Source organism: Ambystoma mexicanum, chromosome 3p, assembly GCF_040938575.1.
Source record: "Ambystoma mexicanum isolate Mex_15411 chromosome 3p, UKY_AmexF1_1, whole genome shotgun sequence".
NCBI lineage: Eukaryota > Metazoa > Chordata > Amphibia > Caudata > Ambystomatidae > Ambystoma > Ambystoma mexicanum.
The window spans coordinates 1,072,370,071-1,072,442,159 of NC_090925.1; positions in this window are offsets into that span (position 1 = coordinate 1,072,370,071).

Below are 72,089 nucleotides of genomic sequence, written 5' to 3' on the forward strand. Positions count from 1 at the left end.
GCATGGGGTTCCCTGTTTTCCTTGGTGGCTTGGACACCCGAGGCCCATATCTGTATGATGTGAGAGTGTGACATTTCCGGTGTGAAAACAGACTTGGGGTTACTTGTGTTTTAGGCTTTCCCCTTGGCGGCCAGGTAGGTGCACCCACACATGTGAGGTACCGTTTTCATCGGGACACCTGTGGGAACGCGTGACGGTAGGCCATGTGTTGTTGGGGGCGTGTTTCGATGGGTGCGTCGAGCGAAATGTGCGGAAAAAGCGTTTTTTTCCCCACATTTCGGACTTTGCAGGGGTGTCTGGGTAATAAATTCTGGGGCGATTTGGGCATATCATACCTCTGCGGATTCTCACGGGAGTCCTCTTTTCGGAAATGCATGGGGTTCCCTGTTTTCCTCTGTGGCTTGGACACCCGAGGCCCATATCTGTACATTGCGCCGGTCGGCAGAATGTCTGAGATTTCCCTCTGAAAACAGACTTGGGGTTACTTGTGTTTTAGGCTTGCCCCTTGGAGGCCAGTTAGGTGCACCCACACATGTGAGGTACCGTTTTCATCGGGACACCTGTGGGAACGCGGGACGGTAGGCCATGTGTTGTTGGGGGCGTGTTTCGATGGGTGAGTCGAGCGAAATGTTATGAAAATGCGTATTTTTTCCCACATTTCGGACTTTGCGGGGGTGTCTGGGTAATAAATTCTGGGGCGATTTGGGCATATCATACCTCTGCGGGTTCCCACGGGTGTCCTCTTTCCGGAAATGCATGGGGTTCCCTGTTTTCCTCGGTGGCTTGGACACCCGAGGCCCATATCTGTACATTGTGCCGGTCGGCAGAATGTCTGAGATTTCCCTCTGAAAACAGACTTGGGGTTACTTGTGTTTTAGGCTTTCCCCTTGGCGGCCAGGTAGGTGCACCCACACATGTGAGGTACCGTTTTCATCGGGACACCTGTGGGAAAGCGGGACGGTAGGCCATGTGTTGTTGGGGGCGTGTTTCGATGGGTGAGTCGAGCGAAATGTGAGGAAAATGCATATTTTTTCCCACATTTCGGACTTTGCGGGGGTGTCTGGGTAATAAATACTGGGGCGATTTGGGCATATCATACCTCTGCGGATTCCCACGGATGTCCTCTTTTCGGAAATGCATGGGGTTCCCTGTTTTCCTTGGTGGCTTGGACACCCGAGACCCATATCTGTATGATGTGAGAGTGTGACATTTCCGGTGTGAAAACAGACTTGGGGTTACTTGTGTTTTAGGCTTTCCCCTTGGCAGCCAGGTAGGTGCACCCACACATGTGAGGTAGCGTTTTCATCGGGACAGCTGTGGGAACGCGTGACGGTAGGCCATGTGTTGTTGGGGGCGTGTTTCGATGGGTGCGTCGAGCAAAATGTGCGGAAAAAGCGTTTTTTCCCCCACATTTCGGACTTTGCAGGGGTGTCTGGGTAAAAAAACCTGGGGCGATGTGCGCAAATCACACCTCTGCGGATTCCCACGGGTGTCCTCTTTTCGGAAATGCATGGGGCTCCCTGTTTTCCTCGGTGGCTTGGACACCCAAGGCCCATATCTGTATGTTGTGCCGGTCGGCAGAATGGCTGAGATTCCCCTCTGCAAACAGACTGGGGGTTGCTTGCGTTTTCGGCTTGCCCCTTGCCGGCCAGGTAGGTGCACCCACGCATGTGAGGTACCGTTTTCATCGGGACACCTGTGGGAACGTGGGACGGTAGGCCATGTGTTGTTGGGGGCGTGTTTCGATGGGTGCGTCGAGCGAAATGTGCTGAAAAAGCGTTTTTTCCCCCACATTTCGGACTTTGCAGGGGTGTCTGGGTAAAAAAACCTGGGGCGATGTGCGCAAATCACACCTCTGCGGATTCCCACGGGTGTCCTCTTTTCGGAAATGCATGGGGCTTCCTGTTTTCCTCGGTGGCTTGGACACCCGAGGCCCATATCTGTATGTTGTGCCGGTCGGCAGAATGGCTGAGATTACCCTCTGCAAACAGACTGGGGGTTGCTTGCGTTTTCGGCTTGCCCCTTGCCGGCCAGGTAGGTGCACCCACGCATGTGAGGTACCGTTTTCATCGGGACACCTGTGGGAACGCGGGACGGTAGGCCATGTGTTGTTGGGGGCGTGTTTCGATGAGTGCGTCGAGCGAAATGTGCGGAAAAAGCGTTTTTTCCCCCACATTTCGGACTTTGCAGGGGTGTCTGGGTAAAAAAACCTGGGGTGATGTGCGCAAATCACACCTCTGCGGATTCCCACGGGTGTCCTCTTTTCGGAAATGCATGGGGCTCCCTGTTTTCCTCGGTGGCTTGGACACCCGAGGCCCATATCTGTATGTTGTGCCGGTCGGCAGAATGGCTGAGATTCCCCTCTGCAAACAGATTGGGGGTTGCTTGCGTTTTCGGCTTGCCCCTTGCCGGCCAGGTAGGTGCACCCACGCATGTGAGGTACCGTTTTCATCGGGACACCTGTGGGAACGCGGGACCGTAGGCCATGTGTTGTTGGGGGCGTGTTTCGATGGGTGAGTCGAGCGAAATGTGAGGAAAATGCATATTTTTTTCCCACATTTCGGACTTTGCGGGGGTGTCTGGGTAATAAATTCTGGGGCGATTTGGGCATATCATACCTCTGCGGATTCCCACGGGTGTCCTCTTTTCGGAAATGCATGGGGTTCCCTGTTTTCCTCGGTGGCTTGGACACCCGAGGCCCATATCTGTATGATGTGAGAGTGTGACATTTCCGGTGTGAAAACAGACTTGGGGTTACTTGTGTTTTAGGCTTTCCCCTTGGCGGCCAGGTAGGTGCACCCACACATGTGAGGTACCGTTTTCATCGGGACACCTGTGGGAACACGTGACAGTAGGCCATGTGTTGTTGGGGGCATGTTTCGATGGGTGCGTCGAGCGAAATGTGCGGAAAAAGCTTTTTTTTCCCCACATTTTGGACTTTGCAGGGGTGTCTGGGTAATTTATTCTGGGGCAATTTGGGCATATCATACCTCTGCGGATTCCCACGGGTGTCCTCTTTTCGGAAATGCATGGGGTTCCATGTTTTCCTTGGTGGCTTGGACACCCGAGGCCCATATCTGTACATTGTGCCGGTCGGCAGAATGTCTGAGATTTCGCTCTGAAAACAGACTTGGGGTTACTTGTGTTTTAGGCTTTCCCCTTGGCGGCCAGGTAGGTGCACCCACACATGTGAGGTACCGTTTTCATCGGGACACCTGTGGGAACGCGGGACAGTAGGCCATGTGTTGTTGGGGGCGTGTTTCGATGGGTGAGTCGAGCGAAATGTGAGGAAAATGCGTAATTTTTCCCACATTTCGGACTTTGCAGGGGTGTCTGGGTAATAAATTCTAGGGCGATTTGGGCATATCATACCTCTGCGGATTCCCACGGGTGTCCTCTTTTCGGAAATGCATGGGGTTCCCTGTTTTCCTCGGTGGCTTGGACACCCGAGGCCCATATCTGTACATTGTGCCGGTCGGCAGAATGTCTGAGATTTCGCTCTGAAAACAGACTTGGGGTTACTTGTGTTTTAGGCTTTCCCCTTGGCGGCCAGGTAGGTGCACCCACACATGTGAGGTACCGTTTTCATCGGGACACCTGTGGGAACGCGTGACGGTAGGCCATGTGTTGTTGGGGGCGTGTTTCGATGGGTGCGTCGAGCGAAATGTGCGGAAAAAGCGTTTTTTTCCCCACATTTTGGACTTTGCAGGGGTGTCTGGGTAATAAATTCTGGGGCGATTTGGGCATATCATACCTCTGCGGATTCTCACGGGAGTCCTCTTTTCGGAAATGCATGGGGTTCCCTGTTTTCCTCGGTGGCTTGGACACCCGAGACCCATATCTGTATGATGTGAGAGTGTGACATTTCCGGTGTGAAAACAGACTTGGGGTTACTTGTGTTTTAGGCTTTCCCCTTGGCAGCCAGGTAGGTGCACCCACACATGTGAGGTAGCGTTTTCATCGGGACAGCTGTGGGAACGCGTGACGGTAGGCCATGTGTTGTTGGGGGCGTGTTTCGATGGGTGCGTCGAGCGAAATGTGCAGAAAAAGCGTTTTTTTCCCCACATTTCGGACTTTGCAGGGGTGTCTGGGTAATAAATTCTGGGGCGATTTGGGCATATCATACCTCTGCGGATTCCCACGGGTGTCCTCTTTTCGGAAATGCATGGGGTTCCCTGTTTTCCTCGGTGGCTTCGACACCCGAGGCCCATATCTGTACATTGTGCCGGTCGGCAGAATGTCTGAGATTTCGCTCTGAAAACAGACTTGGGGTTACTTGTGTTTTAGGCTTTCCCCTTGGCGGCCAGGTAGGTGCACCCACACATGTGAGGTACCGTTTTCATCGGGACACCTGTGGGAACGTGGGAAGGTAGGCCATGTGTTCTTGGGGGCATGTTTCGATGGGTGAGTCGAGCGAAATGTGAGGAAAATGCGTATTTTTTCCCACATTTTGGACTTTGCGGGGGTGTCTGGGTAATAAATTCTGGGGCGATTTGGGCATATCATACCTCTGCGGATTCCCACGGGTGTCCTCTTTCCGGAAATGCATGGGGTTCCCTGTTTTCCTCGGTGGCTTGGACACCCGAGGCCCATATCTGTACATTGTGCCGGTCGGCAGAATGTCTGAGATTTCCCTCTGAAAACAGACTTGGGGTTACTTGTGTTTTAGGCTTTCCCCTTGGCGGCCAGGTAGGTGCACCCACACATGTGAGGTACCGTTTTCATCGGGACACCTGTGGGAACGCGGGACGGTAGGCCATGTGTTGTTGGGGGCGTGTTTCGATGGGTGAGTCGAGCGAAATGTGAGGAAAATGCGTATTTTTTCCCACATTTCGGACTTTGCGGGGGTGTCTGGGTAATAAATTCTGGGGCGATTTGGGCATATCATACCTCTGCGGATTCCCACGGTGTCCTCTTTCCGGAAATGCATGGGGTTCCCTGTTTTCCTCGGTGGCTTGGACACCCGAGGCCCATATCTGTACATTGTGCCGGTCGGCAGAATGTCTGAGATTTCGCTCTGAAAACAGACTTGGGGTTACTTGTGTTTTAGGCTTTCCCCTTGGCGGCCAGGTAGGTGCACCCACACATGTGAGGTACCGTTTTCATCGGGACACCTGTGGGAACGCGGGACGGTAGTCCATGTGTTGTTGGGGGCGTGTTTCGATGGGTGAGTCGAGCGAAATGTGAGGAAAATGCGTATTTTTTCCCACATTTCGGACTTTGCGGGGGTGTCTGGGTAATAAATTCTGGGGCGATTTGGGCATATCATACCTCTGCGGATTCCCACGGGTGTCCTCTTTCCAGAAATTCTTGGGGTTCCCTGTTTTCCTTGGTGGCTTGGACACCCGAGGCCCATATCTGTATGATGTGAGAGTGTGACATTTCCGGTGTGAAAACAGACTTGGGGTTACTTGTGTTTTAGGCTTTCCCCTTGGCGGCCAGGTAGGTGCACCCACACATGTGAGGTACCATTTTCATCGGGACACCTGTGGGAACGCGTGACGGTAGGCCATGTGTTGTTGTGGGCGTGTTTCGATGGGTGAGCCGAGCGAAATGTGTGGAAATTGCGTATTTTTTCCCACATTTCGGACTTTGCAGGGGTGTCTGGGTAATAAAATCTGGGGCAATTTGGGCATATCATACCTTTGCGGATTCCCAGGGGTGTCCTCTTTTCGGAAATGCATGGGGTTCCCAGTTTTCCTCGGTGGCTTGGACACCCGAGGCCCATATCTGTTTGATGTGAGAGTGTGACATTTCCGGTGTGAAAACAGACTTGGGGTTACTTGTGTTTTAGGCTTTCCCCTTGGCGGCCAGGTAGGTGCACCCACACATGTGAGGTACCGTTTTCATCGGGACACCTGTGGGAACGCGGGACGGTAGGCCATGTGTTGTGTTTGTGTGGTTTTCATAACGTTTTGACCCATTTGCTGGAGCCCTTTGTCTCACAACCCTTTCTTTTCCCAAATGTGACCAACATTTAGTCGCTGCTTTAGCCACCATACACTTTTGTAACCTGCACAAGTCACCTACCCTTGAAAAGGTCTGCCTGTGCTCTTTCAAAAAATGTATGGCTGCCGTTCCTCACCACATTGGTTTTCCCAATTTACACATGCTAAGTGCGTCTGGTCAGGCCGTGAGCGTAAAACTCCTGTGTACCATGGCTCAGTGTTTGGCTTGTGGTATTGCTTGTTTTGTACAAACACTACAAAAATGGTATGCTCTCCTAACTACAAGAGTCGGGGGAATGTAGCGGAGCATTGCTTTTCTCAAAATTCATAGAAGCCATTGCCGTACCAAGCCAACCATGTCCAACACATATCTTTTTTTTCAGTCATTTTCCCGCTTTTCCCCCATTCGATGGCAGTTTCCCCTACCTAGTTGTTGCCTGACCTATACAAATCACCCCTTCCTAAACTTGGAATTTTGTCTACTTTTCAGAAATATATGCCTTTCTGTCCTCCAATTTGGCTTTCCTGCCCTTTTCTTCCATTCCGTCCATGCATGTCCAATTGGCAAAAATGGCAAAAATCGCCTACCTCTCACAAAACGGTTGATATCCCCATCAAAATAATTTTTTTCCATTTCCACTCAACCTGTTCCTAAAAGCCAACACATTGGGGAACTCAGCACAGCAAACCATTTGTTCCTAGCTCTTACAAGGAAAAAACCACAGGCTTCTTTGTACATCATTTTATTGGCATTTTTTGTAAAAACCCAAAATTTTCGCACATTTTCCTTATTTTCTCTCACCCCCCTACAGCAACCTGGGATTCCTGGGTGGCGTTACGACTGCCTACATGTGGGAAAAAAAGGAGCCAAATTTGGCTGAGATATCTCATATAACGGAAAAGTTACAAGCCATTGAATGGCAACATACCAAAAACACCAAAAAAGGCTCTGGCACTGGGGAGAAATACCCATGGCACTTAAAGGGTTAAACAGTTGCAACCTATGTGACACTCAAAAGTAGGTCACTCATTTATTTTAACAATTACGATTTTAGTGGCTTTAAATCCCATTTCACTTAAGTTGCTGACATCCACAGCCCGGCCAGTTTTGTTATGTACATTATTTTAGGCTCTTCATCTTTCCAAATTTTGTATGCACACAAGACTTCATTCTAACAGACGTCTGCTGGTGTTCAGTAAGATTTTTGAATATTTTGCAATGTTTGAAATAGGCATTTTGAGCTTGCATTCAGAGAAACAAAGGTGATTTCAAAGCACTTTTTGAGCTAACAGGCACTGCTGTTTTTCCTTTGGCACCACGTTTCACTCATGGTACTTCTGGCCCATCACGTTCACACTGGTGGGTGGCAGGTCAGGCGACCATTTTGGTGTGTGCAAAAACTGCAGTTTTCCTGGATTCCGGCGCAAATGTGGGCTTTTCAGCCATCTTGGATTTTCTAAGCCCACAGCACCAAATGTTGCAGCATAATAACTTGAACGTGGGTCGATACACCTGACACATGCAACCTGACTTTGTGCTGTAATAATACATCTGCCAGTTTCCCAGCACTAGGTACTCCACTACATGGAATAAAGTGAGTCTGTTTGGAAAAATAGTCCACTACCACCATAATTGTATCATACCTGTTGTCTTTGGGATAATCAGTCACGAAGTCCATTAAGATGGACCTCCAGGGTTCATTTGGTGTGGGTAAAGTTTCCATTGGTGCAATTTGCACCACCAGGGGAAGGTTGTCTGGAGGCCCCATTACCACTTTCTCAGCAGCACAAGACATTGGCATAGAAGAGGTAAGCCTTTATGGGCTCTGCATTAATTACTGTGAATTTCTTGAGGCACACACATTTAATTTAAAAAATCTGCTAAATTGCCAGAGCAAGGCCCGCCAGCTTCATTCACTGGTCTTTGCACCCCATTTTGATTGGGTGCCCTGAATCATCTGGTAGCCCTGGTGGGGCTGCATTTCTACATTGTGTGGCCTTCACAACAACATGGCCGACACGATTTCAGGCACTGCAGTGCCTCAGCAGCCAGCCCTGCCCTCCCTGTGATTGGCTAGCCTTGGACCTCATCAGTCAATTGGGGAACTGGCAGGCTTAGCCATCCCCCAGACACAGGCTCACTACTAGGGCCACACAGCCCTGCTCTTCCCCAATTTGCAGCACCAAGGCAAGGTGCTGAGGCATCTCCACCAGCCTCGTCGCCTGGAAGCCCCACTTTCTGGGCAGCACACGACATTGGTTCAGAAGAGTTAATTAAGCCCTTATGTGCTTTGAATTAATTATTGTGCATTTCCCAAAGCACGCACATTTAATGAAATAAATATCTGCAAAATTGCACAGAACAAGGCCTATTTGCTTCATTCACCGGGCTGTGAATGCCGCTTTGATAGGGTGCACTGAATCCTCTGCTATCTCTGGTGGGGATGCATTTCTACATTGTGTGGCCTTCACAACAACATGGCTGACATTGATATTTGGCACCGCAGTACCTCACCAAACAGCCGTGCCCCCCCTGTGATTGGCCAGCCTTGGACCTCATCAGGCAATCGACAACTGGCAGATTTAGCCGGCCCCGAGATGAAGACCCACAACTAAGGCCCTGGTCTGGGCCGGGGAGGGCTTGGAGGGCCCCCACCTTTTTTGTCCCGGTAAACTATGTAGCAGCCTGGGACTTAAAGCCTGCTGTACCATGACTTCAGCCTCTGCACATCTAAACTCACTGCAGATCTACCCATGAGTGATGGCAGAACTGTTCATTTGCCTCTTCCACCAATGATTTCTAAACCTTATCTGTGCCTATCTCTTCTGCCTTCTATGTCTTTCCTAACCTACCTTTCACTGTATTCTTGTGTCCCTTTGTATTTCGACTTTAGGTGTGTATTTTTTTAAATCTTGCACCCCATTTTGCTTTGCATTTTTTGACCCTTTTGAAACTACTAGGCCGCCTAGTGAGTCTGTTCTAGAACTGTGAACTGTGTGTGAACTCTAAAACTGTGCTGTGCAACCATTCCTCTTTCCCTCATCTATTCCCTGCCACTCCTATGGCCTTCACCATCTCCCCTATCTTCTCTAACTGCCACACTATCACTTATCCTCCCTCTCTCACGAAAACCGGAAGGAAAAAGCATAAAAAAGGCATCCTGACCAGGAACCCTGGACTACCCTTGCAGGACACCTATGTCAGCACAACTTCCAGACAGGGCTTCACTGAGGCCCTCTGCTCTGTCCCCTCCCCATATCTATGGACTCCTCATATCATCTCTACACTCTCACCTTACACATCCTCTGCCATTAATGGTGGTACCAAATGGGAAGTCCTCTTGGAGGGCTTTGGTTCATCCAGATCCATCATTAATGTCTATCACTGTGGCAATATCTTGGTTCAGGGGAAATCTGCAAAGACTAGGTGAGGAGGAGCACTAGTTAATCTTGTTGCTCTTATACTGGTATATTTCATCTATATCATTGTGTTTTTTGTATACATTTCAGATGCAGACCTGTGGAGACACTAGATGAGAAAGTAAACACAAAAAAGCCTGAAGTTGCCCAAATGTCACCAACGTGCATTCTTATTGTACTATATCTTTCTATACATTACTCCAGAAGCATTTTGAGCAGCTTTCCATGTAGAGTGCAAGCATTTTATTCACACACATTATACAACATAATAGTCAATAGAAATGATACAATTTGACCCTGTTTAGGGCTTTTTAAAATGTTGAGAAATGAAGTTACACAGGTTTTCAAAACCAAGAAAAAAAAATCTACAGTGTTTTCAAATAGTCTGTTCATCCCAAAAACTATTTTTAAAAAACATTTCGAGGGGTTGTACAATTTAGCCAACACTATTCGGATATCAAAATATATCCATCACTTTGAGCTGCCCTTCACCAATACACTTCTTATGTCTTAATTCCATCTGTAAACTTAAAACAGGTCTTTCCCTGTACCTCCAGAATGATCAAGGAAAATATTGGCTCACTTGCCCCTGCACTTGCTGATCTTTGCAACCACTCCTTTGCTACTGGAGCTTTCCCCTCTTCCCTAAAGCACTCCCTTGTGCACCCCCTCCTGAAAAATTCCCCTGCAGACCCCTCTTGTCCAGCCAATTACTACCCCATTTCAATCACAACCTTCCTTGGGAAACTCTTGGAGAAGCTGGTCTTCCCCAAACTGACAAAGCACACTGAACTCGTTGGTTGCCTCCACAACAATCAATCTGCATTCCGAGCATCAAGAGGCATGGAAACAGCTCTTCTGAACACCCATGAGGAACTGCTTGCATCTCTTGATTTCAACTCTCCAGCTGTTCCTATTCTACTTGATTGTTCCTCTGCATTTGACACGGTCTACTACTCCATCCTCATAAAATGGCTTAATGATACCCTAGCAGCGGGCACTGGACTGGCTGACCTACCTCTTCAGTGGCGATCCCTCCCAGGTCATCCTGGGCTCTCCCCCACCAGTATCTCCACCTGTGGTATTCCCCAAGGCTCCAGCCTTTCTCCTTGGCTTTGTAACAACTATCTTGACCCACTTGAACACATCATTTCCACTTTCTCCTCAAACTTCCAGTGTTATGCAGATGACACACAACTCTTCTTCAAAATTCCCTCTGAACCTCTTCTCACTTCATCTGTCATTCCTGACTGTCTATCTGCCATGCAGCACTGGTGTACTTTTAATGATCTCTCCCTCAATGCCAGCAAGACTGAGATTCTTCCTATTGGGACTCCTGCTCCCTCTTTCTGTCCCTCACTCTGGCCATCTTCTATGGGCTCTCCCCCTTCTCCTTCATCCAAAGTTAGAAACCTTGGAGCCATCTTAAATTCCTATCTCTCCTTCATCCCTCACATTCAGGACCTTGCCTATAAGTCCCACTTTGAACTCCACCTCCTCAAGGGAAATTCTTCCTTTTCTCACTTTCTCCCAGAAGCTCAGTGTCTCTAGAGCTCTGGTTCTCTCCAGGCTAGACTACTGCAATAGCCTTTTCCTTAATCTACCCTCCTCCTCTCTATGACCCCTCCAGCTAATCCAGAATAGGGCTGCAAGATTTATCCTTTGCCTAAAGCCCAGGGACCACATCTCTTCAGTGCTAAAAACTCCTCAATGGCTCCCTGTTGCTGCAAGGATCAAATTAAAATACCTCTGCATCATCCACAAGGCTATCTGGGGCCGGGGACCGTGCTATCTGCAACTTGCACTCACTAAATACTCTCCTTCTAGATATTTACATGCCTCCGGCACCAACTCATTGCGTGTTAAACACTTCGATAAACAGTGAGCTAGTGGCCAATCTCTTTTGTCAGCAGGCTCCCTCCTTTGGAACAGCCTCCCCCTTCCTCGTCATCTTGAGACAGCTCTCTTCAAATTCCAGATGCTCCTCAAGACATTTCTTTTCACCTTCTCCTTCCCTTCCTCCCTCCTCTGCTAATTTCTCACAGCTGTTGAGATTGGTGTCCAGGGCCCTTATGCATCCTCCTGGTCCCTGTCCTTCCACACCCAATTACCTACAGCCTATGCCCCTCCCAGAACTTTGCTTTGGCAGCCATTGGCCTGTGCCACCACAGGCTTGCACCTACCGATCTATTTGTGGTATATCACACCACCTAGGCACTTACAGCTGATCACTGCCTAGCACTTCTCACCTGATACACCCAGCACTCACCCCTATTCCCCCACCCCTTCTCTAATTCTGCACTTGCACATTCTGACTGCTCACAAGGCTTAGTAGGTTGGCCTCTAGCTTACAGTGTTCTATTGTTTACTCCCATGCTCCCTCCCTATTGCCCTGTGGGCGCTTTGAAACACAATGTACTTGTTCTATGCGCGTTTTACGAATGCACAATATATATATATATAATAACCCTGTCTTCCCTGAATGATCAAATTTCTGTCTCATGCACAACTCTCCGGCCTGAACATAAGTATGCATAGTCTTGTCTATATTTGGCCACCAGAAAAAAAGTTGCACCATATACTTGGTCTTCCGCTCCCCCGGATAACCCTCTAAAGGTGACGTGTGACACCACAAAATTGCCTTCTTCCAGAGATTTTCTGTGGCCCAAAATATCTTGTTATCATGATAAGGTAACCCATCCCGTATCTCTCTCATAGGATTTCCTACCACCCAATCCTGTAACTCCATGCTTGTAAACACTTAGCACATCTCCTCCAATAAATCTGGTGAGATTTTTCCCAATAATGCGTTCTACTGGTATGATATTACACTCTTCCTGCACCCCTATGTACAGATGTTGCTGCCTGTTTAAGGCATCCGCTATGCATTTCTTCCGTGGTGGCTGGTATGTTACTACAAATTTGAATTCTCCAAAATACTGTGACCACCTTAACCACCTGGGGCTCAATGTTTTCACAGATCTCAGATATTGCAAGTTCTTATGATCAATCAGTACAATCACCTGCTAATGGGCTCCCATAAGATAGTATTGCTACTCTTGGAAGGCTGCCTTCATTGCTAGTAATGTTATGTCTGTGATTAAGTAGTTCTGCTCTCAACTAGTTAGCTTTTGAGAGAAGTAGGCCACTGGATGAAGTACTTGTTTCGAATCCTTTAGCAATAGGATAGCCCCAAAGTCTAAATTAGAGGCATCTGTCTCCAATTGGAAATCCTTAGCCAAAGCTTACTCAAATCTGAGTTTCGTAAGCATGGTGCTTCCGTAAATGCCCTCTTTAATCTCTGAAATGCTTCCTCAGCTTCTGCGACTCCCAAACAAACCGAGTAGCATTGTGTAACAACCTTATAACAGAAGCTATGATCTGTGAAAAGTTGTCAATGAATCTTCGATAGAAGTTTGTAAATCCTAATAATGATTGCACATCCTTTACACATTGAGGGGACAGTCATGTGGTCACCGCCTGCACCTTCATTTGATCCATAGACCCTCCTGCAGGGGTCAAAATGACCCCAAGAAATGTCATTCTCGTAGTGTGAAACTCACACTTCTCCATGTTAGAAAACAATTTACACTCCTAGAGCTGCTTCAAAACTGCCTTAACATGTTGCATATGGTGCTCTTCTGTCTCTGAATATATAAGGATGTCATCAATGTAGACTATAACAAACTGATCTAGATACTCTCCCAAGATCGCCTGCATGAAATCCTGAAATGCGGCTGGTTCATTGCCAAGACCAAATAGCATCACGTGATATTAAAAAATCCAGACTTAGTGCGGAACGCCATCTTCGACTCATCCCCATCCTGAACTCGAATCAGATGGTGGGCTCTCCTCAAGCCTAATTTTGTGAAGATTACAGTGGATTTCACCTGATCCAATGCAGGTACACAAGGTGCCCTCATTTGTTTGGGACAAGGACTCTACAAGGGAGAGGGGATTGAAGATTTGGAGTGCTGGATGAACCCACATGCTAACATGTCATCCAAATACTTCCAAAGGTGTTGATCTACTGTTCTGACAAGGCATACATTTAACTACACGGTAGCTTGGCCTGTGGTTCAAGATCAATAACACAAACATACTCCCTATGTGGGGGTAATGTCTCGGCGTTCCCTTTGTCGAACACCTCAGCAAATTCCCTGTACATTGTGGGCAACCCAGTTTCCACAGTCCCAATACATGCTTGTGCCATAGCTCCTTCCACTAAGAAGGTAGTTTGGCCAAATAAATCTTGTAAATGGTTCTCACAAAATGTTGAACCGAACATTTGTGTATGTTCCACCAATCAATAATTGGGTTTGCCTTACCAACCAGAGCATTCCTAGAATTACTCCAAACTGCAGTGTTGCAATCAGATCAAAAGCCAGGGCTTCCTTCTGCCCAGCAAACAGAGCATACGTATGGAACCAATCTGATTCATAATGGGACCTGACGTAAAACAAGAACCATCCACCGAATGCACTGGTTCCATAACCTTCTTACTTTGTGTAGGAACCCCTAACTTCTGAGCTAATGTGATGTCCAGGAAATTCGCTGTGCCCCCATAGGGCTCAATGGGAATGGGGAGGGCGCAAAAAACGGGCCAGTGTATGCCAAGCCCGTTATTTGCACCCAGGTCCCTTAACGGGTCCCGTCCTTAACACCTGGTCAGACCAGGCATTAAGGAAGGGACCCGCTAAGGGACCTCGTAGTAGGGCGGCAAGGGATTACTGGCACCAGTCTCCATACCGGTGCCCAGTATCCCTTAACACCCTACTCGGAATGAGGGCCAATGTCACTGGTACATACACATGGGGTATTTTATTCTGCATTATGTTGCCAATGGAATTGGGAAGCTGAACTGATGATGGGCTCAACAAGATAGCTCCCTCTACTGTCAAGCCATCTATTTTCTCCCCTTTTTTTACACCTCTTCTCTTTTTCCTAGGCTGACAAAGGACCCCTGATGCCACCGATTTGCATAGCTGTGCCTTCCCCAACCGAGGACTTTACTCTTTTCCTTTGTCTAACCGAGTAAAAGGAACCGCATCAGGTAACTTTTTTTTGCCACTTTGCTCACTCATTCTGTGGTCAAGGCGCAAAGCTAGATTAATCATAGTGCTGCATAATTCAGGTTGTTGCTCTACATGTGTGATAGCATCCTTTAGTTCTTCCCTAGGTCCCTGTTAGAAAATGACTGCTTGTTTAGGTTTAGGCCAATCTGTCTCTACCACCAGCCTATTGAATGGGTCACATGTCACCAAGTCCTTGGAACCCTGTCTTAATGCTAGCAATCCCTTGTCTTGTGCTAAAGTGACTGTCCTGCAGTGAAATATCCTCGCAAATTCCTTCATAAACTCTTCCCATCTGTACATTGATGGGTAATCTTCCTGCACCAAAGTTATTGCCCAGGCCACTGCATCCCCTGACAAATACAAAATAACAAACACTGTTCTTGCTTGTGAGCTTTAAGAGCTGCCGGTTTACACAAGACATGCAACTGACACTTAGTCAAAAAGGTAGCATATTTCTGTGGATCTCCTGAAAACCTATCAAGTGGCCCTGAAGGCACCCCAAATAGCTGCTGTTGTACCACTGTGGAAGTGCGTAGAGTGAACCCTGATGAATCCCCAAACACATCCCTCTATAACGGCGTATCTTGAGCAATTAACCCATTGACTTGTGTCTTAAGCGCACTATTCTACTGCCTCTCTTTTACTAACTCTGTTTGAATTTCCAGCAAGGCCTTTAGCACATCGGCTAAAGGTGGGGAGGTTGACTCCATTAGGCTTCGGTGGTATGATTAACCCTCGTGGGGGATGATAATTCTGTCAAAACTGGGAGGGAGGGTAGACAACTCTTCCCTAACCACAGAAGCCAAATGGAGTTTGACCGATCCACCGCGGTTGGCATGGGGGCCTGATGTGATACTAACAGGACACCACGCAGCAGCCAATGGGGGGAGAGGGTTAGGCAGAAGCTATGGACAGGTATAGGGGAGGTTAGGAAAACCGGGAAGTGGTTTAGGGTACATGATTGGATAGCTAGGGGGGTACTCTAGGAAAGTCACAAACAACCAATACATATATCTCCCAGATCCTGCACCTGGCTAGAAATTACACCCTGCTATGTTGCAATGTTCACAAGCTTAGCACACAAACCATGATGAATTGAACAAACATGATATAGCACAGGAAATGAGAGATTAAGCAAACATAATGTAGCACATGAAGTTGAAGGGAGGACCTTTCACCCATCAGCAATATGAGATAGAACATAAGCACCTTAGACTCCACCAGTTGCACATGTTACCACAGTGCAGAAATCTGCCCTAGTGAAACTCCCCCTTGCTCCCAGGTCGCGTTCTAGAGTGACTGGCTCCGGTCACTCCTTCTGCGCCAAATAAACGGTATGCCTCCTAGTTCCACGCACTGCTCATATTAACTTCATGTGTTGCACTGTTGCTAGGTCACCCTGCTACTTCACAAGGTATCGTCTCCACAGAGATTCAATAATTGCCAGTAAGTTACTTGAACTTCAGTAGTGGTCTCATAACACAGAATACTTCATGCTCGGGGCACTCTTCGTAAGCCGAGCGGGTAAATGCTAGCATAATATGACTCTGGGTTGCAGCATCTGTCGTGATTCACTGCCGTGCCGTGTAGCACGTTGCTCCTGGAGACTCCGGCAGTGTCACCAAGCCGGCAAGAAGACAGCACAGATACCACTCGTGTCGCTCGTTGCCAAACTCACCGCCGGCAGTCTGGGATTCCCTCAATTGTAACCAATATCACTGCAGCTTTCCAGGAATAGTAAACGCCTTGCCTGCACATGCCGCTTGCTGGTGCCTCATCAGGAAGAATTATCAGCTCCTGGCACGGGTGAGCGGCTTCCTTAAGAATTTCCAGGAGCACACATGCGTGCGTCTGCATGTTGCCTGCCCCGAGGCCTCATGAGGCTTGTAGTTTTATACAGAGAAAGCGGTCCGGGCCCCCAGCGCAAGGCACCTTCAGGGTTTATTAGCCTGCGTTTGGTGTCTCCAACAGACTTTGAACAGGCCCCAGGCTGCCCTTATTCCTCAGACTTACCCACTATCACAGGTGGCTGGGACTCCCTTTGCAGTGATCAGTAAGAAGTGCTGCGCTAGACCTGTGCAGCACGCAGACACCATGAGAAGCATTAATATTGTTGTGATGGGTTCCATTCTGGTACATTCTAGACAGTTTAAATGTATGCATATTACAGTTAAAGTGAGCTACCGTATTATGAACTTTAGAGAAACATACTCGTAAGCCATGCCACAAGCCTCATTGAGCGTTTTGGATTTCTATAATGTGTTATACTCATAAAAGGTACAACCAGAGAGTATGTTTTCTATTCATAAGGAAGGCAGGGGGAATTCTCTTCACTAAACCAAACTTTATCTAGAGTCAACTTGTTTTACGTATCTGACTGTGGTCTGTAATGTATTTGTCCTTGTTGTGATAGTCTGGTTTGGTCAATACTTTCCTGTATCCAACTTGAATAACCGATATTAGTACCCGCCGAGGGCGCAATCAGAATGAAAGAGCCATTCTGATTGACCCTCGCCGAGTCGTTACCAGGCTGGGAATCCCTCTGTCGGGATTCCATGGCCTTTGTCCCGGGCGTGGGGTGTGGCAGCCCCTCAGCCAATGAGGATGCTCGAAGCGGGGCCATCCCCGCTCTGAGCCTCCCCAAGGCTGAGAGGCTACCTTGGCCCCCCCACCACCCGCCGGGGACAGAGGTAAGTTTTTTTTTCCTTCCCTCCTCCCACCTCCCTGCCCTCCCCACCCCACTTACCTTCTATGCCTTGGTCCCCGGCGGGGGACGATGAAAGTCTCCAGCCGTGTGAAGACTCGGAGTGGGGCCATCCCCGCTCCGAGCCTCCTCATGGCTGGAGACTTCCATCGTACCCCGTCGGGGTCCCAGGTAGGTTTTTTTTCTTTTTTCTTTTTTTTTTTCCCTTTTCCCTCCCTTCTGCCCTCCCAACCCCCACTTACCTTCTTTTTTTTCAGGAGCAGACGTGCTGGAAACGCTTCTGTTTCCAGCGCATCCGCTCCCGATGGCCGCCATGGAAAGGGAAAACGGACTCTGTTTTCCCTTTCCATGGCGGCCATTTTCTTTGACGTTTTTTTTTTTTCCCGAAACCCTGCAGCGTTTCGGGAAAAAAATAAAGTTTTGAGTGCCCTGGTCACGCAGTTTTTGCGGGCCGCGGTACTAATAGCTATATGCCCCTTGCGGCGGGGGCATTACCGACTCTGGTAATGCCCCGGGGCCTTCATTAAGGCCCTTGCTTCGCTCGGGGCCTATAACTATGGGCCCCGGGGCATTACCTGAGTTGCTAATGCCCCAGCCGCTCGAGGCATATTGCTTAATTATGTCACATTTGAATGTGCGTCTCTTCATGTCGGACTAATCCTCCTGCATCTAACCGCTGTAATAGTTGGTGTTGTTTCTACTAACTCTAATCACACTCAATTTATCAATTTCAGAAAGATGAAGGGCTGAGTCAGCTATGCCCAGATTTAAACTTTGAAAGCACAGCTGGCACATCTGAGATTTCAGAGCTGTTCAAACTGCAAATTATGAAGTTACTTTCAATTTAACATAAACTGTTTATGCTGATGAACATGTGTCATGAGATTATTTCTGTCCATTTTCAAGTTTGGAGACCTACATTTCAAAGCTAACAAACCATGGGATTTTACAAAGACAGTGATTAGTCATTTACTTGCGGCAGAGACTGCAATTACCCAACGAGTGCATGTTTCTGCTTCTTGAAACCTGCCCCATATAAACAATTAATTGCATAAATAAATGATAGCTTGTGATTCTGAAAGAATGCGTGAGCACGTAGGCCTGTGCTATAGCCTATGTACGTAGATGTGTCTTCACATTTTAATGAGGCTTTGTTCTGGCAGTTCTGTTTGTGGGATTCGGCAGACTATTTAGAAACCCCAGTAAGTAGAAGAAGTATAAAAAACATACATTGAACGCCACGTGCTGTGGATACAATTGTGGTGGAAGTAAATTGCCTGAGGTTTGGCAAGCCCTCTCCTTCCTTAAGTGAGACGTATGCAAATGGTGGTACATGGTAGCTCATTGTTTAAAGACTATAAGACAGCCCCTTCGTACAAGAACGTGAAGGTTGATACACGCATGCCTGATGTGGTTAGAACAGCTTTAGGGGAGGACCTTTCATTTCAATGACGCCATTGCTCATATGGAGAACCACGCTCACTTGTTCACGGTTTACCATGAAATGATCGAATTAAAAAAATCGAAAATAAAAATTACCATTTTTTCTTTTTCTTTCTAATAATGCGGGGATAGCCCCGCCCTCACCCCTGTCCCCCTTCCTTTACTAATACCCTTGCCTCAACGCACAACTATATTTTAATGAAAATATCTAAAAAGTTTGAAAACATAGGTAAATAAATGTGGTGAATCGTCCTTGTTTTTTTTTTGTATTCGATCATTTATACAGCTATCCTTTTTATAATTGAATTACATATTTTCCCCTTAGTAGTAATGTTTCACATCCATTCTACCCTTCATTTACTGTCCATTACTTGTGCCATGCTCTTTTAAAACATAAACAAGTTTGCAATCATTCAAAATGATTATACTAAACTTGCGTACAACAGTATTAATGCAGCAACTGAAATGTGTATTTTAAATATGTTAATGCACATGACTGACAATGTGTGCTTGCATTAACCCTCATACAGGCCCTCAAAGTGAGTGTGCATGAACATCTATGAGGACAGGATGCATGCAGTATTATCATTACAGCCGATACGACCTAGGAAATATTGCATGATTACATTAGCGTGTGTTTGAATCATGCATATGTTCTGCATGCAGGCACGTCATAGAATGTCATTTCACTGTGGCAGCTGTCTGGCCTGAAGCTAGTGTGACATTTGCACAGACTATATCTTTTCAGAGAAAACTAGGCTGGGAGACCCTAATCTTGACATGCCCCACTCAGCATTAACCACACCCGCAGACCAAACGATGCTAGCAGCTGCTGATGCCAAGAACTATGTGCCCAACCTCTGCCATGACATGAGGCTCATGGCAAGATACACTTGACACCAGGCTTTCTAGAGGGGAGGTCATGCCATACTCCTGACCGGCTGCCATGATTGGCAACATGTCATCTCACTGCATGCCAATGGAGAGTTGTGACATTTGAATTAGCCGGAAGGCAAATGCATGCCACGAAAGGAATCCAGACAGCCATATATTGGGTTGGCACACTTATGGAGCACATTGGCACACACATGAAGAACATGTATGGCCACATTAAGGCTAGTGAGTACCAGGCCAGCAGAGGTGCAAACAGCAATAGCCTACACTCAGCTACATTGCGATCCATGAACCATCTGCCCTGATCCAAACTGGTCATAAGCAGCAAAATGCAGTGGATGAATGACGTACCTGCATGTTGAACAAACCCCTTCAAAGACAGCCACAAACTTCTGTTCTGTTTGCATGATTGAGGCTACTATTTCTCTCAGAAGGACCCTAATTATCGTAAAACGCCTTCGTGCCAGGATGGAGGACAGCTATCAGTCACAGTGTCTCACAGCGAGCCTACTGTGTCGCCAAACAAGGGATTCCAAGCTTTGATGATAGCTGAGAACACCTTGAACCAATATCTGTTGTATTGTATCTGCTTCAACTATATCTCCCAGCCCAGCCAAAGATGTGTAAACTGAAATCATCCCAGCCTATTAAAGTCAGGCTAATGTCGCCTCCTGTGAATGACTTCTTCTGCTTCATTTTAATGTCTGCTTGCACTTGCCACCAGCTGGCCGCACTTTTTTTATATTGCTTTATGTATTCTATTATTCTTATGGTCGATCCAATGTACTGCACTGCCCCCTCCCCCTTGCACTTTACCCCTTCCCATGCACTTGCGCGATCTCAATGTCACCTGGCCTAGTAGGATCGTTGTCTCTGTCTTCCCTCTGTTCGCCCTCCCTTGCCTTGTTGCGCCTTGAAACACGTGTGCATAGGCGCCTTATAAATGCCATACCATATCAATCCACATCAAGAGTCTGGTCATGCTAGCATTTCAAGTTCATTGACCCTGGCTGCCTCGGCCCCTCATCTTCTGCTGCTCTCCAAGTATGCAAAGTGTTCTCCTTTAACATTTTAGAATCTAAAAATCATCTTCTGTAAGCGTGCATGTCAACATGAGACATTTTACATAATTACAATAAGCGATTTTTGGCCTTTTGGCTAAGTGTCTTGCCTCCAAACCATGAGACCTGCGTTCTAATCCCGGAAGCGGACCATTACTTTGAGCAAAGTATTATGTATATTTTTTTTAATTCCTTGAAAACAGACTGGGGAGGGCAAACGCACTCTGTCTACTGAGACAGCAGGTGCAGGTACATCTCTGTGGATGTAGTCTGACTAAGTCAGGCATTAGGGGGCCCGGGCAAGACCGGCATGAGAGGGCCTGAGGCAGGGTGACTGGGACTCGTCTCAGAGTCCTTGTGATTGAATTTAAAGCACTTACCTGTTGTTCTGTTGACACGCAAATGGGTGGCAGAGGCTCTGATGCTCCTGCATGGCACGTCCCTCTGTTTACCCGTGACCTGACCACATCCTAGCTCAGGATCCTGCTTCCGGCCAGTGCACGAGGCTCCGCACTGGGCTGCATACGGCCCACACACACCCCCATGTCAATTATCATTGGCTGGAAAAAAGCCAAAGAAATTTGACAACTGTCCTTCCTCTACAGACTGTATTGTTTGCATGAAACAATGCCTGATGGGGCCACACCTCTAGCACCCGCCAATGACCTAAAGGAATAATACTTTACGCTATCTGTTGAGCCCAGAACTCTGCAGCATACACATGGAAAAAACGTGTGTGGCATGGGACACGTCTCTGTGCCTGCGTACCATGCCCATGATCCAAGCTCAGCCCCAGCCAGGATGGAATGACTTCATTATTTATTTAACATTATTACAGAAGTTGCAGTGAGGGCGTGTACAGTTTAGTCAGAGTCTTTAAGAATGTGCACAATGCATGGACGCTTCTGTCTCTGCATTCTGCAGGGCGATTTACCCCGCCCTAAACAATGAGCCACTCCTGCACATTTCTATCCCCATCCACCCTACCTCAAACACTTTATCACCACCGATACAACCCAACTCACAGTACCACATTTCACCCACTATACCCCTCCCCACTCTACCCTTACTACAGTGCCCCACGCTGCCACTTTTCCCCCACCGCTCTAACTCCACACCACATCTCCATGTCCACAACAAAATTGTACCACACACACCACAACTCTACCCTAAGATAAACTCGTTCTACTTTTACCTAACTCTACCATACCTCCCACAGTACCCTACTCTACACTAAGCCCACCTCACTTTACTCTATCCTTCAATAGTCCCACCCTAACTTACCCTGGCAAACTCTACCCTCTCTTGTTCCGCTGTACCCTCCCCACTCTAATATATTCCTACCCATTCTGTCCTTACCACCACCAAACTCTATCCCTAATCCCACACCACAGACACTTATCCTACACTACACCTTCCTATCCCACGCGACCCACGCCACTTTTTTTACCAGACACCCACCCACACGACTTCTATTCTTCACACTATACCTTCAGCCACTGGATTTACCCCTGACCCACTTTTGCCCTGCCCAAATTTACGGTGGCTCATTCCACCTCTCTCGAATCCTGCAGCACTCTTTGTCAACCCACTCTTCCTCCCGCTGTATAACTCCCATCCACCCTTCCTCAGTCCTGCCTAGCCCCCAACCACACTACCTCTCAAACTCCCACAAAACTTCCCTCCCCTCGTCCAAGCCTCCATCTAACCTTTCTCACCTACTCATACCTCCATGCACCTTTCCTCACCACCTCTATCTGCCACCCACACTTCTTGACACCTCTTTACCACAACCACAATCCCTTCCTCACCCCGCTCTAGCTCCACCAATTATTTCTCACCACTATCTACAATACACCATTTTCCACCCTTCGCTACCCCCACCCAACGTGCAATCATCCACTCTTGCTCACCCGGCCACTCTACACCCACTCTACCACTCTTTTCTGCCATGATTCCCACACAAACCCACTACTCTACTCACAACTTCATCCCACTGAACCACCATCCATACTACCTCCACCTACTCTACCCCCACCCACTCTACCAGCATATCACCCCCACTCTACCTACCATATTGCACCCACACTATCCCATCAACCCTAGTCTACCCCAGCTCCCTAATACATCCCTTTCTACCCCAACCCATCTACTTACCCACTCTAGCCCAAACCATCTTCCTCACCCATCTCACCCACCAATCTATTCCCCTATTCTATCTATTCATTCACCACCCAATTCCTCACCCACCAATCTACCTCACCAAAGCTACCCTACAAATCGGCTCCTCACGCTCTACCCACACTCTTTCCCCAATCTACCTTTACCCATCCCCACACACTCTGCCCCACGCACCGCACTCTACCCCACCCCTTCTGCCCAGCCATTCTACCATGCACACCCCATCTACCATGCACACTCTACTATGCTCCACCACTCTTAATCCACCCTACCACTCCACTCTACCCACCACCCTTTCATCCCCTTTCCCCACCCCACTGATCTATCCCACAACAATAGCCCCACGATACTGTATTCTCCCAATACCTTACCACACTACTCTGCCAACTGCTCTAAACTATCCCATTCCACAACTATATTCTGCCCATCCAATGAAACCTACCACACTACACTATTCTCTCTAGCCCCACCCCACTAATATACCCTGCCCTCGTTATCTCACCTCACTCTGATGCTACCCACTCAATCCATTCAACTACACCCACTCTGCCCAACCAACTCTACTTCTACCCAAACATAACCTTGCACACCCTACCACGACCCACTCTAGCCCCACCCACCCTAGCACATTCTACCACATATCACTTTACCCCATCCCAGCTACACAAGAACTAATATACCCCACTCCACCACTTTTACCAACTACTCTACTCCAAATGTCCACCAAACACCCTATTTCTACTCGACCCTATCCCCACTCTGCTCTACTCTATCCTACCCTACTCTGCCCCTCCATAACCTATGTCACACACTCTATTGTAGCCTTTTCTTTCTACCCTACCCAACACTACTTTAGTTCTACCCATTCTTTCCCTCCGCCCCACTCTCTCTCCACCCCACCCCACTCTACTTACAAATATCCTATATTATATCACTCTACATTCACCTATCCTACACTCTGCCACACTTTATTCCCACCAACCTCCCCACTCCCATCCTCCATATTCTATCTCCACCCACACCTTCCTCATCCCTCTCTACCACCCCATACAAGTCCTCACCCCTTGCTAGTACCACCACTTCTCTTTGCCCCTCTTTACTCCCACTGCACTGTAACCCACCACACTCTAAACCTTCCACAATACATCACCCGTTACACCCACCAACCCCACCTCACCCATGTATACACACACCCCTCTCTCACATCATCTGCCCCTCTCCAACATCACCTACAACTACCTCACACCACCCCATCCACCACCCAGCCCCACTATACCCTCAAACTCCCTGCCTGTAGCCCCGGCCCACCGACCCCATGCCCACCCTTTGAAATACACTGTACACCATCCACCACACCTCTTCACTGCCTTCCATCCCCTATCTCTATATCACCCATTCCTATCATGCTCACATCTTCCTACTGCCTCAAACCATAGCACCTCACACCTTCTCCCTTCCACCTCAGCTCACTGCTACCCCCACCACTCTAACTTCCCTTAGGTATGGAAGCCATTCTTACCTTGAAAGTTTCAAATCTGTCTGAAAGTTAGTGTTTCATGACACATAGCATCAGTAACACACATAGTGAAAACACTCCCATACACTGCAAAAATCTTTCTACTCTTTCTATTACTAATGTTATTTGTCTGCTAACACTAACTTGGTGTCGAATTTGGACTAGAACCCAAGTACGTACTGCATTCTTTCCTACAAATTTAAAGTACAATAAACAAACTTCAAACACCAAAACTAGTGACATTGCCCTTTCTTGTTTTAGAATCGACATTCCTTATTTGGGACATGGTATTTTTCAGTGCGTTTACTTCAACATTGGGCCTCATTACGACCCAGGCGGTAAGTTACCGCCTGGGCCGTGACTTTACCACCATGGCGTAAACTACGTTTACGCCATGGTGGTTGGCGGACTTACCGCCCCATTCCGACCTTGGCGGGGCGGTAAGTCCCCAATCCCCATTTACCCTTCCCCATTCCCATTTTTGCCCCATAGGGTATAATGGGAGTGGGGAAGGCGTTAATTACGCCACCGTAAATTACGGTGGCGTAATTAACTCGATGGTCCCTTAGCGCCATGGATTTTAACACCTGCTAAAAGCAGGTGTTAAAAGCGCCATGGCGCTAAGGGACCTCGTACTCAGGCGGTAAGGGTCGGCGCTGTTAACGCTGCCGTTAACCCCTTACCGCCTGGGTCGTAATTGGAAGCATACTCTGTTGAAGGGCACTTTACAAAGTAGAAACGTGTATGTCTCACCTCAAATGCGAGAGAGTATATGCAAACAAATCAATCAAAACAAATATGCACATTCTGAAATTCTCCGAACATAATGCCTAAGCACGAAATACTATTTCTTTATATACAAAATGAACCAGAACATGTGCTTATCAAATTCGTTCATTAAGATCAAAATACTTCAGGTGTCAATATACATTTTATCAGACTAAACATGATTTGCCGACATTGCACAAACCGTTACATATGAATGTCATCAAAAAAGCATATATATTTTTCAGTCAAATAAAAAATATTAAGATGTGTGAAGTATTTATTTATGTATGTTATTTTTTAGTCGAGTCAATCTAATGCAAACATTTCTACTACCTATCAGGAAAAATCATGATGTAAAACAAAAAAATTCCAAAATGTCTAACCTGTGGTTGCAAATTGTTATTTGCTTCCATCAGATTTGCGTAGAGAAGCAGGCGTACATGTCATTTATAGAGCCCACCCACTCACCTCCATCATACTGGAAGAATAGTAAGAAAGCAGTGTGTTTGACACCTGATGTCATCCCAATACCGCATCAAAGGTATGAGAGACGTTATGCACTCAGCCAATCGTACTGAATGTACCCTCGAACTGACCCGGTAGATATGAGTCTGCAAACACCGCTGGACAAAGAACTATAAGTGAAGTCTGACAGATGAAAGTGATAACACTGAGCAGAGAAGGTACGTGTTTGCACTGTAACTGATGTATGAACATTTAAAGAATGAAGATTTGACTGAAGTAACAAAGTAAAGATATATGCGAATATGAAGAAAACATATACACTGAGAAGATAAGGAACAAGAGATACAGTAGACATATATTCGCAGAAACGTAAGGTAGATAAGACCAAGCAGAAGCTTGCTAAAGTAGGAATGATAACGCGGGTAAAGCAGCCATATTCGGCATCAAGTAATAGTAAGCGTTAAGCACCACGAAGGGAAACTAAGTCTGCCGAGCTGACAGGCTCTGGAATACAGATTTGTGCAGAACAAAGGATATTTGCTTGGCTCAGATTCAAGGATGCTGCATCAAGAAGCAACTGCAAGGCACAAAAGGAGCCAAAGAGAATAAGATAGATAGGAATATTTCTCTTAGATTGCGCAAAGGAGTGAATAATTGTCAGCGCCAAGTATTGTACAATCAAAGATGTAGAAAGCACATGCAAGATGGAGCAACCAAGTCTCCAGAGGCCGAGGAGAGTAATAGCTCCCAATCTAATTGAATCAAAGAGCACAAAATAAAAGGTCAGACTGGACAAAATCAAGGTCTTCTCACATGTGATACAAAACCAGAAGACAAGGCCTATTCATAAAGCCCCAGATGAAGATAGCAATGTACCTTCACTCCCTTTAAAGTTCCATGGAAGAGACAAGTCAGAAAGGTCAACTACAGAGAAGAAGCCTAACTGATGAGAGATGGTAGTCCAATTAGCTAAAAGGGGCAGTTGTCTGACCTTGTTCCGTCACACCTGGGTTTCGTTTAGGTGCTGCTAATGAGGCAAATTTCCAGGATTGGCAAGAGAGTGCAAACCAAGCATGAGGATCTATGTAATGGAGGACCATACATTGTTGCAGAAGCCTATCTGCTGCTTTTGGTATGATGTTATCAGTATTTTACATAGAGGTATTTCAAGGCTTGCCTACCAGAATGGAGGCAGCCAATGATGATATTAATACTGATATGAACCATAGGTATTAATGTTCACTTAACCAATACCTCCAACCAATAGGTCTTTACTATTTGCTACATAGGATGATAAAATAGCTGACATGCATCTAGCTCTAAAATCTATTTTGTAATTGAAATGCGTTGAGAGTCTGTGAGCAACAATCTGTTTGTTCGACATATTTCCTAAGTATAAAACAGCTTACCACACACAACACAAACTTTGTGCTACCAAGTTACAGGCTTTGTTTTCTCCAATAGGTAAGACAGCATCTCCTTGTATATATCTTACAGTCTAGAGATGAGATGATTGGACTCCTTTTAAATGTTCCTTTCTCCACAACACCATTTATTACAGAAAGCGTGGCTGTTCATTGGCAACATTGAGTTGAACACGGTAAGCTTCCACAGGTATGCAACTTTTACAAATCTGTAAATTTAACTGCATCAAGCAACTTATCATTTATGCATCGTTTATACATATTGTTCTTAGTAGTTTGGAAATCATTAAAGTAGATGGAAATAGAAGGGAAGGTAGGGCAAACTTTGTATGCTGTTGTTATTTTGTGTATTTGGTAGTGTGATACTTTTGTGTACATACTTGGTTACTCTTTCTTTCTTATTTTTCTGAATTATGGTCACCGAGTATGGACTTGTGTGTCGAAATGCATTGGAGCTGATTGTTTGCCTTTGTCTCGTGAATACATCCATTGTTTTCTTTTACCTAAATGGACAATTATTCATTATATGGTAGGACTACCGAACAGGAATAATGTTAAACTCGAAGTTTGATACTCATGAGAAACTGCATCACTAACCACATGTTATATACATGTCAGGTCCTTCCACCTTTCTTGACTTTGCCGTGAAGATATAGTATTCCTAAAACTACCATTCCAGTGAAGTTATATCAATATGTTACTGTTCTCCTGAGGTTTTAGCGTTTTATGTTTCTTCTGCACCCCACCACCTCACAAAATCATTGCATCAATGGACAGTACACACAGTTGCATTCCTCCAAAGTGCTAACCAGTGACAATGGCCCTTATTACAACCCCAGTGGTAGCCATGCTGGTAAAAATGGCATGCTGCCGCCGCAGTTGTGTTTTTTTTCTGGCATCTGGCTTTAGGGAATCACTGGGGCATTACAGCCCCAGAGGTATGTGAAGCCAGGCACCAGAAAATGTTACTCCCCATTCCAATTTGAGTCCAATAGGACGCAATGGGAAAGGGGAGGACGGAAGCACCAGCACTGCACTGTGCGTAACAGTGCCAGTGCTTCCGTCACAGTCTGCTGGTGGGTCCCGTTCCACCGGCCAGGGTCAGACCTTGCAGGCAAAACGGCACCCACCAGCAGACTTGTAGTTTGCCTGTCCGGAAACAACAGTGCCGGTAAACTTACCTGCACCGTTGTATGCGGACTGCCAAACTTGTAATGAGGCCTTGTGCATCTGTCAACAATTACAGTCCCAGGGCATTCTGTAGGCATCTCATCTCAATAAGAACTGCACTCTAAGTGTGCTTGCAGTTTTTGTTTCAAGTTTTTCAAATAGCAATATGGTTCCCATGAAAGTTCAGATGTGTGCTGTTGCATTGTGCTTTTCCTTCTGCCACACGATGTAGTATATTCTTAGATGTTTTTCTAGGTGTGTCTATATGTGCTGCACTCTCAAAAGTATATACATGTAGACATTTAAATCTAATTGGTTAAATGGACTGGAGTCATATACTGGGCTCAGGTTTGGGGAAGTTGGTTCCATGTAAAGTGCAACCTTCAATCTTTGTATTAAAAACGTGTATTTAAATACAGAGATATACTAAAAATAGCCTATTATAGCAATAGATGAAGAGGGTAAACCATGCAAGTGTGCCCCCTATCCCGTTAAGGTTTCTCATGAAGTGCTCCTTGACACTAGGCACCTGCAGTGTATTCATTGCTATATCTCCTGGCTGCTACACATGCTGCCTCTTCTTCTTTGCCAGTGCATCACCATCTTTTTCAGAAAATGATTTATCCCTGCCCTGAAGACAATTTGAAATCATGCTAGCCGTCATTTAATGCAAGAGGAAATGCACAAGAGAATGTAAACAAAATATATTTAACATAATATCTGATATGTCGACATATTTTTTTTTTATATGTCGACATTTCAAATCTCTTACTTAAACAAATGTGATTTATATGATAAAATATATGAGGAAAACACATTAATTTCATTATTATGCAATGAGACTCAGCAGGGCTAATGGGAGGAGGGATCACCCCGTTCATACTTGAAAAGCTACCTGGGGTAAGTTAATGGAGTATTCTCCGGACCCTTTACAGACATTTTGTTCTATTGTGTTGTATTTCAGAAGGCAGATTGGGTTCATAGTGCCAGTATTTACACCACTGCTATACACTGTCATCCAAACAGTCTTGTCCACAAGGGGGTATCTCATTTATCGACACACTTGTTCCCCATTAGTCAGAGTAATAAATAATAAAAGTTCTGCATAGGCGTTCTGTGACAAATCAACTTCCGGAGTATCAGTGGTCCAGTGGTGAATATTGTTTTCTAAACCATCAATCAGCCCCACACCTCTAATACACCAGAAGGGATCCGAACAGATTGGAATAACAAGCAAATTATAATCGACCTTGCCCAATTTTGTAACATGGACGGAACGACAGGCTTATCTATGAAAGGTTGTGGATCGTTGGTTAGTTGCAACACAGCAAAAATGCAAATATTACCCAATGATAAAAGGAACTGGCCAGTCAAGGTTCTATCAAAAATAGCTACTTTATTTATATCACAACAGACAGTTCTAGCAACTCTACAAAATACAACCCACTGTGTAAAGGAATGCAGAGGACAGACAGTTTCAACAGACAGTTCTAGCAACTCTACAAAATACAACCCACTGTGTAAAGGAATGCAGAGGACAGACAGTTTCAAAGAAGGAAAAGGGATACACTCTGGATACTGAAAGGAGGGAAGTCGGTATATTTAATAACTACAGCAGTTTAGGTTTACTTGGCTTCAGCACAAAGAGAACAATGGGTCCTAATATGTGCCTAGGGGCCTTCTGGGAAGCACCAGTGGGACAGAAGCACAACGTAACTTGTGCTATAGTCATTGATGGTGCTCGACAGGGTTGAGTTGGCTCTAGGGTGCCTTGAAGGCTTCTGTGACAGAGTTGAAGATGGGAGTCAGCTGAGTGTAACAGGCAGCAAGACGGTTCCACAAGTGAAGCTGTATGAATGGCTGCAGACTGGCCTAAATGGCGGCACAGGGCCAGGAATCATTGTCTCTGTGATGATCGGTGGTCTGAAGCACTGGTCCTGATGTTTCTAATTTCTTTAAGCGACTGCGTCTTGACAATGGTCAGCGTTGCAGTCGGTTGCAGCTCGAGGTATTTGACTGGCTCGAACATTTTCTTTAAGGCAGACCTCAGAAGATGCTCGTCGAGGCACTTCTCCAGGCTTCTACAATGGCTCAAGTTGTCCTTTTAGGCAGACAGCCCTCAGCTGTGGAGTGTGTTTCAGGCAGCTGCCTTGTTCTTTGTTGTAGGTTCAGCAACTTTCTGGCACGGTATGCAGTGATTATGTGGAATCATAAAATAACTAATCCAATTACAACAAATCCAAAATAATGAATTCCAAAATAACGAATTTGGGAAACAAACTAAAAAGGTGGTTGGGAGTGGGAATAGTGGTTTCGATGTTGGGGAAAAGTATTATGAACACATTTAAGGGGGAGCTTTGGGGTTGGGGGGAGCCCCCCTCCAAAACAACGAAAAAGGAATTTGTTATTTTGGAATTTGTTATTTTGGTATTAGTTTGAATTTGATTAGATATTTTGTAATTCCATGTAATCACATGTAACCTTCTGGTACTGCCAATCGAGGAAGCTTGCTGCAGAGCCTAGCAGGGCATGCTGTGTGCTGCCTGGGTACCGGGTCTGGAGCAGCTGGAAGGTCCTCTGGACTCTGTATCTCCCTCTGTTCTCAGGGAGATATTTAAGGGAGGGATATTACATCCCTCTTTGGAAATCCTAGCCTTCTATCACTGGTGGTAGATGTGAGGCAGACAATACTTTCAAAAAGGGTCAAAGGTTGTGTTATTTTTGTTACTCATGCCAGTGTGTTCCCACACCCTGAGGTTGACGATGTTCAGGTTTGAGGATTCTGGTCACTCCCTTCCCATCCCATGTGTACCCTTACCTACCTAAGTTTCCTCTGTGTCTTAGGGTGTGTAGGCATGGATGGTTGGGCCACCCCCCCACCTTCTGGTTAGGGAGGATTAAGTCAGGGGTCATGTTTTTCATCCTGGGAATCTTGTATCCTGTAGTGTCTATTCTTCCTTGTTGTTTCCTCCTGTTTCTGGAGCAAAAACACAAGTTCTGAGTAGTTTACTGAATTTCAGATGATCCCTTTTGTTCTGTATGTGTTTTGGTAGGTGATTACAGGTTATTGCTGCCATGTGAGAGAAGGATGATCCTCCACATTTTCTTTTATTGTATGGTTTTGGTTCTATGTGAATGTTGTTGCTTGATCTCATTGGACTTGTCGGATGGTAGATGGTCATTTTCTCATTTAGGAGCTCTGCTCCTTTGCTGTGGATTGCTTTGTGAGTTATGCACATTATTTTGAACTGTATTCACTGTTTTATTGGTAGCCAGTGTAGCAGTTTCAGCGCTGGGGTAATGTGTTCTCTTATTGGTAGTTTGAGCAGGAGTCTGGCCACCATGTGGGACACAGTGATTGGTGTTGGCTAAGCCAACATTAATTCACCAATCCTGAGGTCCCTGACAACAATTTCCTGTGTGCGTGAGGTCATACCCAGAATGCTTTGCAACAGGAAAGGTAAGGGGGTGAAAACAAGAACACGGTGTGCCCCAGACTAAAATGGTGTACATCTTCTCTCAGCAGAAAGTTTTATGGCCACACTCCCTTGTGATACTAAGTCTCTCCCATCCTTCTGTCGGTTGTTGATAAAAGAGTGTCTCTGGTTAATGGTCCTCTCTATGTGCTCTCTGTTAAACGGAAGGGCGTGTAAGGACAGACTCTCTGGCTCCAGCAAACCACATTCTCATAGCTTATGAATGGGGCCCCTAGCAGGGTTTCTGACTGTAAAATTCAGTCCCAGATATGACAGTTCTCTGTCATTGATACTGAGGGTCATCACAAACTGTGGGCCTGGTTCTCAGGATCAACCCACGACTCCATAGTCCTGTGGAATAGCACCCTGATAGTGGACATGGTGCATTACAGAGGACAAAGGACCTGGATGTTGGGTGAGTACGTCAACATTTACACCTGCATTTCTACATGGGTGACAGACAAAGGCAGGTTCGGCAAGCACCCTGCACATGCAGGACCAACCAGTGCATGCCTCAATTAACAGGCCACAACACACAGGAGTAGCACATGACAGGATATATAGCAGTCACTGACCAGCCCATTTCAAACCTAAAAGGATACCCACATGTAATGCACTACAATTAAAAAAATGCAGCAGCTGCATCCAGTGCCAGGGAATCTGTAGACTAGGACACCTTGGGTCATGAGATATATGTCCTGGTAAGACATGGGACATACATACACAAACTGGCCTTTGAGATTCCGCTGTCACAGGCAACACCACTGCTGAGCATCATTGCTCACACATGTGTCCTTATCCCTTGCCGGTGACTCAGGATACCTGCTGCTTCAGTGGCTGATGACCCCTTTGATGGATCCCCAGATGCAGGAGAAAATGGCATTCAGCAGGGTGCATGTGAGGGCCAGAGTGATCATCGATCAGACCTTTGGCCTCTTGAAGGAACGTTTCAGATGCCTACACCAGTCTGGGGGTGTGCTCATGTACAGGCCAGAGAAGGTGGGGCAGATAATCCTGGCCTGTGCAATGTTGCATACTATCTGCATAAGATGCAGCATACAGTGCCCCCAGATCTGTACATTCCTCTGCTAGAGGATGATGCTGATGATGCAGTGCCAGCTAGGCCCATGCACATGTGCATAGATGCCAGGGAAGGGTGCAAGGCACATCAAGAATGCATAGATAACTTTTTCTGAGTACCCCTTTCACTCTGCATTTCCCGAGTGCCTTATTGCTTATGATGCACATGCAAAATAAATATGTGTACCAAAATAAGAAATGTCCACTCATTGCTTCAAGTGAAAACTATGTATTGGAAAAGAAATGCAAAATCCTGTTCATCACGGGGGTCTTGGCTGGCGCAAGTGTTGACAAAAGCCACTGAGAGCGGCGCTTTGGGCTGCCTTGCGGTCAACTCCCAGGGGTAGCAGTGGATGATGGGGGTTCAGACCCTCAGTCCGCAAGTTTACAAGAGTAACTTGCAGGGAGTGCATGAGGGCCTTGGACATGGCTGACATGCACTCAATTCCCTTGTGGACCCTTTGTGTCAGGATGATTAGGGCTGCAGTGTTACAGCCTTGTGGTCTTTCACAACTGTGGCTGCTGGCCTGGATGCACTCACACAGCAGCCTCAACTCAGTGAGCTGCTACTGTATGACTGTGATCATTGTCCTCCATTGCACGTAAGTTCTCATCCATTTCCAGGATGATGGGTATGGGTAGAGGAGGGTGTCTGTGTAGTGTTGCAGGGCTGAAAGACAAGGTCATGTAGGAGTTGTGATCATCCCCTCATCCTCTTTGCTGTACAGTGGACAATGGCCTGTTTGCTGTTGTGCGCATGGTGGTGTTGAAGAGAGGATCCCAAGAATGCCCCTCCTCACTCCCAAGTTAATGAAAAGAGGAAGATTCAGAAACACTTACAGCCACCCATCTTATTTTAGATGAATCCAGAGTGCACCAATGATTGACAAGTACACTTAACAGTATCCGTTCAGCCAACCATACAGACATAACCCAATACACGTTTTCACAGTTCTAGGAGAAGAAACGGAGATTGTGGATGGAAATACCTATATGCACAGTCTTGACTAAGCACCAAGAAACCACTATGCTGACATCATTATTGACCCCATAACGTATCAGCATTAGTCATGAAGCACACTCGCAGTCCTGCACTGCTTTACAAGAAAACACATTTGCATACACTAAGAATATGCATACACAGTTCTAGAGCTAGAGGACAGACACATATACATACTGTCAAAGCTTGATTATTTTTGTCATTAGCCAAATGCAGTAATGCAGAACCACGAGGCACAAGATATCCAGAGTAAGATTTATGATGCTTAAAGCCAATAAGACTATGGAACTACAGGAGAATATTTGGAGTCTGGTAGGACCATCTGTGACTAACTTATAGGGAACATAGCATAACATGAACAATGTAGAAAACTGCATTACAGATTTTAGGAAAATTACAGAAGGCCTCAAGCCACAGAGCATGAGACGAGGGATGCTGATTCAGGCTGCACAGAGTGCAAAGCAGGCTCACAGCCAAGGTCAGAGATACACTAACACATTCCAATTGTCAGACGACAAGGGTACCAGCTGCAGAAAAACAGAATAAATCCCCATAAATGCACAGTCATGAACTTGATTTTGTGGTACTAAATATGTGATGCAGCTGAGCTAGGCAATGGACATTCACCCGTGGTGGGAAAGCAGAGTCGATAGTAGCAAGTCAGACACAGACGTCAACAATTGTTGCAACATTGGAGCACATTCTCATAGGCAAAGGTGCTAAACACAAGTTACAATGCAAAACACATAATCATTCACATCACCTTGAAGAGGTGCACAGAGGGCTGAGAACCGAACCGAGTCCCAGGCCTGGGGAGATCAGTCCTAAACAATCACAGCTTAGAAAATCAGGGGTGGGTGACAAGGGGCAAGAACCAATGGTAAGCCCATTACTCTGCAACAATGTAATAGATAGCTGTAACGCTCACCTGGTATCAACGGGGATGCCACTCAGCTTGTTTGGACCTCCTACGAGCTCAAACCCTTCCATGGAATCTGTTCGATTGGAGACTGGGCCTGAAACACAGGATGCCAGAGCTTAACTCTACTGTCTCTGCTTGCTTGACCCCCTCTTCCCTTGGGGACCAAACCTTCCCCTTTGTCCACTCCTCACCTTGCTTTCTTATGTGGTGCGCTCTCCATCCTGCCCTTCGGTGCAGGGGTGCGTCGACTGATGTGGGCTCTATGCTTGCTGCCTAGTTGCTTCACTGGTGTGGGCCCAACGGACTGCACTTGCTGTAAGTTCAGCCCGACCGGTAGGTTGAATGATTCTTATGAACTGTCCTTTTGACTCTTCTCCCTTATATAACGTGCCTCTCCTCCCTTAGGTGTTGGAGGGGGTCGGAGATGGCGTTGTGCTGCTGAGGGGATCCAAGCACTAACGGTGAATGAGAGCGCGATGCGCGATGCTGCCCGCTCTTCCTTGTATTGACCAATGTTTGTCTCTGTGTCCCTTTCAGGTGCTGCAATATCCCAGCATGGCTGCCGGCTGAGAGGGTGAGGTGCTTTCCGTGCTAACCTGGAATGTCTTTTCCCCTTGCAGGGCGATTGGATGCTCCGGAGTAGAAGTTACCCGGAGCGGCTTGAGTTCAGGTAAGCATTTGATTTTTCTTACAGTTTTCGAGTAAGCTAAGATGTGAAGAATGCTTATTAATGTCTTTTCTTCTGTTTGTTTATTCTCCCGTAGGATGCTGCGTGCGAGATGGAGATGACACCACCATAGCTGCCCACAGGACCGGAGGAGCGATGGATGGAAGCTGGATGCTCTTTAAGGTAAGTATGATATTAATGCTGTTCTTGTTCTTGCAGGTGCGTGGGATGCGGAGGAAAAGTGAAGGCCTTCAGGAGACCGATCCGACCACGGTGAGTGTCACGCTGCAGGTGCAGATAAATGCAAAGTGTGTTTCTCAGTCCGGGCGTGGTTTAAATAGCTTTCAGGTATCCCAGGTATCCGGGGTTGAACCACACCCAAAAGGCTAGACTGCATACTCAGTTCAAGGAACTGAGTTATGTGGGGGCATCCATCTTGCCCACAATACATTACAAGTCCAATGCCAAGTGATTCTTAGAGCTTATGTGTGAGCCTGGCGCCATAGGTGTCAGGTCTGACTCCAAGTGGGTCTCTGGTAGGATGGAAAGGCCCTTAAGGTCCATATAGGGGATTGTGGCCTGGCTCCAGCCTGATGTGTCAGAGGGCTGGGGGCAGGAATTATGACAATAGCTTCTTGGGGATGGGACAGGCCAGCCATCTGACATGCAAAGACCAGTAGGATAATCTCTGTAGGGAACGGCTATAGGTGTTATTACTCTTGATACCAAATCCTCTGTGATGATAGGTTTTTGGGGAAGGGCCCAGGCGATGACGACACACTTTTATAAAACTATACCGCACACCATGAAAAGTACTGGAGAATCTCAATTGTCTTGTATGATCCTGTTGGTTTTTGCTATAAACTGCAGTTCTAACTTGCCATTGACTGAGTCCTCTGTTATTCTGGCGAAGGGTGTTTGGGGCCCTTGGAGTCAGGCAGATTCCAGACCTCTGGTGTATCCTGGAAGAAATTATCCCAACAATGTGGAGGGCATAGGAGGGACAATGGGGCCACTGACCACACATGTGGTGCTGGCGACAGCTTGCAGTGGTAGTGGTGGGAAAGCTGGCAGATTTGGTGGTGGTGCAGCTAAGGAAAGTGCCTTAACAACATACAGCAAGGTTAATGTCTACATATGTAACACCATTTGATTTTTTTTATTTTTTTATTGTAAAACTACAGTTTTATACAAAATGATATTAAAATGTTTTTTACAATTTCCATTTTGTCAATAATTCATTATACCCATTATTTCTTCATTTTTTGCATTTTACTATGTGTCCGTTTTTTGATTCAGTTTCACTGGTTCTTCTTTGAGCAACATGTCCAGATAGTCTACTACCGTGCAGACTAATTTTACATTTTGGCTCTCTAAAAGGTGTTTTCACCACCCTTTAATATCATTCTTGTTTCCTTTTGTGCCGATTACCATTATCTTCGTTTTAGCCGTGTTTATTTCAAGTTCATAGATGGTCAAGTATTCAAACAGTTTACTTAGTTGCCGTTGCAGCCCAACTTGAGTCCGATCTAATAGTACTATGTGGTCGGCATATGTTATGCAAGATATTGACATTTTATTCAGCTTTGGAGGAAATGAGTTGGCCTCATTTATTTGGATTGGTAGGTCGGCATTGAACAGTTTAAAGAGTTCAGAGGGCAGGGGGCACCCTTGCTTTACTCCTTATTCTGTTATAATAGGCTCAGACATTTCTCCGCTTTTATTGAGATGAACACAAATTGTTGTGTTGGTGTGAAGAGCTATTATTGGTTCGAGTAAGGTTGCGGGGCATCCCCATGCCGTTAATTTAAGCCATAACTTGCTGCGACTTATGCCATCAAAGGCCTGTTTCATGTCTATAAATGCTAGAAACAGCCGTTGACCTGCCTTGCTGGTTTCTATTTTTAGAATGCTTAGTAGACAGAGATTGAGATTGACTCCAACACCAGTGGTAAATCCTGTTTGTCTAGGGTTGACAATTTTTGATGTGTTTGCCCATTTTACGAGCTTCTTCCTCAAAAAGGATCCACAGACCTTACCTATGGTGTCTAGGAGGGCTATTGGTCGATAGTTGTTAGGATCATCCCGATCACCCTTCTTGTAGATCGGGACCACAATGGGTTTTAACCATGATGCCGTTATTTGTTTAGTTGTCGCTATTCGATTGAATAAGGTCTCGATGAAGACTGACCACTCTAGAATGTTTTGTTTTAGCATGACGTTTGTGATTAGATCTGGCTCCCGGGCCCGCAAGTTTTTTAGCTGCATTAAGGCTTCAGCAATCTCATGTGCGTTTATTTTTATGTCCCAATCCATGGTTCCAGTTTCTATCTTTGTTAAAGGTTCTGATTGGGATTTTTTGTGTACGTTTGTGTAATGTTTAACCCAGATAATACTTGCTAAATCGTTGGTAATTATAAGGAAACATTTCAAGTTTCCAGCATTTAAAATTGCCCATATGTCTCTAGAATTGTTGGTTATCATGAGTTTCATTTTGCCTAATAATTGCATGGTGGGATTTTGCCCAATTCCTGTATTGTTGGCAACGTATTTTAACCTTTTTGTAATGCATCGTCAGCCATGTAGATTTTCTTTAAGCGTTGTACATCTCGTCTCAAATCTTTTTTTGCATCATGGAGCAGCTCCCCTTGTTTAGTGCCATAGAGTGGTTTTTTACAAGATTGATTTTTAAAATTGGCTCTATTATTGAAAACAACCACATTGCCCAAATATGTCAGTAAACAAAAAGAAGTGGCACAGATATGTGATGTCATCAGCATTGTCATCAAAGTCATTTGTGATGTCATCTTTGATCTCCTGGGTGTTAGCCTTGGCAGTGAACCGAGGTGGCATGAGTTGGTTGTTTAGCGTACCATAACTGGCGAATTTGAAGGTTTTTTTGCAGTTTTACTTTTAACCATAACGTCTATTTAACAATATTTTTTCACTGAATTCCACAGGTTTGTGTTAGTGCAACTTAATCCTAACGTGCCTTTAACTAAGATTTTTTAGTGAATTTCATAGATTTTTACTCATTCACCTTTCATCTGCTAATAGTTCATTATTTTAGGCCCCCCCCCAATTTGGCAGATATGGAATCGGTGAACAGCGCGGTAGTCTGCTGATGTCGTGCGACCTTTCCAATGCTAGAATCATAGGGGAGACCCAAAAAAGATGTACCCAGCAAACAACAAACAGATACCCCTTAAATCACAACTAATGTTTACAACATGCACATATACCTTTTAAGTTATCTTACTAACTCTAGAGAGTGCACTCTAGGTCTGGTAGGTTTTCTATAATACCTTGTCGTAGATACTGCGAGGGAAAGATTAGGTCTCCGCGCACACACTTCCCTGTTCGCTCTGCGGACAGGACACCGATTGGCTAATTGGCTTGCGTCATGTCCGCGGACATGCAACGTGTTTGCTGATTGGATGGTGAAGAGCGTGATGCGCGTCAGATTTTTGGAAATGCCCTCCACCTTGGATTCGCGGACAGTGGCCAGTGTCCAAGGACATCGCGGTAAAAACATATTAAAAAACACAACATTGCACTTGTCGAACTTATCAAAAAATCTTTGGGGAAATGAGGGGTGATGAAGATGGGATGGGATATGGCAGCAAGAAGCAAAATAAATGGGTGTTTTTTGCCGCAAAATGCGGCACTTAATGGAACTACATGAAATTTTACATTTATATTTCTGACCTGATTCCGAGTGAGTTTGCAGAGTTTGGTGGGATTCTGTCATAGGGGGCAAAATTAGAGGGGTGGTTCCAAAATAATGTAAAGGCTTTTAAATGAGGGGCTATTTGACAAATCTACACTTAATTTGGGAAACTGATAATACATTTAGATATAAATGTTTTTGCAAAGTTTGGTGGGATTTTTTCAAGAGGGGGCAAAATTAGAGGGGGGTCCCAAAATATTGTAAAGGCTTATAAATGTGGTGCCATTTGGCACATCTACACAAAGGTTTGCAAAAAGATTATAGATCTAGATATAGATGTTTTCGTAAAGTCTGAATGGATTTTGTCAAGTGGGGGCTAGGTTATAGGCAATTGTATGTGCATACATGTGACACTTTTGAAAAAATAAAACATGGGTGGATTTCCAGCAAACGTGCGTAAGGAGCATTGGCATGGACCTACAAGCATGGTTTTGCAAATGTGCCAGTGTTTTATTTTTTGTCAAGGTGTCATAATGTAGCTACAAAAAAATAGTGGTATACCTTTAGTGACTGAGGGGTAGCCTGTGGCCATGGGCAGTGGCCAGATTGTCCGGGTCATGGAATAAGGTCATGATCCGGACAATCTGGCTACTGGCCATGACCACAAGGGACAAAATAGGATTAAAGTGGCCATGTCCACTGGGACTGGCTTTGTGGTAAAGTTATTTGAAATTAGAATAGATCTGAAAGGGAAGAAAAATGTGCTTGTGGTAATATGATCATAGGTTTCTCTTTTTGCCTTCTGCAGGCTGCCATGGAAAGCGAATAGTGGCCCTGTATGGAACCCTCACTTTCCCTTTCCATGGTGGCCAGCTTGGAAAAGGATTTTTCCTTCCTGCACCGCGATGCCACAGGCGTTCCGGTGTAGGAAGAAAAATCCTCTTTTTTAGCACCCCGGTTTCCCGCTTTGGGAACCTAGGGTGCTAAGTGCCTTCATCCCCCATTTCAGGGGCTGGAATGGGGGGATAATGGTCCAGAAACTTCGTTATCCACCCTCGCTTCGCTTGGGCTGATAACTTGGGCTGCTGGGCCAGTATCCACCGTTCCAGTACATGGAACGGAGGATGAACGCTACAATATTCCCATTAGCATAACACAAAATGCAAATGGAAATGTTGGAAAATCTTATTGAGTCTATGTATTTTACTGAGAAATATAAAGTAGGTGTAGTCTATACATTTTTATTTTAGTTCTATTTTTTAACTGTGAAAGGTGGTTCCTAAAGGAATATGTCTTTTGTTGTTTTTGGATGTATTTTTTATTGGCAGGAGAGCTAAGAACAAAAGGTGGGGAGGGAAATGAGGGAAGAGGAACCAAACACTAATATGGAGGGGTAGGTGGACAATGGAACATGTTGCACGTGTGTTATTTCTAAGGTAGGGGGCAGTGCTTCTCATGCTCCTTGATTACAGCAGTGGTGGTGGCTCTTAGAGAGGAGGGATGGCATTAGCTGATGCCATTTTAAGATAAATAGCAGTTTTGCTAAAAGTATGTACTGTGGACTAGATTGTTAATGGATAATGAGTAGGAATAGGTGTTGGAGCTGTGCAAGGGACATTTTTAAGTTGAAAGTTCCTAGATCAGTAGAAAATGCAGTTCCGAACTGTCCGAGAAGCAGAGATCTTATCGTGAAGTGTGGACGGGTTCTCGGACATGTCATCATGCCGCGCGCCAGCGTATGGTCATGTGGCACTGCTGTTATGAAGTCAGATGTTCGTAGACGTCTACGGATGCAAAACTAGTTGAAATTGTTGCAGAAAGTGTATAGAAGTGTTAAAAATGATTCCAGAAGGTGGGAAATGTCAGAGTTTTAAGGTGACACTTTGTAAATTGGAGAGATTGCTATATTGGGTAAGTATGATATTAGTAAGCTGTAGGAAAATAGCATGAACTGGTAAATAAAACCATGAAATCCACTGAAATAACGTTGTTAAAGGGCCGTTATGGTTAAGTTGGATTAATAAAAACCTATGAAATTCTGTGAAAAAAAACGTTGCTAAAGGGATGTTATGGTTAAGTTGCGCTACTAAAAACCTATGAAAATCAGTACAAAAAATGTTGATAAAGGGACGTTATGGTTCGAAGTAAAACCGAAAAACCCTTGAAATTCGCAATTTATGGTAAGCTAAGCAACCATAACTCACACCACCACTGCACTGCTAAGACTAACACCCAGGACATTAAAGATGACATCACAAATGTCATTGATGGCATCACTGATGACATCACATTTGTGGCTACCCCTTTTCTCCTTTACTAACTTATCTAGGCCACATGGTTTTCTTCAGTAACAGTCAGGAACTCACAATTCAAAAGGTACTATATTTGTAGACTTATCCTTCAAGTATGTTCTTACAGTAATTCTCTTAAGGTCCAATCACATCATATGAAACATATACATAGGGGAAGACACAGGCTTGAAAGATAGCAATCCTTTCTATGCATGAAGATAATCAGTAGGGTTATCAGCACTTTCTGTTAGTTCTGTTGTTTTTTTATTACTGTACTTTCCCTGTATATGCTCATATTTGTATACATTGTACTCACACTACTTCCCTTAGGGTCCAGTGACATCATGTGATACATATACATAGGGAAAGCAGCAGCTTTGAAACAGAGCAATTATTTCTCTGCATAAAGATAATCAGTTAGGTTATGAACTCTTTCTGGTACTACTGCTACTTTTTTGCTTACTTCACTTTCCCTCTATATACTAATATGTGTATGTGTTCTTGGGTCTTTGTGTTTTGTATGTAATAATGAAATTATGTAGTAAGTGAGTTTTATTAGCTACTATTACATGTTTCACAGTACGCAAAACTCTAATAAGAAAGCATTTTGGACTGGTGGAAAAGATTAATAGAGGGGGGCAACACTTCATATGTGATTGCAGTCTCCCAATTCTTTTCGAACTTGAAGCTTCAGGACTGTGAATGAGACTTGATAGAGAGTTTTAGATTAGAAGCGAGCTGTATCTCTATCACTGTTTCTTGACCTTCTTTTCCTTTTTAAATACTTTGTTTGGTTTAGTTTGAAGGACCTTTCAGCTGGAATGGATTCCTCTCTGAGTGGGCTGACCTCTCCTCCTCACTCCTGTCCTCAACCACTCAACTCCTCTTTCTTGGTGACTTCAACATCCACCTTGATGCCTCCTGTCCCCCCACTGGACTCTTTCGTGACCTCTGCAACTCTCTCTCACTCTCTATTCTCCCGTCTGGGCCTACTCATTCTGCAGGGCACACTCTTGATGCTCTGATCTCTTATGACCTTCCCCTCTCTGTCCCTCTCTCCACTCCTCTCTCCTGGAGTGATCACTTTCTCCTAACCTCCCACCTCACCCTCCCTACCCCACAGGCAAAGCCACCCTCATCATTGCCACCCACCTTCTCGGTCATCCGACCCATGAAGCGCGTGTCAGTTGAGACTTTCGCTGCCACCTTCTTGCCCCCCCTCCCCCTTTGGTTGACTCCCACCCTGACACAGCCCTCTCCATGCTCCACTCTGCTATATCTGATACTCTTGATATCCTTGCCCCTGTCATGAGAATCCGCCTGAAGCCCAAAGCCAAATGTAACTCCTGGTATGACTCGGATCTCGTCACCCTAAAACGCAAGTGCAGGGTGGCTGAGAGGAAATGGCGTGCTTCATGTTCATCCTCTGATAAACTGGCCTGCCGCCTGCTCCAAAGGCAATACCGTCTCTCCGTTCTCACCAAAAAGAGAGCCCTTATCCAAGCCCACATCTCTGCGGCATCCAACAACTCGGCTGAACTCTTTAAAATCTGCAAGGAGCTTGCCAACCCTGCTGCAGTCTCTACCTCTCCTGTCCCCTCCCAGGCCCTCTGCACTGCACTGGCCTCTCACTTCATCTCAAAAACCCAGGACATCCTGTCCTCACTCTCCTCCTATCACCTCCCTCCCTCTCTTCCCGGCTCTTCCTCTGGCCCTTCTGCAGCCACCCCTCCTCCCTCCTTCTCTGCCTTTCCACTTTTTTCTGCTGACGAGGTTTCCAGACAAGTCCGATCTATGAAAGTCTTGTCTAAACAGGTTCACCCCTGTTCCTCCAAAACTATCAAGGACCACATCGACTCCCTGGCTCCTGCCCTGGCTGACTTTTGCAACCACTCCTTCGCCTCTGGAGTCTTCCCATCCCCCCTCAAGCACTCCCTTGTGCACCCTCATCTTAAGAAACCCTCCTCCGACCCCTCCTGCCCGGCTAACTATCGCCCAATCTCCATCACTCCCTTCCTGGGCAAGCTCCTGGAGAAACTGGCCATCTCCCAGCTAAACCTCCATGCTGAAACTGTTGGTAGTCTCCATGACCATCAATCTGGCTTCAGAGTGGCCAGAAGCACGGAAACTGCTCTCCTGAACATCCGTGAGGACCTGCTCTTGAACCTCGACTCCAACACTCCTTGTGTTCTCATTCTGCTCGATCTCTCCTCTGCCTTTGACACTGTCAACCATGCCATCCTGCTCAACCGTCTCCGTGATGACCTGGGTATCACTGGTCAGGCTCTGGCGTGGCTGACCTCTTTCCTTTCCAATCGACCCTCCCAGGTCCAACTTGGGTCCTTCCTCTCTGACATCTTTTTCTCCACCTGTGGTGTTCCCCAGGGATCTAATCTCTCTCCCTGGCTGTTCAACCAGTATCTGGCACTCCTTGCCCACCGCATCGCCGCTCTCTGCCCCTACTTTCAGTGCTATGCGGACGACACCCAGCTCATTTTCAGGCTACCCTCGGCCTCCTCCTTTCCTTCCCTCATCTCTGACTGTCTGTCTGCCATCCAGGAATGGTGTGCCGCCAATGACCTCTGCCTTAATGCTAGTAAGACTGAGATTCTACTCATCGGCACACCCACTCCCTCCTTCCCTGTAGCTCTCTGGCCAGCCTCGCTTGGCCCTCCTCCTGCTCCTACCTGCAAGGCAAAAAACCTCGGGGTCATCTTCGACTCCACACTCTCCTTCTCTCTTCATATATCTGACGTCTCTAAGAAGTCACACTACCAGCTGCACCTCCTCAGAGGTATTCTTCCCTTCCTCTCCTTCCCCCAGAAGCTCACTGTCTCCCGAGCTCTGGTTCTCTCGAAGCTGGACTACTGTAACAGACTCTATCTTAATCTGCCTGCCTCCACTCTCCGCCCCCTGCAACTCATCCAGAACAGAACTGCGAGACTTGTCCTTGGCCTCAAGCCCAGTGACCGTATCTCTCCAGGACTGAAATCTCTACACTGGCTCCCAGTGGCTGCGAGGATTAAGTTCAAAACCCTCTGCATTGTCCACAAGGCCTATTGGGGCCTGGGGCTGTAAGGATATTTGGCGTGTTACAGCACAGAGTACAGCACTACTGCACAGGTAGCAATTTTTTTTATGCAGCACCACCACATGGGTGTGGTGCATTGCTATATGTGTTACCAGATTAACATGGACATATAAGTAAATACAGGCTATTCAGTCAAAAACGATTTTAACATATAAGATGCAAATCTATTTTTACAGTTAAAAGCACACGTGCACATTCAAAAATGCACACTATTTTTCACCTGAAATGCCTATGGTGCAAGAGACACATTTGAAAATTAGTAACTAACATTATTAATAACTAACCTGACTAATAAAACTGCATTTAACATAACCCACTAATAAAAATGTGTCTCCACTGCAGAAATAGGCCTACTCTGAAAGTGAACTTTTAAACGCACATTCATTTTTTTTTCTTTTTCTCTGCTGCTCTGTCCACATAACCACAGGTAGCCAAGGGCTCGAAGGTACAGGAAATCAGTCGGTTACAAATGGTTACTGTAAAAAGGAGCCATTGTGTAGAGAGGGAGGAGATGGCATGATTAATTTCTGATTGGAGCAGCGTCATAGCAAGTATCATGCTAGAGGCAGTGATGAGAGTTTGAAGAGAGGGGGAGGACAGTCGGGATTTGGAGAGCTGGGAGAAGGACCTGTTTTCCTGGCTGGAGCATTCCTGCTGCAAAAGCTGAGAGTTCCAGGCAATAACCCCGGTTTGAGAACGAAAGACGCTTGTTTTCACCGGGGTTAATCTTCAAGGGAGCCACATTCAGAAAGAGAACAGCTGAAGAAAACTCAGGTTGAACAGATAAGGTAATTACAGAAGTGTGGGGGCTGAGTGTGTACGAGAATATTCAGTCAGTGTAGGAAAGGAGATTCCTGTGCTTTAATCACATGTTAATGTTGCAAATTGAGTTCTTGTCTCCGCCACTCTCTTTTCAGTGTATCACAGACAATGCTGTTACTGTGCTATTTTATTCATTTCTGTAAAGAGTGAGATCGTGTTTAAATGCAACTTTTATAATACACAAAAATATTTGAAAGCAGACGGGTGGTGTGTTTTATATTTACCAAAGCAGTGCTGATGATGTGGGGAGATGTTTAGACAGTGCAATTGTCATTTTCAAGGTAGCTAAACATCAAATTTGGTTGCAGCCGTGTGCACAATGTAATTCAGTATGAGCAGTTATAACTAACTGTATGTGTTGTAGTTTGTCGGAGGTCTATGAGTCGGCAAAAAGGGAGGACCGGGACATAGTTCACTACCGTATATAAGATAGTGAAAATACCACATGATAGCTCGCTGCCGTAGATAAGACAAAGAGAAATTGCCCATGGTGGCACACTAAAAATGAAAATGTGGTGTTCCAGAAATGCAAGCCTGAGGTCTCTCTAGTGATTACACGAAAAATCTAAGCAAAAATAAGGGATTCTGGATATTGGGGCCACAAATAAAACAAGGGAATTATGCTCACCAAAATACCACCAACCACGCATACCAAATACGTATGTCTGGGTGCTGAAATAATGCATGTCCACTGTATTATTGTTGTACATGGCCCAATCTGAATACAAGGAGTGATTGTTGCTAAGTTATTTTTCGGCGGTAAGAAAATACCGTCAGGCCCCAAATCTCCACAAAATACCCAACATATTTATGGTGCGTTGCAGGCCGGGAAAGTGATCATAGAGTACCTACTCGGTGTGGCAAGCGTGTCTCACACTGCCATTTGCACATTAAAGGGAACCCATTTTATAATAACAGTGTGCCACTAAAAACGAATTTCAGAATGTCACAAAGGGAAACCACATTCTCAGATCTAGTGCAAGATTTAGAGGCAAAGTTGTTTGCACATGGAAATTGGTTGTCGAATAGCACGTTAGAATGGCGTGAACGCATTCAGGGTGAGGTGCAGAAAGAAAAACTAGACAATATTTTTGCAGAAGGCAGCATAATTCAGGTCTGCCTTACAAGATTATTGAATGCAGCCGATAAAAGTGCAGAGAAAGACTGTTTAATACGGCTATGCGGCAAAATATGGTTTATTTTAAATAAGTCCCTGCGAATGCAGGAGAATGATACTCAGCTAATTAACAGGTTAAAGACTGAATTAGATGGGGCAAGTAAAAATCAGGAAATGTTGAGAGCAGAATTGGATGTATGCCAAAAAGACATGCAATTAAAATGCAGAGACTTTGATACTCAGTTATCCAAAAGCAAGAAACAATTTGAGGATAGTGAGCAAGAATTGGTACACTTAAAAGCCTTAGTGGACCACATTAGACAGGATAAAGATGAGGTTGTTTCAGAAATGCAGATTTTACAAAAAGAACATTGTGAAAAAGAATGTGATCTCCAGAGTGCAGAACAAGAAATGATTAAAATGATTCAAGAAAGAGACAAGAGAAATAAAGAGTTCAATGAATGCCAAATGCAAATGTGCGACATGCAGGAGGTGATTAATAAGATGAGTGATGAAAACAACTATTTGCAAAATGAAGCCAACAGACTCCTCAAAAAGTGTAAGGACTTAGAACAGCAAATGTGCATTCCCAGGTCCCAGGAGAGGCGGCAGGGTACCACATTCAATGGAGTGGAGGTGAATTCTAGCTCTGCCCAAAGAGCTAGTGCTCCAGTGACTGGGCCGGTGACTGAACTTGGTTGCAGCGCCCTTGGGGGATTTGATACTCCCATTGGGGGCAGCCACCAATCTCATACACCTGAAAACAGGATTGAATCACAAAATAGTGCAATTCCATACATTGCAACAAGTAGCCCCATAAAAATAATGAAATCCATTAAAGCCCTGATCAAACCATTTAAAAAGGGAGGTGAATGCTGCATTGAGGATCACTTAGAAGCGGTGCAGGACATTTTTAAAGCACTCCAGATACCTAAGGAACAGTACAGACAATATTTTCATTTAACTTTAGATGCCCCGACGGCCAGCATCATAAGGGGATTAAATGAACAGCAGAATATGACCTGGTTGGAGTTTGAAAAAGAAATTAGGCGTCATTTTTCTCCTTTTCAGTCATTGCAGGAGGCAAAGAAAGTCGCTTACACAATTACTGCTGGACCTAATACATCCCCTCGCCAATTTTTACAAGTCTTAAAAAGAGCATTTTCTCGCTTTGATGTATCTTTTGACTCAAATTCCAATGAGTTTAAAACTGCATACTTCTATTGGCTACAGAAAGACATCATATCCCAATTGGTCCGTGAATTTGACCGTGACAAGTCCCTTGAATGGATTGTACATCAAAGCACAAAACTATATGAGGTACTCTATTGTCAGGGCAGAGAAAGTGATAAAATGAAAGATACTAGACCTAAATCTAAAGAACCCTCAGCCACAGTAATGGAAATCAGGTCAGCCAAAATATCCCTTGAGTCTGCTCAAAGCCAAGGTAAAAATAATGTGACACCTGAACAAAGGGGTAATCAACAAAGATCGCCATTTCCTGTACCAATGTTCCAATCACATGATCCTAGTAATAGAGAGAGCTACATCAGCCCTAGGTATTTAGGGGACAGACCCCGGGTAGGATATCGGCCTGATATGGCAGGTATGAACAATAACCAGAGACAAAATCAAGATCAAAGAAATGATGGTCCCTACCAGTCATTGGGGACACAGAGCAGATTTGATCCCAACACCATGATATATGGTAATCAGGATAGGCCCCGATATGTGGATCGATTTACTGATAATGGAAATCAACCTAGGGGCCAGTACCCACAATCTGAGAGACAGGACATGAGGCAAAACGTGAACTACAATCCACGCCAGTACAATGATTCCCCACCAGGGGACTATAATCAAAGGATGGGTGCAACCCGCTCCCCTCCACAAATGAATCAAGAGTTCAGAAACCATCCCAACCGACATCATTCACCTGAGAGGTATCAGAATAGATCCAATCAGGGGGAAAACAACCAATATCGACCTAGACCACAGAAAGAGGATCCTAGAGAGATAGAAAGGTTCCAGTGCCTTGAGGCCCAAGTGAAAATGTTAGCTTAGCAGATAGGAAAGCTCTGTACAGCGCAAAAACAACCTTCCAAAGAGGGGGCTGATGGCCATAGCAATGACCGGGGGGCTTCCGAAAAGTGACTAAGTACTCATGATAACTGCAGTGCCAAAATGACAGATTGCTCTGATATAATTTTGCATAACGACTCTGAGATGCCTAATGGATTAAATGTGAAAGTGCCAGTAAATGAGCTTGTGACAGAAAGTGCAAATACTTCTAAAAATGAGGTACGGTTTAACCTAGAGCTAAATAAAACAGTAAAGATTTGTACAAATGAAAAAGAAACATTAGGAATTCCAAAAGAACAAAGGGACAGACTTAAGAAAAATGACTCATGCATGGGGAATACCAGTGGACAGGGAGTAAGTGAGGGATGCTATAGCTCCTTCCCTGGGCAAGCAAAACAATGACCAAACACAGACAGAAAAAGGAAATACTCACAAGGAGGGTACAAGTCAATCACCTGAAGAATTCTTTGAGCCACATATTTTTGAAGAGGCTGAAAGGGCTGTTATCACACTAAATGATCACAAATGCACAGAATTAAAAAATGACAAATTGCTGAATGATGTTGTTACACATGTTCAGTTGGAAGGTTGTAATGTGGTCTCTGATGTTACCCAGATGGATGGGCGAACAGTGGCCACACTCCAAAAAACCTCTGATCATGGAGAAATGAATAAAGTCTCTCGCGCAGAAATGGGTAAAAAGGAGGGAAAAATGTCTTTCCATTTACCAATGTGTTTAGCCAAAAGTGAAAAAGACCTGAGAAAGGTGAGCCCTGAAATCAGTAACAATTCACATTTCCTATGTGTATTAGAGGAAGTTGAGGACAGATATTATGCACCCATAACTGTAGAAGAAAAATGCCACACCTTTGCTATGATTGACACTGGCGCACAGGCCACAATTATGTCCAAGGAGCTGGTAAAGAGTATCAATGAAGGGAGACCCCCACGGAGTCAGATCACAGTGAAGGAAAATCAAGGCCCAGTGCATAACCTTAATGGGGAGGAGGTGCCCATCATAGGTGTAACTGAGGTTGACATAAAAATAGGAAAGCACAGAATGAAACAAGAGGTATTGATCACATCTATTTGTGAAATTCCATTTCTGATGGGGACAGATTGTCTGAAAAGATTGTCTCCTCTAATAGATGGGGTGAATGGAGTGCTGTGGTCCTTAACCAAAAAACCATTGAGGCCTAAGAAACTAAAATCACAAAACAGCAATATAAATGAATGTCACACCGTTGCCAAAACAAATGATGCTGTGGAGGTATATCTCCAGAATAGCTGCATACCTAGTGTCACTGTTATATTAATGTGTCAAGACAAAATGCAGAGCGACAATGAAAAAAAACCTGTACAAATATACTTGGACCCAAGGAAAAATTGGCAGACTGCCATAGATGAGCACACATTACGTTTTTATTTAAAAGAGAAAACATGCAAACAGAATATTGCTCCTAAAACAGATTCAGAAAAACACATTACCACTCTGGCAGAAATACACATGGAAGATGAGCAACCATGGGTTCATGTTGGTATAAATGACTATTTTAAAACAATAAAAGCCACTTTAGCGCTTGAACATGAAAGGAGTTTCATTAATGAGAAATTGTTGCAAAAAATAATGGAGAGGGAAGAAATCCTGAGATTTAGGATTAAAAACCAATATGTTTCTGGGTTGGACAGTCCAGACTTTGAAAACCGAATTGCAGGCAGATGCATGCTTAAAATTAGCATTGGGCAGAAAACAATTTACCATAATGTATGGATAGTGAGTGGAGCACAAAATGAATTTTACATGGGCAATGACATCATGCACAGAATGTGTATGGTGTTAGATTTCCTTAATCAAAAAATATGGTCACGCCTAGGTGGTCCGGCACCTGAATTTGAAGACAAAAGAAGGGCTTATCATTGTGCACAACTGGTTCCTTATGCAATTGAATTACAAATGAGGAAAGATATTATTATTCCTGCATTTACAAAACAGTTTGCAATAACACTGAAATGCAAAAATGGACAGCAGATGAAAGGCTCTGATGCATTTGTATGCCTGAATGAATCCATAAAACAGCAAGGCCTGGATTATGAATGCATTCCATTGGTAGATATTGGTGAAGGATCTGTAAAAATTATGGTAAATAATAAAGGTTGTCAGGATATTCATTTAGAGGAAAACTCCCCATTAGGAATGGCCATACAAAAATCACATTATACGGCAGATTTAAATAACATGGTGATTGGAAATATTCCTGAAAAGTATGTAGATGCCAAGGGTGAGTTGCCAGAACACCTGGACTCTCAGCCCAAAGAAATAATTTAAAATTCATTCTGTGTATCCTTATGATTCAAATGAGACAGTCTGCTGCCATCAAGAGGATTGCATAATATTTAATTTAAATGAAAATGAAACAGAAAATCAGCCCATTGAAGTGGAAGCTGATATGCCAAAATATTTAAAAGTGGCAGCTTTACAAAAAGACACAGCCACACAGTTAGAGGAAAGCGCCGAGATTCCCTTACCAGAAGATTTTCCAGAATTTTCCAAAATGGTAGAAGAGCAGATCTCCTTAGCGAATGCGTGTGAAAGCAATGAAGATAGGGACAATCTGAGGGAGATATTTATGGAGTTTAAGGATGTATTTGCAAAAGATGCTTATGATTGTGGTTTAACTGATTTACATGTGGCCACACTACCAGAAGGGTGTAGCAGAAATCCAGTGTTTGTACGCCAGTATAGACTACCGCTGGCATGTTTAGAATCATTGGCAGAGATTATTAAAAATTTGGAATCGCGGGGAATCATCAGGCCCATTCATAGCACATCCAATACACCTATTTTAGGTGTGTTAAAGCCAAATGGTCAATGGCGGCTGTGTGCAGACTTGAGAGAGTTAAATAAAAGAGTACCAGTATCTAGATGGCCACTGCCATTCATTGATCAGGGCCTAGCTCAGATACATGGTTCAAATGTATTTACCACATTAGATCTCACCTCTGGATATTGGTGTGTGCCATTGGCAGAGGAGATACAACATTTATTTTCCTTTACATTTGACAGGACTCAATATGCCTGGCTTAGAGCTCCGTTCGGGTACATCAATAGTGGGAGTGAATTTGGCATATTTTTGAGAAAGGCCATGCCGGATGCAGCAGAAAGAGGAACAATAGTTTATGTGGACGATGTCCTGATAAAAAATAAAAGCCTGAAAAGCCATTTTGATGAAATAAGACATGTACTTGGCCAATTGCAGAAAGCAGGCGCCAAAGTATCTTTGCAAAAAGCACAATGGTGCAAGAAGAAAGTGAACTTTCTAGGGCATGAAGTGACTGAACATGGGCTAAATCCACAAAAGAAGAAAATAGAGGCCATACAAAGATTAAAAGATCCTAAAAATGTGAAAGGAGTAAAAAGTTTATTAGGGATGACAGGCTATAAGAGAAAGTTCATTGAAAATTATGCAGAAATCACTCAACCATTGACTAAACTGCTTAAACTGAATACTCCCTGGAAATGGAAAAAAGAGCAGTCTGATGCAGTGGCTAAATTAAAGGAATGTCTTGTAAAGGCACCATGTTTAGCATACCCCATAAAGGACAGGGATTTCTTTATAGAAATAGGTTTTTCTGAACATTGTATGTCAGCAGTGTTATCACAAAAACACGATTTGAATCACAAAACCATTGCATATGCAAGTAAGGCATTTTCCCAAGTTGAAATGAAATTTAATGAATGTGAAAAGGCCCTATTAACCACTGTGTGGGCGCTACAACATTTCCGCCCCATTGTTCAGGGAGAAAAGGTGATTATTGAAACAAATCACCAACCTTTGCAATTTTTAGAGAGTAAAAGAATTAGATCAGGTAATCTAGCGTAATCCAGAATCACTTCATGGACGCTGGCATTACAAGGTTTTCCAGTAGAAGTGAGATATGGACAAAATAAAAAGAACCCAATTGCTCAAGGGTTAGCTGACTTACATGACTGTGCAGCTGAACAAATACCAAATGAAATGGAAGTGGAAACTAGTTTGCAGGAATTTGAACAATCACCACACAAAGCTTTTGATGAAAAAACATGCAAGGATTTCCCAACTGTATATGTGGATGGTTGTGCTTTTCACATTGAAAATGACAGTAATAAAGAGTTAGTGGCAGGAATAGGAAATGTCTGGTTGAAATGTGAAGGTGTCCCCAGTATAGGGATGAGGATTGGAGATAGGAGCAGTCAGGTGGCGGAATTGGCAGCCATTTATAAAGCAATTGCTACTGCAGTTGATAAAAAGTTCAGTGAAATTGTCCTGGTGACTGATTCTGACTATGCACGGAATAGCTTTGTGGAGTATTTGCCTGGTTGGAAAGCAAGAGGCATGGTTACATACAACAAAAAGCCACTTAAGCATGGAAAAATGATACAAGCCATAGACAAATTGGTGTCAGAGAATAGGTTAACAATATACTGGAGAAAAATTCGTGGGCATTTAAAAACACCAGGAGAGGATAAGGAGGGAAATGATAAGGCAGACCACCTGGCTAAGATTGGGGCTGTGATGGGAGAATTGCTACCTATTGATTATTTAGTGGGTGAAATACAAATTGATGCAGTCACACGTTCTAAAGCACCAAAGGAGGTAGATCAACCGGTGGTGCAGTGGAGTCATGACACGCCAGACCAAGATTTGATTGAGGCACAAAAGAATGATCAAATTTTGGGAATCTATTATAATCATTTGATAGATCCCGAACAAAATTCTTTAACAGAAAATGATTGTATGGGAAAAGAAGAGTTGAGGGTGCTATTAAAGAACAAAACACGAATTAGATTACAGGATGGACTCATGATTAGAGAGTCCATAACAGGACAAATACAGTGGGTAGTACCCCTTTCATTCAGAGGACTAATGCTACACCATGCACATGATGCCATAACTGCAGGCCATAGAGGTTCACAAAAAACATTAGAAATACTAAAAGATTATGCTTACTGGCCACATATGTCCCAAGATGTGGAATTATATACTAGAGGATGTCTAGTATGCGCCCAATTTAAACCTGCTTCACCAATGCATAGAGCACCATTGATGAAAAGAGGCCTAACTCTCTCATGGTCAGATTTGCAAATAGACTATGTAGGTCCTTTAAAAAGGTCGAGCAGGGGACACCGTTATATTTTGAGTGTGGTATGTTTGATGTCGAAGTGGATTGAATGCATTCCTGTACCAGATTGTAGTGCGCAAACAGCAGCCACATTGCTGGTGAACCATGTGTTCTCAAGGTTTGGGTTGCCACAAAGAATTGAGTCAGACAGAGGAAGTCAATTCACAAGTACTCTAATGAGTAAGGTATGGCAAATACTAGGTGTGAAAAGGAAACTACATATCGCATATCGGGCGGCGTCTTCAGGTACAGTTGAAAGAAGCAATAGATCTGTTGTGGATATTTTAAAGAAATTTGTGGCAGAAGCAGGTTTCAGCTGGGATTTACATTTACCGTTGGTTTTGATGGCAATCAGATCAACTCCTGCCAAAGCAACATGTGTTAGCCCCCATGAGGTCTTGACAGGTAGGAAAATGGTGTTACCACAACACCTACTATACAGAACACATGAGCAGACACTTGTGAGTGCATCCACAGTTCATGAATATATTGATGAACTGAGGAGGCATTTGCAACATGCATTTGCTTTTGTGCAGAGAAATCTGGAAAGAGCTGCTGACAGTGCAAAGTCTTATTATGACAAAAAGACATCAGTAAAGGAATACAGTGTAGGGGATCAGGTGTACAAGTTTCATTTTGGAAAAAGTAAACAGAAAAATTCTAAATTTCTAGCAGCCTGGCAGGGGTCATTTCGAATTATAGATAAGGTCTCTCCTGTAGTTTATAAAATTTTGAAAAATGAAGGTGAAACGGCAATAGAGCAGTTTGTCCATGTAAATCAAATCAAACCATGCCATCCCAGACATGAGATCAGGCAGCTTGAGCATGTAGAAACAGATAAAGTCTCTTGAACAAAAAAAAAAAAAGAAAATAAATAGGTACAATCAGGAGGCAGTGACACAGAAGTTAAAAAGTTGATTGTTATAATGGCACATAAACACTGTAATATATGTAAACATATATAATATAAAATAAATAAATAAATATATATATATAATGGAAGCTCATGGTTGGTGTGCAGAGAGAAAATGTATTAAATATTGAATGCTGTTTTATATGTGCTTGTTTTCTTTTAACTTGTGTTTAATTTCTGAAAAAAAAAAAAAAAAAAAAATAACGAAATATTTTTACCAAGCATGTTTTATTTTTGGCAAAAGGGTGAAGTTAGTATTGTGCTATGTACTTAATTTGTTGATTTTCTATTTGATTTAGAAAATTAACATTATTTGGTCGGAGGTTCCGGGATCAGAGCCCACGGGAGACGATGGAGTCCTGGAGCCAACGTGGACGGATTCCGGGAAAGCCCCAAAGAGGGGTGAAGACCAAGGCTGCAAAGCGATCAGCAATGAAGATGATACCGATGATATGGTTAATGATGATGATATTTGGAGGGATCTTCAAGAATTCAGAAGCACAGGTTGTCATTGAACCTGGACCAGCATCTGGTATCGCGGTGGAAGAGGCACCAGGATTCATCATGAGTGATAGAAGGATGATTTTCCAAAATATATACATACCATTGAATCCTGAGATTTTGATTGAAAAACACTTGAACAATACCGGAATTAAGATTGAACAGACTAAAGAGTGGCTGGAAATAAGAAAAGAGGACACTAAGCAGTCAATAAGAGATATATTAATGCAATTGGAAAAAACATTTGTGAATTCAGCAGACATTAAGAAGAAGAGAGGAAAGAGAGGTGGGGTGATGCTCGCGATATCATTGGTAATGTCTATAGTTGGAGCCATAATAGGTACCACAATATCAACAGCCAATTCTATTTCGGTAGGAACACTGAGTACTAAAGCGTAACAACTGAGTATTGACCTAGAAATAATACAAAAAACATTAGATGGAATTAGAGGGGGACTGGATGAACAAGTAAGATTCATAAATGAAACCGCAATCATTCTAAATGAACAAGCGGATGTAATGCAACGGGCGACTAAAATAATACTTAAGCATGACAGAACTTTAAATGAAATATTGAACATAATGAGTCCTGTTGATAGACTATTAACGAATTACATGAGAGAAGTTCAAACTGCAGTTTCACAATTGATTCAAGGACATATCACCTTGTATTTTGTTTCGCAGGATATTATTCGTCAAATGATAGAAAGATTGACCAGGAGGGAAATTGATATAATACAGGTAAAAATTGCATTCGAAATGGGTAATGCAATGCCGTTATATGTGGACTTGGAAAGACTAGAGATCGGATTTTTGCTATGCATCCCATATGTAGCCCCTGAACTTATTTATCAAACGAAGTGGGTACACAATGTGGGATTTTGGCAAGAGGACAAATTTATTAAGATTAAGACTCCAGAAGTGGTGGCATTTCAGTCAAGGGAACCTGAAGTTTATTTAATACCAAACCTGGAAACATGTGTAAAGTTTAAAGAACAAAATTATATGTGTCCAGGTAAACCGTTTGTTCCTGATGCCACAGATGCTATTTGTGGTTTGAAATCTGACCCAAGTATATCAGAGGGATGTGAAGTGATTATTAGCAATATGGGGAGTGAAGAAATGGCACAGGCTAAGATGGTCAGAGGTAAATGGTTGATCAGCACCTGTTTAAAGAACATGACGGTGTGTACATTTAAACCATGGAACATACGTGGTTAAACAGGTGAAATATAATGTTTTTTATTTACAGGTTCCAAAGGATACAATTGTGTCAATTGGGGGGTTAACATTGTTTCATGTAACAAATGATGTTTGGGAAAGCCAAGTGGAAAATATCGATTTTTTTCAAATGGATACTTTTCCAATAGATCCGGATGTGGAATATTTATTGAATCACAAAGAAAGACATGTTATAAAAATGAATTTGAGAAAAAACAATATTACAATTAGTAATCTGGGGATAATAGAAGTGGAAAGATTTAATTGGGGAGCCTGGGGGGAACGCTCAATAGTGGGTTTGGCTGTCCTGGTGCTAATCATGGGTGGATAGTTGATTGTGCTATCAGTAAAAATGAAAATGTTACTGATTTTACTAGCTACGTCAGGAAGAGAAAGATATCCCAATACACATGCATTTTAAAAGAAAAAAAAGAACAAGTTGTTTTTAGGAATTGGCTTGGATTGTAGCCAAGTTCTAAAAACAAAAGGAGGGTATGTAAGTATATTTGGCGTGTTACAGCACAGAGTACAGCACTACTGCACAGGTAGCAATTTTTTTTTATGCAGCACCACCACATGGGTGTGGTGCATTGCTATATGTGTTACCAGATTAACATGGACATATAAGTAAATACAGGCTATTCAGTCAAAAAGGATTTTAACATATAAGATGCAAATCTATTTTTACAGTTAAAAGCACACGTGCACATTCAAAAATGCACACTATTTTTCACCTGAAATGCCTATGGTGCAAGAGACACATTTGAAAATTAATAACTAACATTATTAATAACTAACCTGACTAATAAAACTGCATTTAACATAACCCACTAATAAAAATGTGTCTCCACTGCAGAAATAGGCCTACTCTGAAAGTGAACTTTTAAACGCACATTCATTTTTTTTTCTTTTTCTCTGCTGCTCTGTCCACATAACTACAGGAAGCCAAGGACTCGAAGGTACAGGAAATCAGTCGGTTACAAATGGTTACTGTAAAAAGGAGCCATTGTGTAGAGAGGGAGGAGATGGCATGATTAATTTCTGATTGGAGCAGCGTCATAGCAAGTATCATGCTAGAGGCAGTGATGAGAGTTTGAAGAGAGGGGGAGGACAGTCGGGATTTGGAGAGCTGGGAGAAGGACCTGTTTTCCTGGCTGGAGCATTCCTGCTGCAAAAGCTGAGAGTTCCAGGCAATAACCCCGGTTTGAGAACGAAAGACGCTTGTTTTCACCGGGGTTAATCTTCAAGGGAGCCACATTCAGAAAGAGAACAGCTGAAGAAAACTCAGGCTGAACAGATAAGGTAATTACAGAAGTGTGGGGGCTGAGTGTGTACGAGAATATTCAGTCAGTGTAGGAAAGGAGATTCCTGTGCTTTAATCACATGTTAATGTTGCAAATTGAGTTCTTGTCTCCGCCACTCTCTTTTCAGTGTATCACAGACAATGCTGTTACTGTGCTATTTTATTTATTTCTGTAAAGAGTGAGATCGTGTTTAAATGCAACTTTTATAATACACAAACATTTTTGAAAGCAGACGGGTGGTGTGTTTTATATTTACCAAAGCAGTGCTTATGATGTGGGGAGATGTTTAGACCGTGCAATTGTCATTTTCAAGGTAGCTAAACATCAAATTTGGTTGCAGCCGTGTGCACAATGTAATTCAGTATGAGCAGTTATAACTAACTGTGTGTGTTGTAGTTTGTCGGAGGTCTATGAGTCGGCAAAAAGGGAGGCCCGGGACATAGTTCACTACCGTATATAAGATAGTGAAAATACCACATGATAGCTCGCTGCCGTAGATAAGACAGAGAGAAATTGCCCATGGTGGCACACTAAAAATGAAAATGTGGTGTTCCAGAAATGCAAGCCTGAGGTCTCTAGTGATTACACGAAAATCTAAAGGAGGGTATGCAAGGATATTTGGCGTGTTACAGCACAGAGTACAGCACTACTGCACAGGTAGCAATTTTTTTTATGCAGCACCACCACATGGGTGTGGTGCATTGCTATATGGGTTACCAGATTAACATGGACATATAAGTAAATACAGGCTATTCAGTCAAAAACGATTTTAACATATAAGATGCAAATCTATTTTTACAGTTAAAAGCACACGTGCACATTCAAAAATGCACACTATTTTTCACCTGAAATGCCTATGGTGCAAGAGACACATTTGAAAATTAATAACTAACATTATTAATAACTAACCTGACTAATAAAACTGCATTTAACATAACCCACTAATAAAAATGTGTCTCCACTGCAGAAATAGGCCTACTCTGAAAGTGAACTTTTAAACGCACATTCATTTTTTTTTTCTTTTTCTCTGCTGCTCTGTCCACATAACTACAGGAAGCCAAGGACTCGAAGGTACAGGAAATCAGTTGGTTACAAATGGTTACTGTAAAAAGGAGCCATTGTGTAGAGAGGGAGGAGATGGCATGATTAATTTCTGATTGGAGCAGCGTCATAGCAAGTATCATGCTAGAGGCAGTGATGAGAGTTTGAAGAGAGGGGGAGGACAGTCGGGATTTGGAGAGCTGGGAGAAGGACCTGTTTTCCTGGCTGGAGCATTCCTGCTGCAAAAGCTGAGAGTTCCAGGCAATAACCCCGGTTTGAGAACGAAAGACGCTTGTTTTCACCGGGGTTAATCTTCAAGGGAGCCACATTCAGAAAGAGAACAGCTGAAGAAAACTCAGGCTGAACAGATAAGGTAATTACAGAAGTGTGGGGGCTGAGTGTGTACGAGAATATTCAGTCAGTGTAGGAAAGGAGATTCCTGTGCTTTAATCACATGTTAATGTTGCAAATTGAGTTCTTGTCTCCGCCACTCTCTTTTCAGTGTATCACAGACAATGCTGTTACTGTGCTATTTAATTTATTTCTGTAAAGAGTGAGATCGTGTTTAAATGCAACTTTTATAATACACAAAAATATTTGAAAGCAGACGGGTGGTGTGTTTTATATTTACCAAAGCAGTGCTGATGATGTGGGGAGATGTTTAGACAGTGCAATTGTCATTTTCAAGGTAGCTAAACATCAAATTTGGTTGCAGCCGTGTGCACAATGTAATTCAGTATGAGCAGTTATAACTAACTGTGTGTGTTGTAGTTTGTCGGAGGTCTATGAGTCGGCAAAAAGGGAGGACCGGGACATAGTTCACTACCATATATAAGATAGTGAAAATACCACATGATAGCTCGCTGCCGTAGATAAGACAGAGAGAAATTGCCCATGGTGGCACACTAAAAATGAAAATGTGGTGTTCCAGAAATGCAAGCCTGAGGTCTCTCTAGTGATTACACGAAAAATCTAAGCAAAAATAAGGGATTCTGGATATTGGGGCCACAAATAAAACAAGGGAATTATGCTCACCAAAATACCACCAACCACGCATACCAAATACGCATGTCTGGGTGCTGAAATAATGCATGTCCACTGTATTATTGTTGTACATGGCCCAATCTGAATACAAGGAGTGATTGTTGCTAAGTTATTTTTCGGCGGTAAGAAAATACCGTCAGGCCCCAAATCTCCACAAAATACCCAACAGGCCTAAATACCTTCAACTCTCTCTTCCTAAATATCTTCCTTCCCGAGCCCTTCGCTCATCCACCTCCAACTCCCTCAGGGTCAGCCGCTTCTCGAAGCAACGAGTTGGGGGTCGATCTCTCGCCGTGGCAGGGGCCTCCCTCTGGAACAGCCTTCCTGCCTCCCTGAAACTTGAGGAGAACCATCTCCGGTTCCGGAAGCACCTCAAAACCTTCCTCTTTGCTTCTGCTTTCTCTCTCCCTCTCCCCTGCTAAATTCTCGACTGAATCTGCACCGAATCTGCAACTGGGCCACTCTCACCGACCTCGGTCCTGGGCCCAGCCACTCTCCTCTTGCACTGCCTCCCTGGCAACCCCTGCACTGAGGGACTGTCTCTGTATCCCTACAGCCCCCCCTTTCCCAGCACTTGTCTGCACATACCTTGCACTTGCCACCAGTTGGCCCTATTTATTTACTTACTCTACTTACTTGTATTGCACTTCCCCCCTCCCCTTCCCCTTGCACTTTTTCCTTCCCCCTACCCCTGCACTTGCGCGGTCTGAATGACACCTGGCCTAGTAGGATCGTTGTCTGTCTTCCCCTTGTTCCCCCCTCCCTGCCTCGTCGCGCCTTGAAACACTTGTGTATAGGCGCGTTACAAATGCCATATCATATCATATCATATCATATGACAGATGAGAAAAGGTTAAAACAGTTCATTTTCCTGAAAAAAAAATTGTAAATTGAAACAAGTAAAATAAAAAAAATAGAAAATAAAAAATAAGAAAGCATTTATCATTTCACTATTCAACATGGCAAGATTATGAATATTGCACCTCTATCATGTATGCTGCACACAATGCTTATGTTTATACATGAATAGCTTAGTATACTGGAAAGAACTTCATAATAGAATGCTATTTATATCAATGCATTGCTTAATGCACTACGTAGCTCATGATATTTATTCCAATGATCCGTGACACTTTTTTGTCAACATTATAATAAGAATCCCTTGTACAGACTTTTCATGAAAAGTAAATGTACATGTGATGTCATCAATGGCATTTGTGATATCATCTTTGATGTCCTGGGTGTTAGTCTTAGCAGTGCACGTTGGTGGCGCGAGTTATGGTTACTTAGCTTACCATAACTTGCGAATTTCAAGGGTTTTTCGGTTTTACTTCGAACAATAACGTCCCTTTAACAACTTTTTTTTTACTGATTTTCGTAGGTTTTTAGTAGCGCAACTTAACCATAATGTCCCTTTAACAACATTTTTGTTCACTGAATATACATATATATATTTGTTTTCACACTCTCTCAACTCTCATGCTGAACTTCCTTTGGATCTTGTACTTATGGTGGTCCTGAATCATGCAGTTCCAACCCTCATCTTGTATCCTGGCTTGCAACATTATGGTTTACTACTGACTTCTGCAATTGTATTTGCTCTTCCCTCTTGCTTCTCCAATTTTTTGACTGCTTACTCACTGTTCTCTCCTCCTCTCCCTTTTCCTATCTCCTCCCTCCTCCCCTTACTTTCTTCTATACACTTAATCTATCAGAAGTGGCCCTGGACCTAGTATGATGTCAACCTCGTATGTCTCCTCCACACTCCCCTTACTTGTTTCCCCCCCGCACCCTCTGCAGCACTTTCTGAAATGTCGTCAGGCGTAGTACGATAGTCACTTGTTTTGTTCCTCCCCTCCCTTTCTGCAGCCCTCTCCCTCACCTTTTGTTTTCTCCTGCTCTACCAGAAATGTTGTCGGGCCTAGTACTGTAGTGGCCTGTCTGTTTCCATTTCATTCCGACTCTCCCCCTCCCTTCCTTATCTTTGTCTCTGCTCTTACACTATCTGAAATGTCGTAAGGCTGAGTACAATAGTTCATTTCATATCCTTACTGTTCATGGCCTGTAAGAATGACATTGTATTGTCCCTTGTTCCTTTCCTTGCCTTGAAACACCTTGAAACTCATTTGTATAGGTGCTATATAAATAAAATATCATATCATATCCTATATGTATAGATGGTTCCTTCTGTAATAAGCTTCTCACTAGGCATATTTACTTTTTGAACCACTCAAGGAAATGCCATGCAGTGCAGCATTCATCACCTGCTCACATGAGGCAGCAAACAATTACAATGCTCTGCATTTCAACAATTTTATTTTTACGAGCATGTTGATGAAAGTTAAAAAAATGCATGTGTACATGTACAGCAGCACTGTGTCACTTTTCCATAAAATACGGGAAAGTCAGATAAAATAGATCCATAGACAATTTAGAAGTAGCACTTAGTGTCTCACAGTTTAATATGTTGCCAGCACATGCGTACATCCCAACATCACCCATTCGAATGCATAGGTGCTTCTTAAGTCTTTCTTTTTAACTTTGCATTATGTCACTTCCAATTGACTTTTCTCATTAAAAAATTGAAACTGCAAGTCCCACAATGCAAAGAAAAAACACGACTGAACTTCACAATTCGAAACTGTGACAGGTATATCAGATAAACATATGAAATGCTGTGCTTTTCAAAAAAAATCTTTGGATGCCTTTTTAAGAAAGTAAAAACATGCATATCTGTATTTCCAGCAGCACTGTGCCATTCTTTCATAAAAGAAAGTAAAAGCAGAAAAAATTGATTTGTACACCATTCATAAGTGGCACACAGTGTGTGCCAGTTTGATATATTAACAGTACATGTATACTTCCTAACATAACCCATTCCAATCTTCAGCTGATTATGCAGTGCTACTTTTTTCTCTACATTCTGTGACTTGTACTCCAACTTTCACAATGGTAAACGTGGAACTTTAAGTGCCATAATGCAAACAAAAACTCTATTACTACATAAACACATACAGATTAGAATAGATCATGTTGGCAAGTATGCATATAATCCTAACAGATTAAATTTATACACACCAACTGTCATTTAAAAGTGTACTACAAATCTTTTCCATCAACTTTTCTTCTCCTTTACAAAATGTTACAGAGCTCCTGCAAATGCACATACACATTTCTTAAATTTCATGAAAATGCTCCTAAAAGCAACCATTTTAAACCATCCACCAATTTTATTCACTTTTTCCCCACCACTCCTCCTTCCTAACATCATTCACCATTACTACATATCCCCACTAACTTTTGTTTACAATTACAGGAAAGAAGAATATCGCTGCAATCAACAACCAAAAAGAAAATACCCATTGCATTCGACAAAGTAAGTACAATAATGTCCCAGGCATATGTATGTTATTATAGCAGCACAGTGCCACTATACATATTAGCCCAGACTACTCTTTTCAAACCAACATTTATTTCACTCTAGCCAATTATATTCCACCATTCACACTCCTACTATTTACATCTACACACCACCATTGCAACATGCACGCTGTTACTCAAAACAGCACAATCACGGTACAGATTCGATCACACTACCACTGTCTTCCTCAATAACTCAACACATCACCTCTGTACACTAATATTCTCACAACCTTTCCAACCATACACAATATACCACCACACAATCAAACAGCACTCTATTCATTTCTACAATCACACCCACATATCCATGCACCATACATGCATATACATTGCACACCTTTTCAATATAACCTTTCTCGTTTCCAAACAGACAAAACAGAATGCCTACTGAACAGCAACTCTGTGGAAAAGAAAGAACAACTAGAGCCGATATGATTAAAAGTACACCACTTAGTCATCCACTTCTAAAACATTTATAGAAACCAAAAGTGCTAGTAACCTCACTCAACCAAACTAAACCAACCAGGACTAAAGAAGGTAAGGCCCCTCTTGTGAAAACAAAAAGTACAAAATTAAGCACAATGAAAAGCAGACCTACTAACAAATCCAACCCTCTATCTAGCAGTGTTGACATAGTCACAGTAAAGCAATGCAAAGAAATGAAGTTACAAAAAACTTTCCACCGTTAAATTCTTCACAATCTTATAAAAACATCTGAAAAGTCACAATCTACCCTTAAAGTCTACAGCAGGAGAGTAATCCTGCAAGCTCTAATTGACAGCGCTTTTCTACTGAAGAGTACATTATTTATATTGATTTTCAAACAGAATGAAACCACTAACTAAATTAATGAAATAAATTACAAGTACTTCTAAACATGTGCAGTGTGAATATAGAGAGCTTTTCAAATGTCTTTAATGATAAATGGATTCACACAAGCAGCACAGAGCCATACTTCAATGAAGAAGCTTATAAACAAGAACAAAAAAAGCAAATGCCATAGACAATAGTGGTTGAGGGAATGAAATGGTTGAACAAATAATTATGGCAAAAGAAACTCTTATAGAAAAAAAATCCCCAACAAACTTTGAATCAAATGCTCCTTTCACCCAAAAATACCACCCACTGTATAAATCGACATGCAGCTCAATGTGAACAAAAATTCCTCAATCACTATGTAAAACTAATAGACAAAAATAAAATGAAAACTTTACAAACCATAGACTCCTGTCCAGTGTGCAGCCAAACTGGTCTGCAAGGACATTCATTAGCCTGCATTTTAGGAACTGCGTGTAAAAGCACTTTCCAGCACAACAAAATGTTAGGAACACATAATTCTACTATATGGAATCTTGTGCATCGACTATCCTATGCAAAATGCCCTGTTATAGAACTGCAAAATTTAAATAACTTTCCCCTACATGGAACAGCCAAAGAACTCCTTCAAGAAATAGAACACATCCAACATACATACTTTGGAACTGAAGGTGATTTAGAGAATTCTGTACCTTCAGAAAACATTACCACAAACCTCATAAACACCAACATCCTAACAAAAACATACAGAAAAGAAATAGCTACATTTAAAAACACATCTGCTGAAATATCCGACCAAATATGTGTCTGTTGCTGCAGAACATTTCGTAAAAAGAGCACAAAAATAGTAGATCTAGCTTACAAAATAGAAGACTATGTGGAATCCAAATGGTTCCAATTAGCTTTTTATCCAACAGCATAAGGTAAATACAATATAATTAACCCCCCAAGAGTGTGCACACACTGCAACACAAAGCTTGACAATAAGCAAATGCCAACAAGTGCTATTACAAATAGCTTATAAATATTCCCATTTCCAAATGCTCTCCAACAGCCTAACTTGTACGAAAGCATTATAATACAAACAGTGCACCCATTTAAAGCTATAATACACCTTCAACCAAACTCAGCCAAATGACCTCCATCTGAGCTAGTAGAGGGCATCTGTTGCAAAGCAGTGTATTTATCATTGTATCTAAAAGAAAATGTTCAAACTCTAGGATTACAATGGCCATTATGCTAAAATTGGCCAGTTTCTGGTGACTCTTGAATCATGTGGGTGGTTTTGTTTAGTTTGTCCACTTTGTTTATGTCTTTGTAGTATTCATTGTTGTCTTTTAGATATTGTAGGGCGTGTCTAACTTTGATTAAGTCAACTAGTTGTTGCCCAATTGTTTTGTCTTTTGTTGGCACCATTAACTAGTACAATCAAAGATTGATCTGTAGATCCTGTTACAGCAGCCAAAATTTTAGACCAGTATACCATTCACCCACTATACTCCAAAGACATAATTGATGATGCATAATAAACATATCAAATGCATCAAGCAAAAGGATCCCCAATGAGCAAATGGGAAAAAAGTGTAGAAACATGTCCTTTTCCACTATTACAGGAAATGAGGAAGATATGATGAAAGGTCCACACAAATGAGTGCTTCAGAATATCGCTCTTTACGAATGTATTCTGAAGACCCCAGATTCACGCAAAATGTTGAATACATTTTCTGCATCCTCTTCGAAAGTGAACTAGGAACTCTATTTTATGGAGTTGCACACACATTAAAAACAGGCTCTAACTTGTTAAACATATCAGTTACCCAACTGCTTCAAAATATAAAAGACAAAGATAAACTTTTGCAGGCAAGTATCACAAATCCCTTGGCAAACATGCATGGTACAAAAGAATACCGGTTCTAATGTCCCGTTGATGTACTTTGTATGCTAAGGAGCGTAGGCCCACCGACATGGTTTGTTACTTTAAATTATACAGAGTACGCATGGGATGACTTGCATGACTTTTTAAGCACTGCAAACCAAGATAAAGATGGAATAGGCATAAAAACACCAGGGGAACTTTGTTCTCTTGACCCTGTAAATGCATCAAGGTACTTTCATCATCGCTTCATAGCTATGCTACATTTCATCTGCTATAAAACTACCCCTCCGCTCAGAGAAGTGGAACATTTCTTTTGGAGAAAAGCATATCAATCCAGAGGAGCACCAGCCATCTACATGTTTTTGTGTTTAAAAGATGCTCCAAAATATGGTCATAATTATGATGCCACTCTTAGTTTATTGAAAAATACATTTCCAGCGACATCCCTTCAGAAACCACAGATAGTGACCTACATACACAAGTGTTCTGCTTCCAAAAACACAAATGTGGCAAATACTGCCGACGTAGATATAAAAACAAACAGAAAAACTATTCCAAATGTCGCTTTGGCTTCTGTGCCAGTGTGCACAAAAGGACAAGTGTAAGGCTTGTTGTCTTTATTTCGCCACAGTGTAAAAGCCAAATCCCTAAAAATACATGCATTAAAAGGGATGAAGCATCAAAGTACATCAATTATTACAATGCAATAATTGCCCTCTTGTGGCATGCAAACATAGACATACAATACATTGCAGACTGTTCCATTGAATTTGCAAGATATGTCTCATCAAAGCTGAGAAAACTGAGCTAAAGGACTTCTTGGATGACATATCCTCTGACAAAACATAGAAAACATAGTCATAAATGATCCCAACAGCCAGGACATTTTAAATAATGATGTACCATAGAAAGTGCACTTTTTGGGTGGCTTTTAACTTTGCCCCCCTGGACCAATCCTCACAAAACTTTGCAATAAAAGTATTGGGCCCTGTCAGATCGATTCTTTGGTGAGGTTTTGTCAAGGATGTGGCAAAGTTATAGGGGGGTGCCCAAAATGTGTGTTTTTTACCCATGGACTCAATGGAAAACATTTTGTTCATGTCTAGAGCCCAAACAGCTGAAAGGACCTTTATCAAATTCGCAGCAGGAGCTGCGTCTTGGTCCCAAAAGTGTGCTTTTTAAAATTTGGTGTACATCCATTTAAAATGACCAAAAAGTAGGTTAAAAAGACATGATGATATCTGGGTTTGGTCCTCAGACTCACTTCCCTGATCGGCCACAGACACGCTTATGATTGGCTCATAGGCTGGCACGAGGTCCAGGGACATCGGACATGCCCGCTGATTGGTCAATAAAAATGTGAGGTGCGTCAGATTTATGGAAAAGCCCACCATGTTGGATTCACGGACATCCACCGGTGTCTGCAAACATCACAGTAAAACATATTAAAAACACAACATTGCACTTGTCAAACTTATCAAATAATCTCTGGGGAGCTGAAGGGTGATGAGGATGGGATGGGCTATGGGCTTAAAAAGGCAAAAAATTATGTGTTTCTTCTCTGATGTCTACGAACAGTCTGGGACAGTTCTGTGATGTCTGCAAACATCTTAATGTTCGGGGGCATCTATGCTTATTTGGGCATTACAGGATTGGTGAAAAGCAGTATTTGGAAGGTTCATAACCTTGGCGCCACTCAATAAAACTGCATGAAATTTTGGAATTTCATTTTATGCTTGATCCTGAATGGTTTTGGAAAGTGTGGTGCTGTTTTGTCAAGAGGAAACAAAATAAGAGGGGGGGGGTCCCAAAATATTGTAATGCTTTTAAATGTGGTGGCATTTTATGAATCTGCACTAAAATTTGCAAAAAGATGTTAGATCTAGATATAAATGTTTTGCAAAGTTTGGTGGGAATTTGTCAGGACGGGGGAGAATTAGAGAAGGGTCACAAAATAGTGTAAAGGCTTACAAATGTGGTGTCATTTGACAAATTTGCACACATATTTGCACAATATTTTAGATCTAGATGCAAATGGTGTTGCAAAGTTTGGTGGAGTTTGTCAAGAGAGGGCCAAATTGGAGGCAGGGCTGAACATTCATAGATGGCTAATAACGTTGTTGCTGTTTGATGAATGTAGACAAACATTTTCAGAACTATTAGACACCCATCCTTGAATGTTTGTGCAAAGTCTGAATGGTTGTGTCAAGTGGGGTCTAAGTTATAGGACCATTGTCTGTATATACATGTTGATACTTTTGAAAAAATAACACATGGTTAGATTTCCAGCGAATTCATGTAAGAAGCATTGCCAAGGACCTGAATGCATGGTTTTAAAAATGTGTCCATAAGTGTCATAATGTAGGTACAAAAATAGTGATATACCTTTGGTGGCTGAAGTATAGCCTGTGGCCATGGGCAGTGACCAGATTTTCTGGTACATGGCATAAGGTCATGACCGGACAATCTGGCTACTGGCTACTAGACATGGCCATGAGGGACGACCAATGGGGAAAAAGTGATCATGTTCTCCAGGGACAGGCTAGGTGTAAAGTTGTTTGAAATTGGGATAGATTTGAAAGGGAAAAACATTTCTTCTGTTAATATGGTCATAGGATTCTCTCTTTGCCTTCTGCAGGCCGCCATGGAAAGGGAAGAGGGGCTCTGTACATAGCCCTGCCTTCCCTTTCCACGGTGGCCATCTTTGAAAAGGATATTCCTTCCTACAGCAGGACGCCATGCACGTCCCAGTGTAGGAAGAAAAATCCTTTTTTTTAGCACCCCGAGTTACCGCTTTGGCAACCCGGTTTGCTAATGGCCTTCATTCACCAGTGAAGGTGCTGGAATGGGGGATAACAGTCTGGAGCCCTCATTTTCCACCATCACTTTGCTTTGGCTGATAACTTGGGCTGGCGGGCCGTTATTTCCCATTCCAGTCCCTAGAACAGGAGATGAATGCCACATTATTCCCATTAGCATAACTCAAAATGTTTATGGACAAGTTGGAAAATCTTATGGAGTCTATGGGCCTCATTACGAGTTTGGAGGCAGCCGTGGAGCTATTAGCTCCACGGCTGCCTCCAAATGGCCTCCTTTACCGGGTTCCTGCAATGGGGACTTACCGGGTTACTCCGCCATAGGAGGACCCGGTAAGCCCTCATTGCAGGAACCATTCCCCATTCACATTTGAGCCCCCATAGGGCTCAATGGGAATGGGGAGGGAGGTAACAACAGGCACATTACAGGTGTCCCATTGTTACCTCCTTCGTCCCGTCGCAGGACCCAGAAAGCATGCCTGGTTTTGCCAGGCATGCAGTCCGGGTCCCGCGATGGGAAGCTTGTAATCGGCCCTGACGGAATAAAGGGGGCCGGTCCCATACCGGCCCCTTTCATTCCATCAGTGTCAGCCTTATAATGTGGCCCAATGTCCTTTACTGTAACCTTTTTTTTTTAATTATTTTTGTGCAGGAGAGGTTAGAACGTAAGTTGGGGGGAAATAATGGAAGAGGCACCAAGCACTAATATGGAGGGGCAGGTGGACAGGGGAAGATGTTGTGTGTGTGTGTTACATCTAAGGTAGGGGGCAGTGTTTCTCATGCATCTTGATTATAGCTTCAAAAGCACTTCAAAATAGCTCCCCCATGCAGAGTGGTATGTTGCAGTATATGCAGAGGACTATTGTCTTCAAAAGATATGAACAACAGCCTCTTTTATTGCTTGCAAGGTAGCTGGTGGGATTCTGTGTCCCACAGAAGTAGGCTGTGTGGTTACAGTATTGGTTGACGAAGATGAGGTGGAGGAAGACACCCTACTACTTGCTAAGAAAGGAACAGCCTTTCTGCGAGCATTGCAGTGGTTGGAATGTGTGTGGCATCACATGGAGGTGGTCCCGTAGGAGTACTGTGAAGGTAGTCCGTGGCTGAGTACAATGTTGCACTGAGTGAATTTCACTTTGGTAGCTTTATCCTTTGTTACAGTCCCAACAGTGGTGCATAACTGCCACACCCATGTTTCTCTCTTGGTGCTAGAAGTAGTTTATTGGTCTTCTTCATTGTCTTTGGAAGTATTGCACTTTTTTTGTTATGTAGGTCCTTCCAGCTGGTGGTGGTTGTGGCTCTTGGGGAGGAGGGATGGCAATAGCTGATACCATTTGTAAAATAAATAGCGGTTTTGCTAATATTCTTCCAAGTATGTGCTCGTTACTAGATTGTTAATGGATAATGAGTAAAAATAGGTGTAGGAACTGTGCAAGGGAAACATTTTGAACTTGAAAGTTCCTAGATCGGTAGAAAGTGCAGTTCCAAACTGTGAGTGAAGCACAGACCCGATCACGAAGTGCTGACGCATTTGTGAACACGTTATCATGCTGCTTCACGTGGCACTGTCCGAAAAGTCTGCGATGACGTCAGACATTTGCTGAGGTTGACAAGCGCAAACACAGTGGAAAAAGTTGAAAAAAAGTGTGTAGAAGAGTTAAAAAATTATGCTATAAGGTGGAAAATGGCAGAGGTTTAATTAAGGTCAAACTTTGTAAATTGGACAGAAATTCTGCTATATTGGGGTTTGTATGGTATTAGTAAGTTGTAGGAAATTAGCATGCACTGGTAAAAACCCATTAAATTCAATGAAAACATTTTGTTAAAGGGATGTTTTGGTTAAGTTGCACTAATAAAAACATATGAAATTTAATGAACAAACTTTGTTAAAGGGACGTTATGCTTACAAGTAAAACCTCAGAAATTTGCCAGTTATGGTAAACTAAGCAACGATAACTCGCACCACCACTGTGCACTGCTCAGACTAACACCCAGGACATCAAAGATGACATCACAAATGTCATTGATGACATCACTGATAACATCGCATATGAAATTAATTTTGATGAAAAGTCCCTACAAAGGGTTGTGTTTATAATTTTGTCAGGGGTTTTTGGGAGACCTATCATGAACTACTTAATCTATTAACAAATGTACTCATCTAAACAAAACATTATATTGGAGTTCTGTTGTTAATACAGGAACCTAATCAAACATAAACATAGGCAATGGGTGCAGCATGCACCATAGAAGTACAATATTTTATATACTAAAATGGTGAATGCTACCTTATCAGAGTTTTAAGTAATGTTAAACATGTAATATATTTATTTATTTATGTATTTTGTTGTTTATAGTTCACAGAACTTATACAACTACTGTCGTTCAACAAGAACAATAGACATACAGAAAAAAACATATACAACAAACATGTCATGCTTCTGATATAACCCAGATGAAATCATATGATTTAGTACATGTGATTAGAATACATATGATAGTCCCATCATACATATAAATCCTTCAATGAACAATTCAATTCATGCCTAACACACATATAATTCGATTTTAGGACGAGCAGTTAACCTCGTTATTTATATAGTTAACACTATTTCGACTCCAGAATTACAATGGCAATGGACGATACACGATGAAGTGCTATAAGAAAGGCTATAAGAAAGGCTTCAGACCAAGAATTCAAGCAATACTGCCAAAAGTGATCAGATAAAATAAATGACCAATCATGTACATATACGGCATAGTTCAAATAGCATACATTTTGTATTCGAGGGCAACCAGTCATAACATGTCTCACTGTTTCTACTGCTTCATTGTTATTACACATACAACAATAGCTCTGATCAATAGACAACTTCCATTGAGCACCATGAACCGCTCTCACTGGGAGCTAGTTCGTTCCCATGAACAGACAAAACTTCTGAGTAGATGGATCTGGGCAACACATCAAATATAATTGAGGACAGAAATAGGAGTACACCATACCTTGGATGTATTTGTAATTAAGCAATTCATACATCCGAGTAAAATTAGAAGTCCAATCATTCTTCCTCAATGTATGTTTAAATGCGGATTTCACAGAGTTGTAATGACCACAGCAGTTCAACTCAATATTCCATTCTAGATTGACAAATAGAGGACGACAAGAAATGTCAAATTTGTTTGAGCTATCGTACTTTTCCAATGATATCACTTGGGATCCAATCAACTGCAGTAGTTTACTCTTGGTTTGACACTTAGCCTTCAGTAACAATTGGCCACGTTGCTGCAACAGGATGGCTCTCAGTGACTGAAGACCAAGCTCAACCCTAATATATTGGATAGGGCAGGTCGGAGGCAAGCCCAAAATATTGCACCAAAAAAATCCTTCTACTTTGGCAAGCCAAACTCGATTGTCCATAGTGATAGCTTCAATTCCATATGTCACAACGGGTGTTAACTATTGTCAATATAGCATAAGCACTCCCTTCAGTGAGAAGTCTTTCAATTAACAAATCAAAGCCGCCTTTGCTACTAAATAGAACACCCGCATACCTGTAACTGCTGGTATGGTAAATAATACCCCAGGACACCATCATTTTAGGTCTGTTGATTCACTTGGAAGACTATAACATAATTTGTGTTTTCTTTAGGTTGATAGTAAGGGAATATTCAGTTGCAAACCATCCC